Genomic DNA, 71,817 nt, shown 5'->3' with positions numbered 1-71,817 from the left:
ATCCCCCAAACAAGGCAGGGATATGTGCTCAGATGCAGTGCAAGCTGGCAAGGGCCTCTGCGAGGTTTTTGTTTGTTTGTTTTCCCCTGACACCTAAATGAGGACCAGGAATTCATGTCACTTCTTCCCTCCATCTGTCCTCTTTCCCCTCTGAGAACTCTTAATCATTTTTAAAGCCCAGTGAATAAAGAAAACAGGCCACACACACAGCCTAGAGATTACAGCACTGCTCTCTAAAAGTAGGCCTTGGTCATAAAGAGAACACTGCTGGATGGGGCAAAAGCCAACAGATTAGTGGGGATTTGCACCAGCCTAAGTAGACTTAACTCCTAAGTGGCAAAGTGGCTTGAACACAGATCTGTCCTAATTCTGTTAGTGACTTCCATACAGGATTCTTTCTCCTCCTCCTCCTCCTCCTCCTCTCCTGTATGACTGTCTCCCCACCCCCATCCCTCCCATAAGATGCTGTCCTTCTCTGCCTCTCCCACTGTCAAATGACTGAAAGAATAACATTTCCTGAGCTTCCTTCACTGAATTATTCATCTTTGCTGCCTGGGCATGACAAAACTTCTCATTAAAAGCCCTGGGTGGGGGTGAACCCCTCCCCCCCCCCGCCTCCCGCCCCCATCCCAGCCTGCACAGCTAACAGGAGAAAGAGCCAGGGGGAGGAAGAGACATGGTGAGTGGAGTGGGAGTTCCCCCCACAAAGGGCCTGTAGACAGAGTCCATGAGACCCGGGGACTCAGGAGGGTGATGGACACAGGCAGGCTCCTGACTCCAGGGTGACCAGTGTGCTAGTCTGGGCCATTATCCTTCTCGAAAGCTTTGGACAAACACAGAAGGCCTGAGCCCACCATGCCTCTCAGCCTAAGAATGTCCAAGTGTTGTAGGAAGGGGGACCCCCTTCTAGGGCCCGAAGTTGGGCTCTTGTCTAACACTCGGAAATGAATTGTCCGAGGAGACACGTGCTGACAAAGCAAGAGATTTTATTGGGAAGGGCACCCAGGTGGAGAGCAGGAGGGTAAGGGAACCCAGGAGAACTGCTCTGCTGCGTGGCTTGCAGTCTTGGGTTTTATGGTGATGGGATTAGTTTCCAGGTGGTCTTTGGCCAATCATTCTAATTCAGAGTCTTTCCTGGTGGCGCACGCATCACTCAGCCAAGATGGATGCTAGCAAGAGGGATTCTGGGAAGTGGACAGACAGGTAGTGTCTCCTCTCGACCTTTCCCGAACTCTTCCGACTGGTGATGGCTTATTAGTTCCGTATTCCTTATCAGGATCTCCTGCCATAAAACAACTCATGCAAATGGTTACTATGGTGCCTGGCCAGGGTGGGCGGTTTCAATCAGTGTGCTTCCCCTAACACAAGTGCTGAGCAGTCAAAGAAATATTCATGACACTGAGGAGAAATCACCCTTGTCTCTGCCATCAGGACTCAGTAAAGTAGGACAAGTTATCCATCCCGATTGTACCTAGAGGGACACAGCCATGCAGGGAAGAGGGTGGAGTGGGGACAGGAGACCTAATTTCTGGTTCCAGCTCTGCCATTAGCCAGCTGTGTGACCCTGGGCACACCCCTTGGCTTTTCTGTGTCTGACTTTTCACTTGTACAAGGGAGGCAGCACATCCAGTGTGGTGATTCAGGGCACGGGCTCTGGAGCCAGGCTGCCCTGGTTCACATCTCAGCTCTGTGTATGTGACAGTGACAAACCCATTTAGCCTGACAAAGCCTCAGTCCTCTTATCTGTAAAATGGGGAAAACAAATAGAGCCTGCCTCAAAAGATTGCTGCAAACTGTACAGCAGCCAGCACACAGCCTTGAGAGACACTCAGAGATGGTTGCTACATGCATCTCATCACAGATCCCTGTTCTCCAGAGTCTGGTCTGTTCAAGTCACTGGGACCTGGCTCTTCATTCCAGAGGGAACATATCATTCTGGTGGTGAGGAAACGTGGTTTGCAGGTGGCCTGGGCCAGCCCTTCAGAAAAAGATGGAGGCACATCAATGTGATGTTCTGCAAACCTTCGTGTGGCCCTCTTCATTTTGAGGCATCCCGGGGAACCCTGCAGTGGAGACCAGTGCTCCCAGGCTTCCAGGACATTTGCCCATGACTCTGCATAGGATAGAGTAAGGGCTGTGAAGGAGGAAAAATAATTTCCTCTCTATCCTTCTAATTCTTGACTGAAGCCCCCAGCCCTGTAATAAAAGACAGATTAACAGGAGAAAAACATACAGACTCTTAGTAACCTATGTACCTCCTGCATTCATGGGAGAGACCCAGGAAAATTGAGTGACTCCCCAAAATGGTCTAAGCCTCCAACTTATATACTATCACCAGCTAAAAACAAAAGAAGATGATGAGGGAGTGAGGGAGAGCCAGTGATGGGAGGTTTTCAGGAAAAGCTCAGGGAACAAGAGTAAGATTGTCATGCATATTTAACAATTGCTGTCTTCTCCACTGATAAGAGTTTCTTGAGATTAAGTCATCCTTCTCTTCCTGGTCCAGCAAGGGAGACTCCCTTACAAATGGAGATTTCTGTTATAAATGTAAATGTTTCTTACAATATAGTAACTTCTGCTAGGTTTCCAGAGCTTTTCTAGCTCTGCTGTTCCTTAAAAATAACCAGCCTAAGATAATCCTTATGCCAAAGAGATAAATTTTGAGGTAGTGAATTCTACCCATGCTCTGTGCCTACCCCCGGGGAGCCACAGCCGGGGAGGCCAGGGCCAAGGCAAGAGGTCAGCAAATCCAGGCCTCTCCTCCCCTGGCCTCTGGGTACTCAGCCAACCAACCAGAAATATGCGGCTTACCTTGGCCTCTTACCCCAGACCTGGCTGCCTTGGCTTTGGTTTGCTTTCCATGATTTGCTTTCTGATTCTGCCAAGATTTGGGAACCTACAGAGAAAGGGCCTGTGCTTTAAGCCATTAATGGTGTCATGAGCAATCTGGCCAATAGAGCAGCCAGGACTGGCCCCACAGAGGTTTGCCACTCAGCACTGTTGTCCAAGCTGGGGCTGCCACCAGTGCCTCCCCATTCATCCACCCATCCATCCATCCTTCCACCCATCCATCCATGCATCTAACCATCTTTCCATCCACCCAACCACCCATCCATGTACCCATTCATCCTTCCATCCACCCACCCCTCATCCACCCAGCCACCCATTCACCCATCTATCCATCTAGGTATCCATCCATCCTTCCATCTACCCATCCATCCATCCATCCTCCCATCCAGTCACCCATCATCCAACCACCCATCCATCCATCCATCCATCCTTCCATCCACCCACCTATCTACCCATCCACCCACCCATCCATCCATCCACCCATCCATCCATCCATCCTTCCCTCTACTCACCTATCTACCCATCTACCCACTCATCTAACCATTTGCCCATCTATTCATCCATCCATCCACCTATCCATCCATGTACCCATCCATCCTTCAATTCACCACTCACCCATCCACCCATTCATCCACCCATCTATCTACCCATCCACTTATCTATCCATCCAGGCATCCATCCACCCATCCACCCATCCATCCACTCACCCATCCACGCATCTATCCATCTATCCATGTATCCATCCATCCATGCATTCATCTCCAAATATTTAGCTGCCACTTATTCTGTGCCTGGCCCTGTACCAGATTCTGTGGGAACTCAGCAATGAGAACAACACAGGCCTGGACCTAAGGGAGGTCGCAGTCTATTCAGGGGAGGAGCTTTATGAGGAGCTGCACACATGGATGTGAGATTACAAATTGTGAGAAACAGAAAGAAATAGAGAGGTGTTATGAATGCCTGTAAGAGTAGGAAGCCAGGAAAGAAGTCCAAAGAGGTGATGTTTAGGCCTGACCCCAAGGGAGAGAAGGCACCAGGCTGAGGGGAGAGGATGCAGGAGGGCCAAGTTGTGTCCCTGCCCTGGGCCAGGATGTTTCCAAGCCCTTTGCCTTGGTGGGTCAGGCTCTGGGTCAGAAGGATGCCCAGTGACTTTCACTTGACAAACTCTCTGACTGCTACCACTAAGGCTTTTCAACACCGAGCCCTCAGACCATGGGCCTCAGAGTCCGAGAGAAAACTTGTATATAGGTACATGCCTGGGCTGCACAGCCCACAGAGACCTGAATTTAGCAGGTTATGGTGGGCTCAGGTATTTGCATTTTTAATAAGGTCTCCAGGTGGTTCTAAGTATATTGGACTTGGAGAATCTCTTTACATTCTAGAGCATGGGGGAGATGGTTTGGTGGCAAAAACAAAATTATTGAATTATTGTCCATATTTATGAGCCTGGGTTAAAAGCGACTCTCTCAAAAGCCTTCTATGGTCCCTGCCAGGCTCTAAAGGCTGCCTTTATCTTGGACTTTCTGAATGGGCTTTTTCTTAGGGCTCCCACATCTCCCAGTTTACTGGGACTCTCCTTGTTATATAATTGAAAGTTCCACGTCCCAGGAAATCCCTGTCAGCAAACCAGAGTAGTTGGTCACCTTATTTTCTTAGAGAAAAGCTCTCCTAGATTTACCTTGGAAAAGAAGGAGTCACTAGAATAAGAGATCCCCCCATATCTGGCCAAAGTGCTCCCTAACCTGTTAAACCTGCCTTCTTATCTCTCTGCAAAGAGCCACACAGCATACTTCTCCCTCCATTCCCCAGCGTACACTCTCACTCCTTTTTTCTTCTGGACAAGTATCATTTCCAAAAGAAGGAATGACAAGCCAGCAGGTCTCACAGCATATCCAAAGTTTTGGAGATGGAAATACCAAAGCTGCACCGAAGGCTAAGCCCTGGACTTAGAATCTAGAGCAGAAAGAAGCTATCAGCTGCCAGATTCACAGAGTAATAGAAAAGAAGACATATAGCATTACCATGGTAACTAGCCTCCAAAAGCCCCCAGCACCTGCTCCTTTCTATACAAGATTTCCCCAAACAGGAATATTTCTTACTTCCTTGTTTTTCTTCTCAATAAAGATGTTAATTTTATTTCCCCTCATTTGTGTTTAATGTTCCAGTAGCAAGTTAGCTTCTCCCTGGCTCTCCAGCACCTCCCTGTCTCTCCCAAACCTTTTCTTCTCCTCTCTCACCAGCTTCCCTTCCCCTCCTGTCTATATTTTCTGATTTATTCTGTCTGTCCTCACAACTTCCTGTGCCCCCACCTCCAAGGAATATTTCTAACCTAAGCCCTCATCCAGAATATTTTATCAGCTGCAGTTCTAACTCCCTAGCAAGCACTAGTCTTTGCTCTGGATGAGGGCTGGATGGTACTCCCTCCAAAGCCCACCTACTCTGTTCTGATACCCCCAGCTGAAGGGGCACAGTGCAGCAAAACCATTTCAGCCCACAGAAGAAATGAAGGAACAAAAGGGCTCCAGGGCCAAGAATAATAATAGCTTACCTAGTGCTACCTATGTGTCTGGCTCTTGGCTAGAGTCTATTATAACATTTAATCTTTATGACAACCCTGATGGCACAGGTTTTGTTTATTATCTCACTTATCAGATGAGGAAACAGAGGTTTAGACTGGTTAAGTCACTTGTAGAGGGTCACACAGCTAGTAAGTGATAGAGCTAGGACTTAAACCTAGTCAGTCAGGTGGTGCTACTGGTAAAGAACCCGGCTGCCAATGCAGGAGACATAAGAGACATGGGTTCCATCCCTGGGTCAGGAAGATCCCTAGAGGAGGGCATGGCAACCCACTCCAGTATTCTTGCCTGGAGAATCCCCATGGACAGAGGAGCCTGGCAGGCTACAGTCCATAGAGTCGCACAGAGTCGGACACAACTGAAGAGGCTTAGCATGCATGCAGTCTAATGCCAAATAGCTGCTCTTTTCACAATGACCTTTAGAAACTGTTTGGGGAAGAAGACTCTGTCCTGATTCACTGAATGGGGATAGGAATCCAGGTATGCCCTCTAATCAGCATTATTTGGAGGGAGTGGTCAATAAAAAGGTCTTGGGTAACAGTACCTGCTTCCTTGAATCTGCTTAGATCCAAGGGAGCAGTGTGGCAGAAAGTGAAATGGAGCAGGATCCTATGGTCCTTGACACCCATACCCCCACCATGACCTCTGCCTGCCTTTTGTCTGTGGAAAACTTCTGTCAAAGAATAAGTTTAATCACAGAGGTGAGAAGTGTGGAAACAAAGTAAAACAGTCAAAGGAAACTAAATAATAGTTATGTAATCATTAAGCATAGTCAAGGATATAGTTCTTTCTCAAGGGCTATAGATAATATTCTGAGCCACATCCTGTGAGCTGTTTTACAGATACTGAAACCCCACGTAGAGAAGTTAAATACATGATGACCAGACTGTACCCAGGACATGAGCTGCCACAATTCTGAGAACAGGTCTCAAAGAAATGGGAACAAATGGACCCTGGAACTGAAAATGAACTGTACCTAAAACAGTCAAGATGATGTTCATCAGACTACTGATGACCAATTTGAAGATGACTGTCAGAGCTGTGCTGTTTCTGCATGCAGCACCCTGAGGAGGGGGGATCAGCCTTTGGACAAATGTCTGCCACCCCCCCCCAACCCAGTTGCAGAGATGCCAGCATCTGAAATAAAGCAAACTTTCCTTTCCACCAGCCTGTCCTGTTTATTGGCCTTTGAGCGATGAGCAGCCAGACCCCACACACTTTTGGTAACAAAAGGACAACAAGGGAGTTGAGTAACACTTTTTTCATTCATCCAACACATTTAGCTAATATTTCCCATGAACCAGGCTCTACTCAGCCTATCCATAGGCCTCTGTATTGTTGTGGAAAGACTGTCTGGTGCTAGGAGCTCTGTGGATGAGGCCTGGCTCTCCACTTGTCATCTCTGAGCCTGTTTCTTGGAATAATAATACTTGTGAGTTAACAAAAATTATGGCTCTGTAAGTGTCTGACACAAGAGCAGTCAACCTTGTAGAGGCAAAATCACTTCTACATGGGAAAGTTCCACTGAAACAAAGGGAGATGGTACTGAATTCTACCACAGATGGGATGGGTCCAGGGATGTTGGATATGTGCTAAGTCACTTCAGTAGTGTTCAACTCTGTGTGACCCCATGGACTCTAACCCTCCAGGCTCCTCTGTCCATGGGATTCTCTAGGCAAGAATACTGGAGTGGGTTGCCATGCCCTCATCCAGGGGATCTTCCAATCCAGGGATCGAACCCACATCTCTTACATCTCCAGCATTTGCAGATAGGTTCTTTACCACCAGCACCACCTGGGAAGCCCAAAAGAAGATTCTGGGACCCCTACCAACTCTCTTATGAGTGGGCACTCTCAAAGCAAGGATCCCCAGGGTTGCCCATGGTATCACCTATTTGCATCTTGGAGTGCACAGCTTCCTCTTTCCAGATCCTGTGGTTGAAGAAGAGACCCAAGCCTTTGTAGAACACAGCGTTTTGATCTGACACCAATCTTCTACAGTTATGAGGTCTCTGTATAAAGATGCTGCTGAGGCAACATTATTTTTATCATTATCATTATTAGAGTGGGACCTTGTGTGCCCAGGCTTGCAAGGGAAGCTGACCCTATAGAACAGGGATTGAAGAAATGCTCTGGGTAAGGGGGGAGCAGGATGCCAAGAAATTCTAAGGAAACCCAATCATTTTGTTTCACTCTCCTCTTTTCTTCTCTCATTTCTTACCTCATTTCTGTATTTTTTGTTTGTTTGTTTGTTTGGAAGAGAATGAGTTACTGAGTAAACAGTGGAAGAAGCTCGGGTGTGCATAATTTAGCTGACTTGTGGCTTAATTAAAGGGACTCCCTTGGCCCTGCTGCTGAGCCTTTACAGCAGAGTAGCAACTCAGGAAGACATCTTGCCTTGGCCTGTGCTTGGTCAGGACAACTCGTGGCTATGGGGTACAGGGAAGAGGGTAGGTGTACACACGTGTGCCTTGTGGAGAGGGCCAGGGGAAAACATCAGAAAGCACAGAGCACAGAGCAGAGAAATGGTCTGGGTTTCCAGTAGAAGGCAAGAATGTGATGGTGAGCAACTCTCTGGAGCCAGAGTTTCTGAAATAGACTCCAAGCTCTAAACCAAATAGCTGGTTGGGCCAACCTTCCACACAAAGATGATAGAGGCAACTTTAGAGTCAACTAGGGGATTCCAAGGTGGCGCTAGTGGTAAAGAACCTGTCTGCCAATGCAGGAGACAAAAGAGGCATGAATTTAATCCCTGGGTCAGTAAGATCCCCTGGAGGAGGACATAGCAACCCATTCCAGTATTCTTGCCTGGAGAATGCCAAGGACAGAGGAGCCTGGTGGGCTACAGTCCATGGGGTCACAAAGAGTCTGACATAACTGAGCAACTGAATACACACACACACACACACACACACACATGTTAATTGCACCATGATTCATCTGGTGGATAAAAATCTCCCCTTACTAGGGTGGAGGCAACTTCACCACTAACCACAGCAAAGTTTGATTTGGATAGAAGTATTGATTGTGGACTGTACCTTAATGTTCTAAGGATCTAATTTGTTCTCACTTGACTAGAGCAGTCAGTTGGGGGAAAGCATGCCTGACTTTGACTCTTGGCTTCGTGGCCAACTTGTTTGACCTTTGAGGGGGAAAAAAGGCCTATTCCACAGCCAAGCTCACCAGAATTTAGGCTGGAGAAAGTGCAATTTCTTCCTTCAAAAGCCTCCAGAGTGGCCATTGATTCACAGAAAGGCAGGATGCTGTCCTTTCTCCACTCTGCACTCACCCCCTGAAAACGGGGATCTGCATGGCAGAACCAAGAACCATGATGAATCAATGATTCTTTACTTCCTATTCCCCCTTTCTTAAAATGAAGAGGCCTACCCTAATCCTCACTTGGGATCAGTGGACTTCAGTTGATCTCTGCAAGACACTCTGAACTCACAGGTAAGTAGAGATCTGAGTAAGTACAGAGCAGTGGATAGGCCAGAGTCTGAATATAGAATTGGACATGAGACAGACATCTAAACATTTCCTGGACACTAACTGCAAAAGGAAGCCTAGTTTCATCTCTGTTTTAGCCTATCTTATTGGTTGGCTTGAGTTTTATCAACTTGTAAAGCTTATATCTTTATGTTTGAAAACTGGAAGTGGGATGAGAGTAGAAGTACAGTGAAGACATGAACTGTGTTGTGGGTCTTTATTTTCCCATCTGTAGCATGGATCTAGGAAGAAGTAATCATAGCATATCAAATTGAAACAAAGAGTTAAAGACAGTGAAATGTCTCTAATAATAGTTATGAATCTCACCAACTTGTAACAAAAAAATCTTCTCTGCCTCTGACAAGTTGCAAGCACTTTGAATGCCAGAAATTTCTCTACAGAGTAACTAGAATCCCTTTACAGTCTCCACGGAGATCAGAGAGTCGTCTCAGAGTAAGGGGATGAGGAGGGCCCTTTGGCATCATTAGAGTCTATGGTGGACTCAGTTTTGCCACAGGCACTGGCCTTCTTAGCACTGATTAACAGCTTCTCCAGGATTTGTTCTATGATGTGAGGAGTATCTTGTTAGTTTCACTTTATCTGGTAATATTCTTACTGCTTGCTTGAGCTTGGATGGAATCTAAGCCACCAAGAGAGCCACTTCAAATTCTCTCCCTCTGGTAGCTCAGAATGAGCTGAGCTCCCCTGCCTGTGCTTCCAGTTTCCTCCTAGATGCTTCTCTGAAGAGTGAAAATATTTGTCCTTACTCAGTGGGCCTTCTAAACAGTCCTCATGTACTCTATTCTACCATTTCATAGACCTGGTTCTGTACATGGAAAATAAGTTGGTCTCCCAAATGTTTTTGCTTAAGGTAATGCAACTGAGCAGACTTCCCTGGCTCCGTGCCACTGCTTGCCTGAAAATGTCAAGACTTCAGCATCCTATTTGTCTCTCCTGAAACCAGACCATAATTGTGGCTGGTTGTACTGGGTTTGCAGTTGTGAAACAGCACCTGCCTTTGACTCAGCAGCGGGCACACCACTGTGGAAAGTGAGGGGATTATAGAACACGTGGGATGGTAGAAAGGTAATGTGAAGGTTACAGAAAGAAACTAACAATGGGCAGGAAAAAGAAGTCAGAGTTCTCAAAGCCATGCTCTCTCGGTGTTGGAAGATGATGTTGCTGACCATGCAGGAGAGGGTGACAGCAAAAGCTGGTATGTGTGACCTGCTGAGGTTTGTTCTATGATTAGCAGCTCAGGTGACTCTTTGCAAGCACCTGTCATTGATTAGGACCTGTCGCTTTGGGCCATATGCTGCATAACTTTCACAAAAATGAATTAACCCACTCCATAAACAGAGAATTGGTTCAATTTGGCACCTTACCAAGGGATTCCAATTTTTCTGTGTAAGTGACTGTGGTGAAAAGGGCTTCATTAGTGCCGTATATGAAGAAACCAGAGTCACAAATCAAAGAACAAGATACACTTGCACTCAGGAAGAAAAGGACTACTCACCACACCCCAACTTCATCACACTCCATGGTCACACTTTTGGATGATAATTGCTGGAAGCAAGGCATCATCTTCAGACTATGAAGAAGTGCTCTGTGTGTGCATACATAGACGTGTGTGTATTCAGATGATGAAGACTACAAGAGTGTGCAATTCAACTAGTATATCTTTTCTAATGTAAAATTATAGTTTTTGTCATATAAAATTGGCTAATCTAACTATAACTATGTGCTTAGTATCATTAATGCAAGTTCTGCATGTTTCTATGTACAGTCAGCAGTTAAATTCTTCCTTACTCCAGTGTCCAGTATCCTGTTGCAGCAGACATTGAATTTATTCATGGGAAAATCAAAAAACAAAAAATACTGGAGGACAGACAGAAAGACAAACTGAAAGAAAGAAAAAAACAAAGACAGATGAGAGAGAGAGAGGAAGAGAGCAGAGAGAGAGAGAGAGAATGAAGACTGAGTAATTGAAGACAACTTAGAGAGGCACAACAGCAACAGTGCTAAGAGTGCCGTTAATCCCCCTAAATATCCTAGTGAGGAAAGTGCTTATTAGCAGTCACAGACAAATATGTATGCACCACCAGAGTTATTCAAATTGACCCAGACATGTATATTCTGTTTAGGGTTGGATTATTGGGGGGAAAGCTTCTTAGGAGGGTGTCTAGCAGGTGATGATCTGTTGTGATGTGACTAGCAGACAGATTCTGGAATACATGGAAATGAAACTCATTCCCATCTGCTGAAAAGTCATCTCTCTTTTGTTCATTTTATTTATTTTTAATTGAAGGATAATTGCTTTACAATATTGTGTTGGTTTCTGCCACACATCAACATGAGTCAGTCAGTCTCTCTTCTTTATAAACTTGAAGTATAGCTGATTTATATCATGTTAGTTTCAGGTATACAGTACAGTGATTCATATGTATATATACATATGGAGGCTTCCCCGGTGACTCAGCAGTAAAGAATCCACCTGCAATGCAGAAAACACAGGAGACACAGGTTTGATCCCTGGGTCAGGAAGATCCCGTGGAGGAGGGCATGGCAACCCACTCCAGTATTCTTGCCTGGAGAATTCCATGGACAGAGAAGCCTGGCAGGCTACAGTCCATGGGATCACACAGTGTCAGACACGACTGAAGCGACTTGGCATGCATGCACACACATATATATGCAGATGTATAGATACATTCCTTCTTAGATTCTTTCCCCTTATAGATTACTACAAAATATTGGGTATAGTTCCCTATGCTATACAGTATGTCCTTGGTTTTCTATTTTCTTTGGTTATCTATTTTATACATAGTAGTGTATATATGTTAATCCCAAACTCCTAATTTACCTAATTTACTCCTCCCTCTACCCCATTTCCCTTGTAGTAATCATAAATTTGTTTTCTATGTCTGTTTTTATTTTGTAAATAAGTAAATAGACATCTCTTTTTTTTCTAGGTCATATAATAAATGCTCAGCTCAAATGCTTCAAGAGGTTCTCAAGCCCTAGGTAGGGCACTGCTGATAACCCATGCACAGAATCTTCTTCGGGAAGCAATTACATCATTACCCTACTGGAAGGTAAGCTACACAGGGGCATGGACCTCGTTGGCTTTGTTCACTGTTGTATCTACAACACCTAGTATCTGGCATTTGATGCACGCTCAATAAATATTGAAGTGCTTGCGTGATTGGTGGGAACACAATCCATACCACGCAGTAAGTGTTTATTCATCTTTCCGGGTTCTGTGGCTTTTATGTCATATAAGGGCTTCACCCTTTACACATCATGGATGATCACAATCCCCAAATGAGTGAAATAAGATTTTTATGAACATGATCACCAGCAAATAACCAATTTACTTTTGAAAAGAGGTGTGACATGGTCCTATTATCCTTGAAAAAGAACGTTCAAGAGCCAAGAGACAAAGAGAGTCAATGGCAAGCTCTGGGGAAACCTTAATGCAACTCTCCTGCACGCCTAGTGAATTGTTCTCAAGTGGCCAGTGGGATGAGTAATGATGCTGAGAGTCCAACAGGGGAAAATGGTGCCTGTCAGGATGCTAGTCAATACACTGTCCCTGCCTGGAGCCCCATTTCTCTGTTGTTCCTTAGATACTGAACAGAGAGCTACTGACAGAGGTAGGGCCATTGTTCACTATGCTATCCTGGGGCTGATTCCTCTTGTCTCTGAGGACTGAGAGGAGCTCAGTCATTCCCTCCACAGGTTTCCCCAAGTTCAGATACCCCAGGCTTTGTCTGCAAAGCCTGTGCCAGAAATATAAAATAAGGAAAGCTAATCTTGTAAATACTGGACTTAAACCAATCACTCTCCAAAGTCTTAGGAGAAGAGCACTGAACACATCTAATACATCTGTTCTTTTGTTCTTTCTTCTTCCTTCCTTCAGCTGAATTGAGGCCTGCGAAACTCCCATCACCATTACTCACACACACTATGCCTATCTCCTTGAGTCTGAAGGGTGTGAAGGTTTCTTGCCTCGGCTGGCAGCACTCCCTCAGCACCCAAAGTTGAGGCCCTACTTTTGAGTAAAGGCCACTTCAGTAAGTGGGATAGGTGGTGGGATGGGCAAGTTGGATCCAGCAAGGGGTGTCAAATGACTCTCCAACTCTGTTACATCCTTTGATGTAGAAAATGACCCTGAAAAGAAAAACTCATACACAGCAATAAGATGCAACCTTGCTTCTTGGAGAACCAACTGAAATGCCCCGGTCCTTGTCAGCAGATTTTTAAAAAGACATCTGACTTTTATTTCACATATGCCCCCAACTTCTTACCCTAATACTTCTTAAAATTAGCTAATGCTTTGAGAGTTTCCTCAGACTGGGGGCACGGTCTAACTTTTGAAGTACCCCACAGGCCACTTTCTACTTCAGTAAGTGGGATAGGTGGTGGTATGGGCAAGTTGGGTCCAGGAAGGGATGCCAAATGACTCTCCAACTCTGCCCCCAAAACTAAGCCCTAGAAGTCATTGAATTCATCAAATGATACCCATCCCCACACAGACATGCAGTTCCTCAGACTGAGATTTCAGAAGCATGCTTGTCAAGAGGGCACAATTGTAAATTTCCTTGCATCAGGCTTAAACATGACAGACTCTTTCCCAGAATGAAACATTTATTAAAAGCATGTGCTTAATTCATTTTTAGCAGCTCAGTAGTTTTTCAGGATGAAATAAGTATCTTTCATTCTGGAAAACATTTGTCTATTGTAGCTTCTACCCCATCTCCAGGCTGCAATCCAGCCAGTTTTCATGGCCAGTGGGGCTGCCAGATGCAAAACAGGAAAAGAGGGCAATACATTCTGGAACATGCAGATTCATGTACACCATAGTTTGATAATAACAAAAGAGGAAGTTTAGGGGGCAAAGCTGGACACAACTCTGTGCCCCTCCCACATTAGAAAATGCTGAGGCCATCTTCAGAAAGTGTGGCTTCCTATTAGTAGAGGGAACTCTTGGATGGGCAGGCTTTCCAGGGTGCACAGTGGTAAAGAATCCATGTGCCGATGCAAGAGACACAAGAGATGTGGGTTTGATCCCCGGGTTGGAAAGATCCCCTAGATTCTTGCCTGGAGAATCCCATGGACAGAAGAGCCTGGCGGGCTATAGACCATGAGGTTGCAAAGAGTCGGACACAACAGCACACATACACGCACTCTTGGATGGGCATCTCCCCTGCTTCTTGTCACCTCCTAGGAGTAGCTTATCCAGTTCTTTGCCTCCCTGGCCTCCCTTCTTCTCCCAGAGAGTCAGCTTTCAGCACCCTCGGAAAGCCGTATCCCTTCAACATGCCAGCTAGACCCTTGGTCATGGCTGTAAGCTCTCATGAGAAAGAATCTTTCCTCCCCAGAAGCTGACCTTGCTGTGTTCTTGGCACTCAGGGATCCCACGGGACACACGGGGGCCGAGACCCAAAACAATGGACCAGTGGACCAGTCCCCAGGGGCCTGTGCCTTCCATTAGCCAAGAATCCCAGATGACTGAGAGTGAGGCCACAGGACTAAGGGGCAAGAGAAGGAAAACTGCTTTATCATTTCCCTTTATTACTATTACCTCATGCCAGCCCTCTCTCTGTGTGTCAGGATTATCATTCTCATTTGACAGAGAAAGAGACAGAGGCATCAGCTTGGGGAAGTGTCTCTGGGTGCTTTGGGATGCCTCTTCACAAAGGTTCTCTAGTGGCTTGGGATGTCCCTTGCTCTGGACTGGGCCCTGGGGACTGGATGGATCACGTGGCTCTGCCCTCAGGAAGCTCATGGGGTGTATAGTGGGGAAAGAGTCAAATAAGCGGGTGGCTGCAACCGAGTGTGATGGATGCCGTGAATGGGAAGGCGAGGGTCCTGTGGGAACACATTGGAGGGTCTCCTAACCCAGACCCAGGGGGTGACAGGAGCAGTCCACGAAGTCTTCCTTGAGAGGGTGACAGCAAAACTTAGTCCAGAAGAATAAGAGTGGAGGGAAGAGGGCTCTGGCAGACGAACGATTTGTGAAACAACCTGAATGCTGGAGAGACAGGGGACTCTTGGTGCAGCATTGGCAGAGAAGCAGAGGGACCAAGTCATGCCACTCCCTGAACTTCAGCTTGGGAACAGTTGAGGCAGGGGAAATGACACGATCAGGCTTGTCAGAGGGAGTGAGTTAAACAAAGAATCAAGTGCCTCTGCTTCCCATTCCCCCTTAGCATCCTAGCATGGAGCTCGGCCCTGAGAGGTGCTGTAAGGCTTGGTTCCCAGCCAAGGACTGGGGGTTGTGATGCTTAGAGAAATCAAGGCGGGAGGGTAAGCAGGTGAAAGAGCCACTAAAGATGTTTTTAGGAAAATTAATACTTTGTATTTTGTATTTACTGGCCATATAGGCATGATTGGAGGCTTATAATGTTTCCAGTCCCAATTCCAAAAGCCCAGCTCCCCCATCAACATTTCAGTGTGTAATCTTTACAATCCTCTTCTTTCCTTTTCATTGGTGGTTTAAAAATTCCTCTTCTTTAATAATAACACAGCCACAAAGGAGATGCAGCACAAGTTCTACTCATTGTGCCCTTGTCTTTAATCCCTCTAAGTAGCTGATGGATCCCTTAGAAGAGCTCGCAGTCTCCACACATCCCTCTCTGGTGGGGCTCAGGTATTGACCCTAAGAAAGTGGCACCCACCTCACCCCCCACCCAGCACACCCTCAAGAACTCAGAAGAGCTGTTGTGAGAGTTTCCACTGAAGAAAACATGAAAACATTTGGCTTCTCATGGCCACAGCTTAAAAGGAGAGAGTGAGAAAATGGAGAAAACGGGAAGTTGAGATAGAAAACAAACGGGGATGGAGAGAAAGCGAGGGTGAAAGAAGGGGGGAGACAGACCTAGAAGGTGAGACACAGAAAAGAAACAGTGAGGTAGGGAGTATAGATGAAGGAAAGCTTCAGAAAAAGAGGGAGGAAGAAAGTAGAGAAAAGCGAGAGAGAAAGGGATAGTGAGTGAGGCACTCAGAGATGTCCTAGACCAGAGCGGTTCAGGTGGTGTTGAGCAAGTTTGGGGAAGGGTTGACAGGAAAAGAGTTGTTCAAGCAGCTGTACTCTGTAAGCAAATGAGAAGCAAGGAGGGGTGGGTGGTCCACCCTCCCCAGCTCTCCCCTCCATCCTAAGCTTTGGGGTGGTCAGGTCATTGCTCTTGGTTCCTTTGACTCTTCCAAAGCTTACAAAGCCTGCTCTATGCCAGGCTTGCCCTGCCCCAGCTTGTGCCCTATTCCTCCTCACAGCCTAGCCAGTCTGGGGAAAGGGGGGTTCCAGAAAGCTACAGAGAGCCCCCAAGCTCAGCAGAGATGACCTGAGGGAGGTAAGTAGGCAGGAAAGAGGATGTGCAACTATAAGGATGAAGGAGATGGAGCAAGTAGGCAAACAGACAGACTGACTGATAGGCAGGCAGACATAGGAAGAAGACTCCCAAATTCCTGTGCATCATTCATCCCCCTGTCTTATATCCAGACAGTTGAGGAAAAGCTGCCCCTGCCCTCCCTCTCCTCCTTCTTCCCTCCTCTCAGCCCTGAAACTGTCACCTGGAGAATACCCAGTGGCTCTGCCTAAACCCTCTCAGGTCATTTTTCCCCCTTACAAAAATCATTAAGACTTTAGAGTTTGTCCCCCACTTGGCTCCAGGCTAAAAGGGAAACTGCTGGGGAGGTGGGGGAAGCAAGGCAGCTTGCAGGCACTCCTCCAGCCAGAGAGTTAGAAGCTGGACAGAGCACCTCCGGCCCCTCTCCAGGCTGCAGCGGCAGCCCAAGCTCCTCCCCGGCACACAACATACACGGACTCGCTCCGAACCCGACTCCAGCTGCCGGCGCCTGTGCCTTTAAATTGCTGCTTTCTGGAGGGTGCATCTCAGGGGGAGGTGGGAGGGAGGGAAACATCTTCATACAGTCTCCCTCCCCCCTCTCCTCCAAGACTCTCCGGGGTTTAGAGAGTGATTGCTTCCCAAAAAGAATCTCCTTCAGCACCCCGGCAGGCAGGCAGGCTGAGGCCCTCCGGAGCCCCAGGCGAGCTCGAGCAGGAGCCAGTGGGGTTATCTGTGTCAGGATCACTTCCAGGGGGATAGTTCTGGCCCCCTGACTGAGAGGGACGGGGCAAAGAAGAGAGAAGAGGGGAGGGAGCACGCCACTCCTAGCCCGGACCCCTCAGGTTCCCTTGGAGAGCTGCCTGAGCAGGAAGAAGGATCTGTACTTTCGGCGTTCCTGCCCAGGGTATCCCCTCTCACCTTGGCAGCCAGGCTGAGAAAAGGACTCCAGGGTCCCCACAGGATGACAACTCTCAATCCAGCAACCCTCTCTTTCCTTCTCCTCTGGACCCTGCCAGGGCAGGTCCTCCTCAGGTGAGCTGAGTGGGGGTAAGAAGGAGATGCATGCAAACACGGGCTGGGGAGGGGGGGCAACTGGGGCTCTGGCAGAGTTTCCTTGAAGTTTGCCAAAAGCCCACGGATAGGATGGCTCCAGAAGGGGACTCACCCATCTCCACTGAGATCCCAGGAGCCTTTCGTGAAGGATGTCAAAGCCCCAGAGGTGATGGGAAGGCTTCTGCATGGGTAAGAGCTTCCTGGGTCAGGGTAGGGGCTAGGGAGTGAGCCCCTGAACAGAAGCCATCTGTCCTGCCCTCCAACCCTATCTCCCTCCCAACTTGACCACATGCTCCTCAGATCCTTAAAAATAACACCAACCTCTGCCAGCTGCTCACCCAGAAGGTTACAACGAGCCAGGATTTTCCCCAAACCACATTAGGATAAAGCCGGGCTGATCAAAGCTGGGCCCTCTGCACTCTCCCTACCCTGCCCAAGGGACACCTGGCTGCTCCCTGGAGTGGTACTATGTGGCCATCATTTCCTGGGCTTTGGGGGCTGGGGGGAAGTCTAGGTGAACAGGGGAAGCTAGGTGGACAGGGGATGCTGGAGGAAAGATGGCTGTGCCCTGGGCTGCACTGGTCAGAAGAGTGCCTCCCAAGGTGGAGGTGGGTGAGTGCCACTGCAATATCATCCTCCTCTTCATTCAGGGAGCACCCCAGGATTGTTTGCCCCTGAGGAGCCTCCTTCTCATGTGCTGCCAGACACATGAGTGGGCAGGCAGGCAGGGATGCAGTGGCATTGGCAGGGAGCAAATAAACTTCTTCAGAGTGAAAAGGAGCCCAAAGTAGTATAGCAATGGCAGCTGAACTGGAGCTGATATGAGGATGCAGGCAGAAGGGGACACCCAGCTAGCATTTGCTGGCCCTGGTGCAGGGGAAATTACACCAAGGCCCAGGCTTTGATGGCAGCAAAGCCCTCTTGGTGATTAGAGCAAAGTGACCCCTTAGGAAGCCTTGAGTCCAAGTCCTTCATTGAACTTATGGAAACTGAGGCCTAGAGAGGGCAGGTGACCTGACCAAGGTCACTCGGGCACCCAATAACAGAATTGGCGTTCTCCCCTCTACCCCATCCAAGGGCCTTCCGTGAGAAAGATTTCCAGCTCTGGAACCTCCTGAGTCCTACTGGTGTTTAGAACTTTCCAGGAGTGAATGGGAGAAAGGAGAGTCTACACACTGTGACTCTGCTGTCAGGTCCACAAATGAGGTAGCCTTGGAAAAGATGGGCTGCCACGGGGGTTGGGGCCCAAGACAGCTGAGTTCACAGCCAGTCCCAGGGTCCTGGGGCTGGGGCCAGTGGGAGAGATGACATGAGAGTGGAGCTGAGGACGGTGGCAAGGGTCTGGCTGCTCCACACTCAGGTCCATGTGGCCTCCCTGGGGGCCCACACTCAGGTCCACGTGGCCTCCTTGGGGGCGGGGAGCAGACAGCACATGGCCAGCAGCAGCACCTGGCCAGTGTGGACGTCCCATGGTGAAGCCACGGACGACTTCTGCTTGCACCAGCACCTCCTTGGATTTTCAGAGCATGCTTAAGACACCTGCTCTGGCAACCCCTGCTCAGGGCCAAGGTGGCCTCTGTTCCCAGGGTAAGAGCTTCCTCTTGCTCTTGGGATCCGAAAAGGCAGGACTCTAGGGGTCAGAGTGAGGCTGCCACTGACCTTCCCCAACTCTGGTTCCTCGGCAGCCTGCCTGGAGCTGCTCATATCTCAATACTGTAGTAGATAGACTTAGTTTTTTTTAATTAATTAATTTATTTTAACTGGAGGATAATTACTTTACAATATTGTGATAGTTTTTGCCATACATCAACATGAATCAACCATAGGTATACATGTGTCCCCTCCCTCCTAAACACCCTCTCACCTCCCTCCCCACTCCACACCTTCAGGTTGTCACAGAACACCAGCTTTGGGTTCTGTGTCATGTATCAAACTCCCACTGGTTATTTTACATATGGTAATATATATGTTTCAATACTATTCCCTCAAATCATCCCACCCTCTCCTTCTCCCACTGAGTCCAAAAGTCTGTTCTTTACCTCTGTGGATAGGCTTAGTTTTGAAGTCAAGAGCTCTGGGTGGGAATCTTGGCTTTACCATTTAGAAACTGTATGATCATGAACAAATTGCTCCTTCTTGCACTCCTCACCTATAAAAGGAGGATAATAATGGTACTTATTGAGAGGACTGATGTGAGAACTCTGATAAAGTGTTTAGCATGGTGCCTCAGCTACTTTTATTACTGTATCAATCACTGGCAGGTACATAGATTTACTGGGAAAGAGGAGCACACTGGCTCAAAGGAGACTCAGACCCAGGAGAGCAGTCACCTCACATCCCAGCACAGGGGAGTGGGCTCTAGTGATGACGGCAGGATGGAGCAGGAGGCACAGGGCCCAGCCAGGAGTCTAGCTTCAGCTCCACCCCTGCCCTCAAGCCCTTGCTGAATTCCTGGTCCCTGGTCTAGCTATTGGCTGGTAAGCAGACAAGCAGGCGTATGGGAGAAACTTTGCTCCCCTTAGAGGAAAACCTGTCAGGGGAGAAGAGGGCTGGCCTCTAGGCTAGGCCAAAGCACCCTGGCCCCTTCCTTGAAATGAAGCTCTTAGGGAGATAAGATGGGAGTTGACCTTCGCAGCATGGCTTCTTTACTGGGAGTCTTTCCCTTGCTCCTAGAGCCCTGCTTTTTCCTGCCTATGTTATTGCAAAGGCAAGTTCATCTGCCTGCAGCCGACTGAACCGAGGTCCAGCTCAGAATGTAGCTTCTTGCTGGAGCAGAAGCCAAACTGCCCTCTCCAGAAGCTGAGTCCTAGCCCCTGAGAGATCAGCATGAAGGCCAAACAACTGAAACCAACTCTTAGGGATGTCACTTGCCCTTGAGCCCTTTCCATCCTTGGCTAGGCCAGATGTACAAAGTGTTGCCGCAGCCACATTAATTCTGTCATTCATGTTTGAATGTGTTCAAGACACTGTCAGAAAGAGAACACTGGACAAGGCCTCAGCTGTGAGACTTTGGGCAAGTCATTCTCCTCTTGGTTAGTTAGTTGACTGATCTATCTATCTATCCACCTATCTATTATTTATGTATTAGATTCCATGTTTATATCTGAGATCATACAGCATTTGTCTCCATCTGGCTTATTTGACTTAGCATAATGCTTTCCAAGTCTGTCCATGTTGCTGCAAATGGCAGAATTTTCCTTCTTTTTTATGACTGAGTAATATTCCACTATGTGTGTGTATGTATATATCACATTTTCTTTATTCATTCATCTGTTGATGGACACTTGGGTGCTTTCCATGTCTTAGATATTGCAAAGAATGCTGCTATGAACATGGGAGAGGTGCAAATATCTCTTTAACACAGTAATTTTGTTTCCTTAGGGAAAAATACCCAAAGGTAGAATTGCTGGATCATATGATAGTTCTACTTTTAATATTTTGAGGAAACTCCATACTGTTTTTCACAGTGGCTGCACTGATTTACAGTCCCACAGATCCCTCCTTCTTTGGAAGTAGTTTTCTCACTTGTAAAATGGAAGTAACAGTTTTTGCCCCCATCACATGAGCATTGTGAGAGCAAAAAGATCCAATATATGTGAGAGCAATTGTCTAGGACTGACTAGTGAGCTGTTGTGTTGGCTTACGGCTGTTTCTGTTCTCATTTGCAAGTGGACATGCAGAAACCCATCTCCTAATCTCCTCACTGATATGGAGACCAGCCAAAGCGGGGTGGGAACAGGAAAGTGAAGGATCTGTAATAAAGGTAGAATATAACTGATCTCCAGCTTCTTAGGTGGTGCTGGTGGTAAATAACCTGCCTGCCAATGCAGGAGACATAAGAGATGTGGGTTCAATCCCTGGGTCAGGAAGATCCCCTGGAGGAGGGCAGGGCAACACACTCCAGTTTTCTTGCCTGGAAAATCCCATGGACAGAGGAGCCTGGCAGACTACAGTCTGTGTGTGCTCAGTCATGTCCAACTCTTTGCAACCCCATGGACCATAGCCCACCAGTCTCCTCTGTTAATGGGATTTTCCCGGCAAGAATACTAGAATGGATTGTCATGCCCTCCTCCAGGGGATCTTCCCGACCCAGGGATCAAACCCACATCTTCTGCATTGCAAGTGGATTCTTTTACTACTTAGCCACCAGAGAAGCCCCAGGCTAGAGTCCATGGGGTCACAAAGAGTTGGACACGATGGAAGCAGCTTAGCACGCATGCACACACAACTGATCTCAGTGATTAACTCTCTCTCCTGTCCAGGGTGGCCTTGGCAAAAGAGGAAGTCAAACCTGGGACCAAGGGGTCCCAGCCCATGTCCCCCTCTGATTTCCTGGACAAGCTTATGGGGCGAACATCCGGGTATGATGCCAGGATTCGGCCTAATTTTAAAGGTAAGAAGTATTCATCCTACAAACCCTCCCCCTCCCCACTCACTTTGGGGACACTGAGCCACCCCCATTGCCTACCTTAGAGCCAGGAGGCTGGGGAACAGGTCTAGCACTCACGGCTTGGAAGGAGCATCCCCACCCCATCACCCTGGGTCTATGTGCCAGGCACTGCCTTCTCCCAGCAGGGCCCTGGCCTCCAGCTCAGAGAGGCAGTCTTGGAATCTTCTCCCAGATTCCTGGAATGCTCTACCAATATGGCTGTGTTTTGCTACCCTTAGGCCCACCTGTGAATGTGACCTGCAATATCTTCATCAACAGTTTTGGCTCCATCACTGAGACTACCATGGTAAAGCATCTCCGTGCCCCCCACTTCCTCTCTAGTGTGAATGGGAAAAGCCCACCAGATAGCAAGCCAGTCTTTCCTCTGACGTCCTCTCTCTGTTTCAGGATCACGGCTAAAGCCATGGGATGTCCAAAGGTGGTCACTAGGAGTTTATCTTTCCCCAGCCCAGGGTTCTTGTGGCTAAAGGCAGACTAGCCTAAGCAGCAGATGGTCGAGTTTGGAAGATAGCTTGATGACTAGCACAGGCTTTTAATCAGAAAAGTCTGCATTCAATCTCAGACTCTACCATCTAATAGTTGTATGACTTTAGGCAGTTTTACTTAAACCTCTCTTTGTCTCAGTTTCCTCATCTGTAAAATGGGAATCATAACAGCACTCTCCTCTCAGGGTTGAGGTGAGATTTAAATAAGATGATGCATATGAAGAAAGCACTTAGCAAAGACTCAGGCACATAGTAAGAGCTTAATAAATGCCTTTTCCCTTCCCATCTTTGCCATATCAGCCCAAGGCAGGCTCCTTCTCCAGTGGAAAATGCCCACTGCCCCTGAGATGTGTTCCCAGCATTTTCCTCCTCATGGCCCTCCTGTCCAGGTAGGCTTGCTAGTCCCTACAATAACACTGCCTCTTATGGGCCCATCTCTGCCCTCTCCCAGGACTACCGGGTGAATGTCTTCTTGCGACAGCAGTGGAACGACCCACGCCTGGCCTACCGAGAATATCCTGATGACTCGCTGGACCTCGATCCCTCCATGCTGGACTTGATCTGGAAGCCAGACCTGTTCTTTGCCAATGAGAAAGGGGCCAATTTCCACGAGGTGACCACAGACAACAAGTTGCTGCGCATCTTCAAGAATGGAAACGTGCTCTACAGCATCAGGTGCAGCTGGTAGATGACCAGGAGAACTCGGGGCAAGGGGCAGAGGCTGAGGGCTGGGGGGAAGGTCCCTGTGCTGTGCTGAGCCCCACTCAGCCAGCCTGGCTTCTTTCTTCCTGTCCCTGCCAGGCTGACTCTCATTTTGTCCTGCCCGATGGACCTCAAGAACTTCCCCATGGACATCCAGACCTGCACGATGCAGCTGGAAAGCTGTAAGTGTCCCTAGAAAGTCACAGAGCGATGCCTGAGATACCAACTAGGCAACCCCATGCTGTGATAGGCAAACCCCATGCTGTGATATTCCAGACAGGAGAAGGGCAGCCCAGAGTGGTGACAGACTTCCCCAAGCATACATAGTCAGCTCTTGGCCCAGGTAAGACTAGAAGCCAGAGTTCCTGAACACCCAGTCTAATGTGCTTTTCCATTCCCTCGCTATTTGCAGGGAATAAGGTACCAACCTTATATACCAGTGTGCTTGGGCTGGATGTGGAGGGCCATTTGAGGAGTACCTCCTGTGTCCAGAGATATGTTCCCTCTCACAGTGCCTGCAGTAATTCTATCTTTACTTCCTTTGAGTTAACATATTCAAGATGCCTATGCAAATCCAGAGTTGGCAGGGATGGGCAGTCTTTGAACCCTGATTCTTTGTGAACATAGGCAATTTTTTTATTGAAGTATAGTTGATTTGGACTTCCCTGGTAGCTCAGCTGGTAAAGGGTCCACCTGCAATGCAGGAGACCCCAATTCAATTCCTGGGTTGGGAAGATCCCCTGGAAAAGGGATAGGCTAGCCCAGTATTCTTGGGCTTCCCTGGTGGCTCAGACAATAAAGAATCCACCTGCAGTGCAGGAGATCTGAGTTTGATCTCTGGGTTGGAAAGATCCCCTGGCAGAGGACATGGCAACCCACTCCAGTATACTTGCCTGGAGAATGGACAGAGGAGCCTGGTGGGCTACAGGCCATGGGGTTGCAGAGAGTCGGACACAACTGAGCGACTAAGCACAGCACGGCACATAGTTGATTTACAATGTTTTGTTAGTTTCAGGTGTACAGCAAAGTGATTCCGTTATATATGTATTATTTTCCAGATTCTTTTCCATGATAGATTATTAAAAGTTATTGAATATATTTACCTGTGTTATCCAGCAGGCCCTTGTTGTTTATCTATTTTACATATGGCAGTGTGTACAGATTACTTTTATAGAGAGGTGAGAGAGGACAGTTCTAAGCATAGGACAGTGCCAAGGGTACCAAGGTCAGCCAAAGGCTACCAAGGGCATGGGGTGACAGCCTGCAGGGGCTGTCCCAAGTACAGAGAAGCTAAAGGTTGACAAGGCTGGACATCGCCCATGTCCATTTCTTTGCCATTTCCTGGGCAAATGAGACTGCGAGATCAGGAGTTATGCATTTGATCCTCTGAAAAGTCTTGTCAATCTGTTTCTAACATATAACAATAGTGATGGATAGAATTTGTCCTATGTGGTCCGCTTTTTAGAGTTCATAAACCACCTTCACGTCCAAGTCCTCATTACCTCCTCTGAAATGTAAGTGGAATATTTTAGAGAAGGGGAAGTGACTTGCCTAAAGTCACAAAGCTACTCTGGGCCAAGGCCCTACACTGAGCATCTGTGAGCCTTGGTGTTTCTGCTCCCATTTCCACCCAACCTGTGAATATAGTCATCTATGTGGCAAGAGCCTTCACGAAATTCTAGCTCTCCATGAGCAACTTGGCACTTTTGATGTTAGCTCTCACTTTGCCCCAATTCAGGGCCCTGGCTAGGAGTCTGTGGTATGCACATTGGCCCATGCATGGCTGGCAGGGTATAAATAGCTCTCTCCTCTCTGGAGTGAGGTGGCAGAAGCCCCAGCTCCAAGGCTGGCTCAGCTCAAGGTATGTGGTCAGTACACATGCTTACTCCCCTGGGTTTGAGATGGGGCAGGAGGTTCCCAGCTGGGTTCCTTGACATCTTTCCAAGCCTTTTAATGTGCTTTCTGGGTCTGCCAGAATAATTTCTCTTTGGGACTTTCTAATGCTTGAGAAGAGGAATCTGAAATCTTTCTGATTTACCTACTTAGGCTGGGCACATGAAGTAATTGATCAAGCACCCTCTTCAGAACGGTTTTTCTTTCCCAGATGAGCATGATAAACCTACTAAAACCCAGGCCTTATTCCTTATCTGTTCTTTCCTGCCAGTTCTAACCCTCTCCCTACCCCCAACCAACACCCACACTCTGCAGCCCTCTGCCATCTCTTTCACTTTCAGTTGGCTACACCATGAATGACCTCATGTTTGAGTGGCTGGAAGATGCTCCTGCTGTCCAAGTGGCCGAGGGGTTGACTCTGCCTCAGTTTATCTTGCGGGATGAGAAGGATCTAGGCTATTGTACCAAGCACTACAACACAGGTAAAAAACCTAGGATCTTACTGGCTGTGGGCTGCATGAAGGGCCTCCAGATGGGAGGGAAAGGGGCAAAGCAGCTGGCCTCTATTGAAGGTCCAATCTGTGCCCAATGGCGTGTGAAGTTTCTCATATGTTTTATCTCATTATGGTAGCGGTGATCAGCCCCATTTCTCAGAAAGAAAAGACTGAGGTTCTAAGAAGTTGAATCAGTTATCCAAGTCCCACAGTTAGTAAATGACTGATTTCAAATTCAAAGCCCATGTTCCACCACCAAAGCCCATATTCTTGTCCCTATCACATGCTGCAGAACAAATGAGCCTGTGTCAGTGAGTGGCAGGAGTATTCCACCTGTCCTGGGGCCAACTTCATGTGGAAAGTGAGGAATTTCTACATCTGGGAGTATTAAATGACTACATTGAACCAGGAGAGAACAGAATTCAGGGCACCAGCTGGCTTACTGTCCACACCCACTGCCACTGTCTCCAGTGCCCAAGTCTCATGAATTGACTTGGTTTCCCAGGTGTGAAAGCTGGGTCGGGAAATGAAGAGTGGCTGCTTTTCCAGCTTGAGCACCTTCCTTTTGCAGCTTCCCTAATCGCTGCAGGTTCCTCATTTCCACTCACCATTTAGCTGTTGTGAAGAGCTATGACGCTGAGATAGGGGCCACAACCTGAAGAAGGGAGATCCTGGGTTCCTCCAATGGTGTGCTGATATGCTTTGGGTGAAAGCCTATGAATATGTGTTTGTGTATGTGGGGGTACAGGTAGTTGGGGAGAGGAATGAGTCATTGAACTTAGAAAATGCTGGTGGGAGTGGAAATTGGTGTAAACTTTTTCAGGAAAAAAAAAACTGGCAATTTGTATATAGACTGATAGTTTTCAAACTTTGGTGTGCATCATATTTCCCTGGGGAGCCTGTTAAAATATTGATTCCTGGGTTCTACCTCTAAGAGATTCTGATTACATGTGCTTTGAGTGATGCCCAGAAATCTGCATTTGAACACAAATCCTGAGGATTCTGATGCAGGTGGTCCAGGGTGCACACTGAGAAACTTTAGTCTGGAATCTAAATTTTTTCCCTACCTGTTGATCCAGGAATTCCACTCCTTGGAATTTATTTTAAGGAAATATTCCAAAAAATTATATTGACTTTAGACCCCAAGAGGGCTCCTGGGTCACTGTTTATACTAGCAAAAACTCAGAACTGCTCTTAATATCTACTGATAGGGCAGAAGTTAAATAAATTACATAGCATATCTGCTTGCTGGGATATTATCCAGAGGTTTAAAAGGATGCTTGCAAGGCACTTATATCAACATTGGAAAATACAAGTGGAAAAGGTTAAGATTCAAAGTTGTATACACAGAATGATTCTATTGTGGTGAAAGATACAAACCAAAAGTATTTGTTTAAAGATCCTGGAAGGGAAAAAAATCCTGGAAGGAAATAGCACCAAGTGTTTCTGAAGCAGTGTGATAAGAGCAAGAACTTTGGAATCAGATAGAGCTGAGTTTGAATTCTGGCCACACTATTTACTAGTTGGGAACACTCAAGAAACGTAACTTAATCTCTTTGAACTTCAGTATCCCTACCTGTAAAATGGGAAATAATAATTTTACCTGCCCCAAAGAGTTGCTATGGGGTTTAAATGAGATAAACTATATAAAGTCAGGGCACTTAGTAGGGACTTGATAAATGTCAGTTTATGAATATTATTATTCCCTCTCTACCTTTCACATTTTTTCTATGCTAGGCAAGTGTTAATTATGTCAATGAAAACAAAACCTCTATCATCGGAAAGAAAATATGAATACCAAAAACACTTCATGGCTAGAAGCCTGGAGTGGGATGAAGTGAGATGGACTCAGGCAACAGTGGGAGATCACAGCATCACACACATGACAAAGTCTTAGTCAGTCATTGATGAAATCACTAACCTTGAGGAATCAGACAGGCCTGCTAAGAGCAAGACTGGGCCACAATAAAAGAAAAATATACACATTCCCTGCTTTTTGCCTTGGTTATCCTAAGCATCTACTACCAGGGGAAGCTCTGAGCTAGTGTTTTCTTAGCCTTGGGGCATGGGAAGCAGGGTAAAGTGAAGGTGACTGGCAGAGGAGGAGAGTATTGGTACATGTGCCCAGGGCCAACAAGCTTTTTGTTGGTGGAATAGAACACTTCTGCCCAGTGCTGTCTGGGAACTCGCTGCCCACCATCCAGAGCTGGTCTCTGTTGGACTTTGTCTCCAGATATTTGCTATCCAGCTCTACTTACTTGCTTAAGACACAGGCAGTGTTTATCTCAGTGAATCATTGCTGGAGAGCTTCAGGGGTCCCAGCAAACACCAGCAAGGATGCTGAGATTGGAGTGGAGTCTAGGCTCATCGCTTTGTTAATCATAAGAACAGTACCAGCTGCCTAAGTGTTCAACACCTCAAATGCGTCATCTAACTTAATTCCTACAATTGCCCAGTGATGGAATGGATATTGCTGGTATTCTAGTTTATAGACAAGGAAACTGAAGCTTTAAAAGCTTCGGTGTTTCACCTGAGGTCACACAGTTAGTGGACAGAAGCTCAGGAGTCAAATCCATCCAGCCTGGTTTTGGAGCCCTCCCACTCTTAATCCTCTTTCAGTACTGTCATGGGAAGGCCTTCTGCTGGCAACTAAAGTGCTTGGAGCAAGAGGTAAGGTCCCTGTTGGCTACTCTGAGAGCTTCATCAAAACATACATCTGGTACTCCCTGGGACCATTTTGAAAGGCTCGATTATTGACCCAGCTTAGGTGCCCAGAGGCTGGCCCACAGAGATAGGGCTGCCCAACTCCTGCCTCTCAGTTTCAGCTGCTGGCTGGGGACCTGCGGCCTGACACCTCACCTCTTTCCTTGCAGGGAAATTCACCTGCATCGAGGTAAAGTTTCACCTGGAACGACAGATGGGCTACTATCTGATTCAGATGTATATCCCCAGCCTACTCATCGTCATCCTGTCCTGGGTCTCCTTCTGGATCAACATGGATGCTGCCCCTGCCCGAGTGGGCCTAGGCATCACCACTGTGCTCACCATGACAACTCAGAGCTCTGGCTCCCGGGCCTCTTTGCCTAAGGTGAAGAGACATGCCAGGGACCTTGCTTGCCACAGAGCTCCCCATTTACCATTCATTCCCCCATTCCTCCCACTGACTATTTTCCTTGGATTTAAAGTAGAGAAGAGCCATCAAGCAAGAGCAGGTGTCCTGCCTTCTCTTCCCCTGGAACACACTGCTAATAACATTAAAAACAGTGTGGAGACTGGGGTTGCAGATGCTGTCTGGCTAGGGAATGAGTAGACAGTGCTGACTTTGACTTTCATCAGGAAATACTAGCATGTCCAAGATCAAAAGACCCTCAGCAAGTAGAAAGCCCCATTGCCTCATGGCACAGATGAGGGTATTACAGCCCAGAGAGATAGAATGACTTTCTCAAGGTCATGCTTCACAAGGAACAATCAAAGAAATACAAGGATTTTAAACTGACATCTGTTTCTCGCTATGTCAGAAATCAGATACTACCACAAAGAGCTCTAGAGACTATGTCCCTTCTTTGGGGGTGAGAAAACTTTGAGGCAGCAAATAGCAATTAAAGTCAGTGGACTCAGATTTTCTAGGGCCAGGTGATATTTTGATTACACAGAGAGATTTATGCTGATGGGACTGGACCCAGGTTTTCCCTGCCTCATGTCTTAATGTACAGAATTTAGAGGTCATCACCTCAATGTCCTTAAAGTCAGCAAGGCTCTGAGATGATCAGGGAGCAAGCTAATTCATTCATTCAGTAAATATTTATTGAGCACATGCTGTGTACCAGGTACTGTACTATGCCATGGAGAAACAATGGAAAGCAAAAACAATACAGTTTTTATGGCTCTTTTAGTGAATATATTCCCTCTTGCTCTGTTTTGTTGGAAACCAGGCCCTGTGATCTCATATCTCCCAGTGTTTATTCCTAAGAAGACTTTTACTGGGGACTTAAACAGGGGGTGATCTGGATACTCAGACTGAATTTACAAATTTTCTATATACTGGGGTGGTGGGGCAATAGTTGTTAAGAGTAGGAGATTAGAAACAGGAATTTTTTTTTTGAGACAGGTAGATTTTTATTGAAGTCCCAGCCTCATCATTTACTAATGGTGATCTCAGGTAAATTCCTGCTCAGTCTCCTCACCTGTAACATGGGAATATTACCTCTTCCATAGGGTTATTGCAAGAAATATATAAGATAATGTATTAACACAGAGAATGGTGTTTGGCACATAATAACCACTCAATAATTGTTAGTTATTGTTATAATTATCAGGGGTCTAGGTGGAAAGGACTGGGTAGTGGACCTAGGCCTAAAGCAGCTGGTAGTACTCTCAATTATTTTTGAATCACCAGGAAACCTTTGAGATGATCCTAAGTTCCTCTAGGGACAGACAGTGACAAAGCTGAGATTAGGATCGTGTCACATGGAAAGTTGTCAGAGATAATTTCCTATACAAGCTTACCTCATTTTATTGCACTTCATTTTATTGTGCTTTGCAGATCTGCTTTTTTTCCCACAAATTGAAGGTTTGTGGTAACCCTGAGTTGTCAGATAATGGCTAGCATCTTTTTAGCAATAAAGTATTTTTAAATTAAGATATACATATAGTTTTTTTAGACATAATGCTATTGCACACTTACTAGACTACAGTGTATTGTAAATGTAACTTTTACATGCACTGGGAAACCAAAAGATTTGTGCGATTTGCTTTATTGTAGTGATCCGGAATCAAACCCACAACATCTCTGAGGTAGGCCTGTAAATGTGTTTTCTAAATGACAAGCATAATGAAGAGGCTCTGAGAGGCAAACTGGGCTTAGGTGAAGGCTACAGGGCCAGGTGAGGCTGTAGTAGTGGTCTTGCATGAAGACCAGAGGAAGAAAAGTAGTTCAGACCTAAGAACCCTTGCCCTAGTTTATTGCTGCTGCCATACAAGGAAATTCTCCTCTAACTCAGGGAGTTGCTTCAGTTTATGCCTTATTCTTGCTGAGAGAACTCCTTTCTCCAGTCCCCTCCTGTGAGCAAACACCATCCATCTGCTCCCGGGAATCATTCTGTTTTCTCACATAGAAAGAATGGACTTTACTGGAGAATTGTTTGGTTTTGTTTGGTTTGGGGGAGGGGTGTGGTATTTGGTAACTTCTCATCAGATTTTGATGACCTTTTCTTTATATATAGATAGATAGATAGATTTACAATGTTGTGCCAATCTCCACTGTACAGCAAAGTGAATAGGTTATACATATATAGACATTCTTTCTTCTATTCTTTTCCATTATGGTTTATCACAGGATATTAAATATAGTTCCCTGTGCTATACAGTAGGATCTTGTTGTTTATCCATGCTATATATACCCGTTTGTATCCACTAATCCCAAACTCCCAGTCCTTCCCTACCCCACCACCTCCCTTTTGGCAACGATAAGTCTGTTCTCTATGTTGATGACCTTTTCTTGGCCTCATTGGCCAATAGCAAAATACGCAAGCATAGACCCTGAACTAAAAAGTTTCATTGGCCGGCCCCATAGAGCAAGGGACTAAGTCAGAGAGCTTCTGCTCACTCTTGAGTTTGTGCAACTTTAGATTTCATGGGAGCCCCAAGGAAAAATGTGGGGCCAGATCAGGGGCTTTTGAAAACCGACAGCAATCTCACCCCCAATACTATTCTAGTGTCCAGGATGAGAGCAGCCGAGGCTCACTTTGTAAGGGAACTCAACTGGGATGGCCACTTCCCATGCTACTGGAAGTTGCTCTTTCTTTGCCTTTATGAGGGCTAGGGCTCCTAAAGGCACCCATCATTGTTTCTTTGCCAGGTTCTTGATCTATACAACTTCCAGTTGGTTCAGTGTATAATGGAGGGTTAAATGGAAGTTCTTACTAGAGACTGACAGATTAGACCTAAAGTTGCAGCAGGGAGGAGGGACCCAATTCTTTCAAAATCCTGTCATCTAAATGGCCCACAGCTCCTGGGGCAGGTAGTAACAAAGAAGGCTAAGAGGGCAAACAGAACCAGCAGAGACAAATACACCACCCACTTATTCATTAATTCAAAAGATACTATGTGCCAGGCTCTTAGCTAGGCACTGGAGCAAACATGATAGAAATAGTCCTTGCCACTGAAGAGCTTACAATCTAGTGAAGGAAAGAGCCAGGTATATTTGATGGATGCTCAGGTGTAGGTAACCTGGGCACATCCAGTAGGGGCAATCAACCCAGACTGGGATGATTAGGGAAGACTTCTTAGAGGATATGGTATCTAAAGTAGACATTTAAGTAAAGATCATCAAGGTGAAGGAGAGATACACACAAAGAGATGATCCCCTTGGGAGACAACTGAAATTGATCAGCATGGCAGGGTCATAGATTGCAAGGGACAAGGTATAGCTGAAAGAAGTAGGCAGGGGCTAGGTGTCATGCCGAGGGGAGCACTGACTGTATCAGAAAGATAGTGGAGAACCACTGAAGGGTTGTAAGCAGAGGAATGATATGATCAAACTTCCATTTTGAAAACAAAATTATGGCTGTTGTTTGAAGAACAGATTGGAAATGGCCAGCAGAGATGCAGGGAGATTGTTTAGGAAGCTGTTGCAATCCTTCAGATGAGCCAGGATAGTGAGTGGATGATTTCCAGAGATATTTAAGGTGCATTGTTGACACTTATTGTTAACAAGACTTTCTTCCTGCTTCTTAAGGTGTCCTTTTTCTTTTGATGGTCCAAAGCCCTTCGTGGACCTCCCCTGTCATTATCTCATTGTGGTTTTTCCTAGCACTTTCTTAACATCCCTGGGGGCACAGTGGAACTGGGAGATGGTAAATGAAATAGGAGGCCCTCTTTGTAGGTGGCAAAGTGGAAACACCAAGGGATGCTTAATCAGGGTTGCCTAGCAACCCACCACTATCATCTCAATAGAATTACCCTAAAAGAAATAGAGCAGAGTTTCTCCATCTTAGCACTATAATCATTTTGGGTGAGATCATTTTTCTTTGTTGTGTGGGTTGGCAGGGGGAGGGGTGGTGTCCTGTGCACTGTAGGATATTAGCAGCATCCCTGGCCTCTAGAAGACAGTTGCCAGCACCATCCTAAAATTGTGTGACCAAAAATGTCTCCAGACATTTTGAAATGCCCCTGGTGGGGGGAGGGACGGGGAAATGGGTGTGGGGGTCAGCCCTGATTAAGAGCTGTGGAGGTGGAAGTTTTCTCTTGTGAGACCTGCTCCTTACCAGGAGTGTGCAGCATCCTCAGTGTCCAACATAGCAGAGGCTGGTGAAAGAAGTTGCCTATTATAAATCCTACTCCTGCTGGGGAACCCCATAAGGTGAGCTTAGCCACTCAAAACTTTGTAAGAAGGTGATCTGATTGAGGAAGTGGAAGGACTTCATAAACCTGAATTCTGCCCTCTGGTCCCCTCTGGTCCCCTCTGCCCTCTGGTCCCCTCTGGTCCCACCCAGCCACAATCCTGTTTCAAGAGAAGTGAGCATTTAATCTTCACAAAGGAAATGGGAGAGAAAAGTACAGTTATCTCTCAAGTGCCCCTGGGAGATTGCTTCCAGGATTCCTTGCAGATACCCAAAGCAGCAGATGCTCAAGTCCCTTATGTTTCCTCTGTATCCTCAAATGCAGAACCCATGGATACAGAGGGCTGATGGTACCTGAAAGCTACCAAGGCAGGTAGTAGAGGAGACCACTAGAGACTGGATAGGCAGAAGCCAGCATTCTTGAAATGACAGAAACATCCATAGCAGGGGGTGGATGGTGCACCCCATTGGGATCCCTACCCTGTCCTGCTCTTCATTGTGAGAGATAAGACCCCTGCTCTCCACTCATTTCAAATCCTCACCAGGGTCTCTTGTAAAGAATGGCAGGGAAAAATCATAGGGTCAAAGGAAGAATAGACATGGAGGAAGGAAAGGAGGGAACTCATAGTCTGGTATTGAGACTGCAACCTAGGTAATTCGCAGCATCGCTGAATTGATGCCCAGAATCCCTAAGCTCTAGTGCCATCTTCTCACTGGGTAATCTTGGCTGACTTTTCCCTTCTAGGCCTCGAATGTCCTCATATGTCTCACTTGGGAATAACACACCCTGCCCAATTACCACCACAGCTGTGTTACCCTAGGAGAGAACAGAAGGCAAAGAAATCCAGCATTCATATTCATTGCTTTTTATTCAAAGAAAAGAATCAGAAGAGGATAAGAATGAAAAGGATAATACGAAGCAGAAGCAGACGTTCAAAAAGGAGAAAGAAAGGAAGGAAAAGAAGTATAGGGAGGAAAAGTAGATGGAAGTGGAGGGTGAAGAGGGCAGAGGGGTGAAGCAGATGGGTCAAGTCTGATCTTTTTGACATAGTCCTTCAGATAATGGGACATATCAAGGAAAGCTTCTTTAAACATGAGAAGAAATTCAGGATAAAGCTGCAGAATAGCAGGCAGTTGATGCAGGCTGGTAATCCACGGCAGAGGCCATGAAAGAACTTGAGGAAGGTTGACTCTTCCATTGATGGATGTTGCAGGTGTCCTATGTGAAGGCAATCGACATCTGGATGGCCGTGTGCCTGCTCTTTGTGTTCGCTGCCCTGCTGGAGTATGCTGCTGTCAATTTTGTCTCTCGTCAGCATAAGGAATTCATTCGACTTCGAAGAAGGCAGAGGCGCCACCGCATGGTGAGCATAACTAGGGAGGAGCCCACTTCCTTTCTCCTTTGGACTCCTTCCTTTCTTCTACTCCTCCCACAAATCAAGACTCAATCTAGACTGCAAGGACTAGACAGGCAGTCAGGAACCCTGGATTCTAGTCCCAGGCTGGTTACAAATAAGCTAAGTACTTTAACCTTTTTGATTCCATTTCTTTATCTGTCCAATGGGACATTCATTCCTGTAGGGCAGTCTACCAGAGTAAATTAACAGCATGGGAAGATTCCCCTGCATAGTAAGCACTGCAAATATATTAGCCAATATTAGAACCTTATCGACTGACTTACCACGAGATTGCTTTGAGAATTAGTAGTGGTTGCTCCTGACTCTCCTCCCACCCAGAAGGAAGGTACCCCAGGTTGTCATATACTGATTGGTGGTTAAGAATTCAAGTCAGGCATTGGTGCCTTTCTAGAGGAGAATTATAAAAGGATCCCCATAACTAAGCTGGAATTGAAACACTACCACTTGCATCTTCTGGCTCTTTCATTTCTTCGCCTTGGTCTCCATTGGGTGCATCAGATTTTTTAGGCATGAGTTGTTATTTTCTCTCATTCTTGTTTGTGATCACCTGGGGAAGCAAAGTAGGGATCTTGTCCTCATGACAACAGAGGCAGTGCATCCTCCCCCCCCCCCCGCCGCCCCCCGCCACCCCATCGCCCAGACGATAGGTGCTAGGTACACTGTCATAACAACAGAAGTGCCTGGGCCACTGTCACAGAAGGAAGTGCCCAATTATGAGCAAAACTAAAAGCCTTTGCTGAGCTACATAAGGGGCACTTAATCATCAGACACACAAAATTCTGGCCTATCCTGAGCTCCAACTCCCTGTTTACTGCCTAATCTGGAGGCACTAAAGCACATATGATCTCTGGGTGGGGAAAGAAAACAATGATCTATCTAAGCAAACTGGCTCTAGCTTGTTGGGGCCTCTCTAACACTAAGGTTCTTCTCTCTTCCTAACAGCCCCACCTCCCATTTCAGCTGCTTCTGGAGTACCCTTACAATATGTCTGCACTAAAAATATCTCAAAAGCTACCTCCGGGATTTCATGTTCCTTGCTAAGGTCCCTTTCTGCTGAGGGCAGGGTTCCTGTCTCATCTAGTGGTTGGTCGGAATTCATCCATTTTTTCCGGGCTTCAGTCCTTGAGTTGTGGTCTGGGAAACACGCCCTCTAGTGGAGTGATCCACAACTGTACCTCCTTGAGTAGGACCTATCAAAAGTCCTAAAAACCTTTCCTATCCTAGGCAGAGGCTCAGGGGAAGAACATATGGACTTGGCAGAAGGGCAAGAAAAGTAGGTGCACCCTTTTGTAAGTTAACTGCTCCCACCTCTTTAGCTGTGTCAAACCTGCCCACAGGTACCCAAATCTTATCTTTATAAGGGTTTTAATCTTGGTGCCTTCTCCATGCTTACCTTAGAAAAGAACAGTCTGCCAACCCATTCCAGACTTCTTTTCCCAGCTAAATTGCCTCTACAGGTGTCCTGGTAACAGAAGACTGCTGTGGTTGCTGTAGAGATACTCCGGGGTGACACTTGTCCCACCTCCTTCCCTGCACCTCTCCAACCTCCAACTCCCCACAGCCTATCCCCTCCTGGTCATATACCAGGTGATCCTGACCTCATAATGAATCCTGTCACAATCAGTGCTCAATTATTACATAGTTACAACAGCAGCCTGGGCCCTGCTTAGGCACCTGGATCCTGCCTCAAAGTGGCCCAGGCTTTTGATTAATGTAGATAAAACCTGAAAACCATTAACTGTATCATTAGTTCTGTCCCTTTTTGAGTTTCCTACAGTCAATGCTATCCCAGAAGTAATGTAGCTGAATCCTGGAGGTCACTGAGCAGGCTGAAAAAGTTGATACAGGGTTGATCCATTTTTAGAACCTCTCTCTGGACCCTGCTATTCCAGCTAGAGAAGCGATTTTCAGTCTGAGAGGAGCCCTCTTAAGGGAGAGAGAGACTCCATATGATTTTCAAGGATCCCTTAGCCAAGAGCAAGTGAGGAGTATTCTAGAAGTCAGCCAGCTGTTCACCAAGCTCCAGACTTCATCCTGTTCTTCTCAAATCCCAAATCTCAACCATCCATTTGCACTTTGTAGTGGTCTCCTTCCATGTCACAGTCTAAGATAGCTTATTTTTTTTCCTAGACATTTCTGCATTGTCTTCCTAGCTAGTCTAGAAGCCTCACACAGAAGGGTCTGTTTCTCATTTTTTATAACCTCATCAGGCCCTGGCACTAGGTTCTGGACACAGCAGCCACAGAAACCAATCTGCCAATCTTTGCAGACTTATTGGCAAGGGCTCTCTTTCAAGATAGACAGAGGAAAAAGCCTTACCATTATCAACAGAATAGCTTGAGAAATGGAAGAAATTTAAAATACTGCCCAATCCTCTCAGGAACTTGGTCCAAAAACCCTGCTTGCCTCTTTCCATCTCCCAGGACCCTTCCCCATTCTCCAATCTCCTCTCTTCACTTCAATATACATCACTCAATATCAATCCATCCTTCCCATCTTCACACCTCATCTCCCACACTGTGCATTCCCATCCCCACTTGATTTTGGAATATCTTTCCTCTCTAGTTCCCCAGCCCTCATCCCCTATAGATATCTGCCACAAAAATGCTCCATTTCAACAGCCATGGAAGCCACAAGAATGCTTAGTGTGCTTAGTCATGTCCAACTCTTTGCAACTCTGTAGACTGTAACCTGCCAGGCTCTTCTGTCCGTGGGATTTCCCAGGCAAGAATACTGGAGTGGGTTGCCGTTTCCTTCTCCAGGGGGATCTTTCTGACCCAGGAACCCAACCATGTCTCTTGTGTCTCCTGCCCTGGGAGGCAGATTCTTTACCACTAGAACCACCTGGGAAGCATGAAAGCCACAAAGTGGAGTTTAGCTCCCCATTATCCCTCCCCAACACACACACACACACACACACACACACCCCTCTGAATTTGGCCTAAATAAGCAGTACCCAAATTCAGGACCCTCACCCTTTAATTTTAGTCCACTCATCTTTGCTACCTCAACTACAAGTAGTACAATATGTTTAAAAAAAATTTTTTTTAAGAGCCCAGGGTGACATACTATTGGCCGTGTTTTTTCTCTCCTGTGGGAAACAGCTTTTTCCAGCTTGAAAAATAGTTCCAAATAATTCTGTTTAGGTTTACTGTGATTGAAGAAAAGGGAAAATAATTAGATATATAGAAACAGAAATAGCAAAAGTTGGATTTAACTTTCTCTTTCAGAGCTTTTTGCAAACAAATATATTCCATGCTTGTATCCTCTAGCTGTATACCTACAGAGATTAGGATGAGCAATGGGGAACAGGGAGTCTGATGGACTCTGAACTAGAAAGCAAAAGAAAACTTCATTTTATTTACTCCCTCATTTTTCACTTTAGTTCAGTTGTTCAGTCATGTCTGACTCTTTGCGATCCCATGGACTGCAGCACACTAGGCTTCCCTGTCCATCACCAACTCCTGGAGCTTACTCAAACTCATGTCCATCGAGTCAGTGATGCCATCCAACCTTCTCATCCTCTGTTGTCTTCCTCTCCTCATGCCTTCAATCTTTCCCAGCATCAGGGTCTTTTCCAAGGAGTCAGTTCGTTGCATCAGGTGGCCAAAGTATTGGAATATCAGCTTCAGCATCAGTCCTTCCAATGAATATTCTGGACTGATTTCCTTTAGGATTGACTGGTTTGATCTCCTTGCAGTTCAAGGGACATTTTTCACTTACTTGGGAGTTATTTTGTTTACCTCTGGTTCTCAATCTGTAAAATGGATCCAGCACAACCTGTCATGAAGAAACAGTGTGAAAATGAACTACAGAATACAGGTGAGGTGAGCCAAGGCCTATGGTGACAGGTTGTATAAAGAACTTAGACAACAGAGCTGAGGTCTCCCTATCACAACTCAGGGTCAAAGCACCACCACAAGGGTGAATTGCCTCTGGCCTACACAGGTACAGGGCTTCTCTGATGGCTCAGGGGTAAAGAATCCACCGGCTATGCAGTAGTCACAGGAAATGCGGGTTCAAGCCCTGGGAGGAGAAGATCCCCTGGAGAAGGGAATGGCTACCCACTCCAGTATTCTTACCTAGAGAATCCCAGGGACAGAGGAGCCTGGTGGGCTACAGTCCATAGGGTTGCAAAGAGTCAGGAATGACGGAACTGACTTAACATGCATGCACACATGTACAACTCTCTTCACAGAGGCTGGCAAAATCAAGGATTGGGTAGTAAGGCTCTCTGGTGGGCAGACTTAGAGAGACCTTTCCCTATGCCAACGATGCCATTCTTTCTAAGGGGCCTCAGGCCATTGTGCAGGGGTGGGGCAAGAAACAGTCATTTTTTCTGCCAGGCACTCTGTAGCTAAGATTCTCTTCTGAGTAGACTCTTCAGTTTGAGATCCTGAGAGGATGCTGGCTTCATGAGAACAAAGCCATTCCCTGTCCTGTATTCCACATGTGGCTCATCAGTCCATTCATTCATTCAGCTAATGTCTACTGGGTGCCTATCAGATGCCAGCTCTGTGCTAGGCACTGGGGACATAGCGGTGAGCCAGACTGACGTCCTTTCCCACGTATGAGCCTACAGCAGGTAGAGAAAGAGATAGGATCTATTGACAAATCTCTGACCTGAGCTTGTCCACCTCTGATGCCCAGTGACAGGCTAGGCCTTCTAGTGCTGTCATAATCAAGGATTAATGGGACCAACCACACCAACATCTCACTGACAAAGCCACTTTTAAATGGGTTACTATAATTATAGAGGTCCCATGATAAAGATCCTATGATGTCCTTCTAACTGCATAAAATGTGTAAAATCTACTTTATCTACATTTTATGTATATCTGTCACATCCATTCAATATACACATGTGCCTTATTCTGTTTAGTACTGAAAGTCCTAAGTATCAGGAAGACCTCAGTTCTGGGCAAACTGAGAAGATAGTTGGTACCATCCCACAAGAGGTTATTTCTTACATAGCTGAAGCTTTTACTGCTATAAACATTTATACTTTAAAAAATCATAATCATCTTTGAATGAAGTATTCCTAGGTTGTGGTATATACTTACCTGTCCTATGTCTAATTTCCAGGTTGTGAACCACCACTTGTGATGGCAGAGTGTGTCCTTTAGAAGGAGACAAAATGGGGCAGGTTGGGGTTGTATAGAAACCAACAATAAATAGGCTCTGAGTTAGGCCCTGAAAGACTCTTATATGAGTAAAGTTCTATTGATCACTTGGGGGCTTTGGTTCTCTCTCTTTTTCCTCTCTTTCTCCCTCTCCATCTCTCTCTAGGTCTCTATCCACGTATCTTTCTGGCCTTACCTCCTGACTCCCAGCTGTGTTGTAGCTACTTAAGGTTGTCAGTTGTCATTTTTATTGGACAAATGAACTTTGTATAGTCTGATACATTACTTAATGCTTAGATAAAATTTACCTCTTCAGTGTTAATGTGTTCATCAGAATTCATGTACTGCACATGAATGGAATGTGTATTGGGTAATAAATGTTACCCTAGAAGCACACACATGTGCAAGAGTGTAATCAGCTTTATCCTAATTCGGATAACCCACTAGGTTATTTAAAACTTTTGGAATTTTCAGAGATAAACATTTTTTAAAGATACTTTGTACAAGGAGAAATAATTCTGCAGCTTTTGGAAGTCATTAAAGTCAAGTTTCCAAGTCTAACTATCTCAGCTGTGCTTTCTAAAGGTTTCAAACTGAGAAGTTTGTTTTATTCTGTTTATTACCAGTCAGAGATAACTTGACATTGAGATGTGCCTCTCACAGTAAGTTAGCACTTTCCTGGGTTTTAGATGTCTCTAAATGATGCTATGCATTTTACAAAGGCAGCTCAAGGCTTATCTGCAAATGGAATCATAAACATAGACCATACATACCACGTATAGCTGCTTAGCATACATCTATCTTGTGAATAGTTTTGTGACCATAAAAAAGCATGCAATGAGCCTGTGTACCCACCTACCCTGTCTGCATAGCATCGCCTGAGATATTTGTGTGGTGTGGTCTCTATTCTTCTACTTTAGAACTGTGACCTCAAATTCTGCCTTTTCTTCCATGTAATTCCAGGAGGAAGATATCATCCATGAAAGTCGCTTTTATTTCCGTGGCTATGGCCTGGGCCACTGCCTGCAGGCAAGGGATGGAGGTGCAATAGAAGGTTCTGGCATTTATAGCCCCCAACCTCCAGCCCCACTTCTAAGGGAAGGAGAAACCATGCGAAAACTCTACGTGGACCAGGCCAAGAGGATTGACACCATTTCCCGAGCTGTCTTCCCTTTCACTTTCCTCATCTTCAACATCTTCTACTGGGTTGTCTATAAAGTGCTACGGTCAGAAGATATCCACCAGGCACTATGAATAGGAGCTTAAGAGTCCAGTTGTTGGCTTCCTGCTTTCTCCTTGTGGGCTTTCCCTCTCCAGTAGATTCCATCAAGGGCTTGGACAGCTCCTTCCTGATCTCGCACTCAGAACTTCAACAGCCAATCCCAAAGCTATGTGGAGCTACAATGCATGGTGCCAATGGTGGCTGTACTTAGAAAGATGGCTCACCTATCTTCATCCAGATTTTCTCCATACTATTCCATTTCTCATGAAAGTAAGGTTTGGCTATGGTCTTGTGGCCAGGATAACCCTGACTGGAGCTTCTCTGTTTTTCAGTTCTCTGGTAGAGGATATTCAGAACACTGCTACTAGATTCTGGCATTTATCATCTTAATCTGCACCAATCTTTCCCCTGCCACCTCCTACCCAGAGTCTGACCTTTACCATGCCCTCTGTCCCTCCAACCATGGGTCAAACAGGAATCTTTCCCATCCACAAGTGCTGCCCTGTGTGACTTAGTCAGATTTCCTTGACCCTGGGAGGAAGGCAAGGGGACAGATTCCCCACTACTCAGTGAGATTGAACAGTCATCGGCTACACTGGGGTAAGGCGTTGCTATACAACCCAACAGAGAGGTCTTCAAGTTTCCTTGGAACCTCAACACTGTTAAAATGGGGTCAGGAATCTTAGACTCTCAGAAAGATCACCTTTCCAGATCAACCCAAATTTCCTGATCTCAGAAATATTTGTTGTATTCCCTAACTAGCTAGCATCATGGCAGGGTGTGTTTGACTGCTGTGGAGTGTAAAAAGAGAAAGATGCTTAGTCTTTAAGAAAGTTACTTGATGCTATAAAGCTTTCAAGAAAAGTGAGCCTAAGGTGGTAGGGCCGAGGAGGATTAGAATATAGAAACTATCCTCAGAGAGTCTTCTGCTGCCTGCACTTTTGTTTCTTCTTTTCTCTAAAATCTCTTTATTTCCCAGGACCTCTCATTTCCAACTTGCTCCTTCACCTCCTTTTAGTGAGCAAATAATAATGCCATGCAACCTTACCCAGGATAAAGCAGCCTACGAGGCTCCTGGGAAGGAGCTAGGTATATAGAGGATCCCTATACTGGACAAACATTGACTTGGCCAAGCTCAGGATGGAGTTGTCGAAGTTAGAAAACCATAATTTGGACGTACTTCTTAATCCTTCTCATTTCCCTTCTCTTTTCACAGTGAGGAGGTGGAGCAGTCAGTTGAAGCTACCAAAAAATATCAGAATAGAGAGAGTGTGTCAGGCCTGACACTGGGACATGGGGAAGCATGGGCCTGGTACTCTGAGTCCTTTGAAATGATCCAACTGGGAAGAACTGTAAAAGGGAAGATTAAAGTGCAGGGCTAAACAGCTGGAAGACAGAAGTGATCAAACAGTCTCTTAAACATCTTGTCTTTTTTTTCTGGATCTAGAATAATTAACTATGTAAGTTCAGTCTCTCTCTCTCTGTCTCTCCCCTGCCTCATATCTTCCTCCCTCCCCTTCGCGCCCTCCTTTTCGCCCTTCCTCAGAAACAGGTGTTCAAAATTGAAAGTCAATAAATCCAATGACCAAAGCAGATCCTACAGACAAACCAAGAGCTCAGCTTTCTTTCCCCCTTTTCCCTATTGAGCTTGTCTGCCCTTTGCTCCTTGTGGAGATATTCCTCTTGTCTCTTGGCTTTATGGTGAGCATTCTGGGCTGACCAGGGTAGCTGGACCAGAAATTAATCTTATTGAAAATATTAATTATGGTGGCCAAGGCGATTCCAAACTAAAGGACTGGCTTAAGAAAGGAGATTAAATTGAGGGGGCAGAGAATTCCTGTTTTCCCATTTCTGCCCAGGTAGTGCCAATCAATGAGCGGCCACAAGCAATACCCCTTTGAAAGGAGCAGAGAGTATCTCTTTGATACTCTCCATGGTCAGGCTGGGGTGTCAGGCTACTGCAGCCCGAAGGCGGGGGTAGTGGGGGGTGGACTATGGAGATGAGCCTATTGCACAGAGCTCTACTTGTTATAGATCTTGTCCAGATGGGCCAACTGCACAAATCCGCCCTGTTGGAAGTCTCAAGAACAATGCCCTGGAGACAGCTACAGCACTGAGCAATAGAGCCTGCCCAACTGGGACTCAGCTCAGGGCATCAGCTGGTGCTGGGAGCCAAAGAAGCCAAAGTACCAACCAACATAATAGCCCAAAGGAGTTCACAAAGCTGCTCAGAGGCAATGCCAGGTGGAAGGTACTGTCCCTCCCCATCGGAGCTGGCAAGTGGAGAAAGGAGACACAGGATGTCAGAATCAGGTGCAAATGGCTTTCATTTTCCTCACCCTTCCCACACAAATATGGGGGCGAGGGGGGGGTGCTGGGTCTCACTGGGTCTGACACCTAGTAATCCATTCAGTCGTAGAATTCTTGAACTTTGACCCTTCATACAGTGAATTGGCAGGAGACAATAATGAGACTCATTTGGAGGTCACTTCTATCTACCCTCATTCTTACAATACTCACTGCTAGAGATCCACACAAGTTTCTGCCTGGATCATGTATGAAATAATTTTTAGTTTTAAAACAGCATATTTTCTAAAGGGGAACAAACTTCCTACATAAATAAAGTGGTTTGTGTTTTCATTAATTCATTGTTAATATTTAATGTCAGTTAAATATTTTATACATATATTTTTCCAGAAAAAGGCTTTATTTTTCCTGTTGTTATTAAGGCTGTCAGCACCTTCCTCTTTTCTTCAGTTTGGTCTGCTCTTTGAAAAGCCAGTGGTCTGTTTTCCTCTTTCCCCTCGATCCATTAGCAAGTAGGATCTCTTGCTATTCCAAATTTCACAGTCATATATATTTTTAAAATTTTCTATGTGGAAGAAAGGTTGCTGTTGTTGTTTCAGTTGCTAAGTAGTGTCCAACTTTTTGCGACCCCATAGACTGTGGCTCGCCACACTCCTCTGTCCATGGGATTTCCCAGAAAAGAATATTGAAGTGGGTTGCCATTTCCTTCTCCAGGGGGATCTTCCTGTCCCAGGGATTGAATTCGCATCTCCTGCTTGGCAGGCAGATTTTTTTTTTTTTTTACCACTGAGCCACCTGGGAAGCTCAGGAAGAAAAGAAGTGAGTAAAATGCATTCCTTTCAGTTTTTATCATAAGCCTTTACCCCACCTGTCACCAAAGAATTGACACACTTCTAGATGAAATGTTGACTCTTAACATTATTTTCCCTTTTCACTGAGCCATGCAACTATCTCAACTTTAACCAGAACATATTGCCTCCTGGGAATCTTTATATGTGTCCCCACTTGCCTCTCCATTCTCAGTTGACTATTATTAATGTTGTAATTATTACTAATATCTTGTCATTTTGGGCTGTCAAAATCTTAAATTCAAATTCACTGTGTTGGGATTAAAGATCTTCGTAGGTTGCTTTGCTGATGAATAATCAGGCAAACATAGAAACCACCAAGGGATTTGGAACCCAGATAGTATTATCCCTTGCTCAATGGAAGAGATGTAGAATAAGCTCTGTGAGGACATGTTATACAACTATTTAACCCACACAGACTCTGGTACATAGGAAGACTCAGTATGTATATGTTGAATGAAAGCATGACTTCTCATGTGGTCTATTATATGCCACATTTCTATCAATTTGCTTTCCATTAACCTATTGATTACAGAAAAATACACTTGGAAGGGAACTTATAAAATCAGATAAAGTTTACACACACACACGTGCATGCACACACACATACTCAAACTGGTCCTTTGGTATAACAGAACCTAAGTACAGAAGACATCAAAACCTGGTAAATGGCATTACTGAAGAAAGAATGATAATGATCTGATTAAACATTACTAACATGCCAAATAAGAAGACTAGTATTAAGCTATGTTTCAAAAACCAAGCATGAAATGAAAACTCTGTCAGTGATTAGCAAGTATAGGAGCAGGGATTCTGGCAGTACAACCATCTGCCTCTCCCTATTCAATATGCTGTTTCTACTGGAGAGCCAGTCATCCTTGAAGGGATAGCAATTAGCCTCTTCTTCCCAGCCTCATACTCATTTCATTATACATCTAGGATAGATGTACATCTAGGATAGAGTTTGCAATCTACAAACTTGGACTGGTGGCATTAGAACAGCTTGTTATCAAATCTTAGGCCAGGAGAAGGAAGGCCATCTGAACCAGAGGCTTTCTTGCTCACAGAACATTCTCTTCACGGAAGAACAAAGTACAGCTCCTATCATAAAGTCACCTGAAAACTCACTTGAGAGTCACTTGAAAGTCACTTGAGAACTCAGCTATTGCTGCCCCACCTGAGTTGCTCTGCCTTTCTCAGTCTCTTCTTTCACCATGAGGCTTTCTGCAAATGCCCTGGCTGCATCATACTGTGTGGTGCATTACCAAGGAAGTACATGCTCTCGCTATCAGCTCCCCGGAATAAGGGCAATTTTTACTATTAAGTTCAGGGAACATGTTGCCTTACAGAGATGGATCTAGAAAAATGTACACATAGTCTCTATTTTCATAGCTTCCATTCATGACAGTGTAGTGATTAAGAGCATGGTTTTGGTACCAGACAGAGCCGGGGCTTGAATTACAACTCACTAAATATGAGTTCTTGGGACAAATGACTTCATCTCCCTTGGCATCCCTCGTAACTCTGTAGAGCATCTGCCTGCAATGCAGGAGACCCGGGTTCAGTCCCTGGGTTGTGAAGATCCCCTGGAGAAGGAAATGGCAACCCATTCCAGCATACTTGCCTGGAGAATCCCAAGGACAGAGGAGCCTGGCAGGCTACAGTCCATGGGGTCGCAAGAGTCAGACATGACCTAGCGACTAAACCACCACCCTAGGAATCAGTTTCCTCCTCTAAGGAGTCATTTGAAGGCTCTAAAATATCCAGCACACAACAACTATGTGGCCTTGAGAAAATCATTGAATCTTTCTCTGATTCAAATATTCACATCTGTTCAATGAACATGATAACAATACCTACCTCATAGGGTTGTTGTGGCAATTAAATGTGTTAATGTAGGTAAAGTGCACTTACTCAGTACTTCACACATAGTAACTGCTCAATGAAGATTAGCTATTATATGACTTGACCAGTCATAGTCTGGTCATATCATAGTTTATCAAATTTTCAGTACAGGGACCTAGTTGGAACTTCAGATTGCCATTTTTGCATATCTCATCTTGTTGAGTCCACACTCACAAAAAAGGTGAACTGAAAATCACATCTCTTATATTTTCAGCATCTCCACTGTCACTGGGTTCTTCCTGCTGGCATATACAATGCTTATAAAACATGTAACCATGGCAAATGACTGGATCTCTCTGAATCTTAGGTTTTTCAGAGAGAGAGAGAGAAGGAGAAGGGGAGGAGGAGTAAGATGGAAGGGAGAGAGGGAGAGGGCAGAGAGGGAATGTCTCTCTCTTTCAAAATTAAAAATAAAAGTAAAAGCTACCCTCCATTTGACCCTGAAGTTGTCTCTAGCTATTAATTTATTGCCCTCCTTCCATTCATCATCAAGTTTACTAAAGGGATGTCATTATTAGATGTTTGCACACATCACAACTACCATTACTCCTCAACACACTGCAATCTAGTCTCTGCCTTCTCCCCCCTCACTCTACCTCAGGTTCCTCACACCACCTCCCTATTTGCCATCTCAAGTCAACACTTCTCTATCCTAATCTTTCATAACTTCCTGTAACATCTAACAGAGCTGTCACACCTTCTTTGAAATTCTCTTCTCCCTTGGCTTTCATTTTCCTGTTTCATCTGTTGGCCCTCCAGTAATTACTTCTTGCTGTTCTCATTCTCTAATATTTCATCTTTGGCTTTCAACCCCTCCTCATTGCACACCTACTGCTTGGCTGTTCTCAACTATTTCCAGGTTGTGATAACTTAAATGCTGATGATTCTCAAATTTCTACCTTCTGTTCTCCGAATCTCCACAGCTTTAGTCCTATTTTCCAATTTTCTGTTGAACATTCTGAGCTGGGTGCCCATAAGGACCTCAAACTCAGTAAGTCAAGAGCCAAGCAATTCACAATCTCCTTCAAATTTCCTCCTCCATTCTTCCCAATCTTTGTGAGTGGCACTTGCCTACCCAGTCACCTAAGCCAGAAACTTGGGAGTGAGCCTTGACAACTTATTCCACAACCCTCAGATCAAATCAATCAAGTACTGCTGAGTCCACCTTTCAAATATTTCTGAAATCTGTCCCTCTTTCTCCAACCTCCCTGGTCTCATTGGCTCAGTTTTTGATTCTATTATGATTTCCTATACTTTTCACACTACTGTCCATTTGACCTTTCTAAACCAGAAATCTTTGAGAAACACTTTCTTGCTCTTCATTCTTCAATAGCTCCCTATTATCTTCACAAAAGAGACCACATTCCTTAAATTGACTTCCAAGAGATTTTCTGCTGCAGTCCCTGCCAGTGCCTCCAGCCTCTTTCCACATTATTCTGCTTGCTCCCCTAAATGCATGCTGCATTTGAACAAGCTGATTCACCCACAGATCCCTGAACCCAATAACTCATCCTGTCTAATGTTCTGTGCCTTTGTATATGCTGTTCCCTAGCCTTTAAATGCCCTACTCTGACCTCTTCCATCCGAGGTAGCCCTACTCATCTGCCAACACTCTAACCAGATATCATATTTTCTGTGAAACCTTCTCAAACCCATGTTACCCCAACACCCAGATTTGGGTTCTCCAATAATGCATTGTATATAGCTCTATGTGTACTTGGAAGATTACATAGTGGATTTTTTTTTGGTCTGTTTCCCTCATGATTATATGAGTTTGAAGTCAAGGGTTACAATGTATTTTTCAATGCCTTATACCAAGCTCACAGAAGGTGTTTGCTAGATAATTTTTAAAGTAGTGAGCACTTAAATTTAAAAAAATTTTTTAAATGTTTAAAATTTTCAATCACTCAAGTGCAACATTAGTTTCCACCAACTATACTTACTTTGCAGGGGTTGTGTCACGAGGGACTATACGATCAAGGTAAAAAGCATCCTTGCAATCTTTTCCTTTGCGAAACACTTAAGTGGCATGTCATCCTTAAAGCAAAGCTTTTAGGTAAAATAACTATGCAGTCATGCAAGAGATGAGGCAATGAAGCTCAGAGAGGCCAAGTGACTTGCCCAAGTCTGTTAATGAGTTAGTAACAGGGCCAAAACCAAAACCTTATTTTTCAGTTTAATGTCTTATTTACTGGGCAAGGAATTTTTAAAGTCAGCTTCAAGGAGTCATAGAACAGGCAGTCACCTTCCCCAATCCCCTCACATACACACAATATGCACATTTCAGTCAGAGTAACTTTACTTTCAGCTGAAACATTTATTACACCATAATACTCATTTGGGATAGGAGTGGTTGGGGGGGCAGGGAGAGTTGCTTTTAAATTTTTGAAAAAACCTGCATTTTCTACAAATTTCAGAGGTAATGTATTTAACAGGTCAATGGGTGTTACAACTGTGTTATTTGGACACTAGTATAGAAAGACCTTATGTTTTAAAAAATAAGCCAAAATGAAGGGCAGTCATGACAAAGGAAACTGACAATTGAGCATCTTTCTGACTTTAAGCTCCTCTTCAAATTATCAACCTACAGAAGTCATGAGTTCTTATCTGCCTCCCTCCCCTTACACTTTCTAACACTGCCTTGTTGACTGATCTGTTTTATCAGTCGTCAATTTAACACTAATCCTTAACTACTTCAGGCAGTGAGAAACATTGTTATAAAGACAGCCTGGACTATCAAGAGGGCAAGAATGCTTGGGACCTTTGGTCACAGCAACACATTTGCTATATTGACTGCATTTACTGCTATCCCCACACAAAGAAAGAAAAAATTGGCTCTTCTAGAGAACTAATCTCTCATGGGATTTCCCATAAGGCAACTGGGTCAACGGATCACAATGTCTTATAATTCTAGATCCTGGCATAAGAGAGCTAGCAGGGCCTTCCTGGGCCATTTTGTCTTCATCTGCTCACCAGACAACATCAGATTACACTGAAGGTCTAATAGGGCAAAGTCCAGGCTGTAAGTGTAACTCCTCCCCTGCTTTCTTTTGAAATTAGTTTGAAGCTATTAAGGAAAAGAATGGAATAGAAAGGGAGGGTCCAAAATGTGTCATAATTTATTAGCTTCAGAGACTCACTTCTGAAACTGCTGACAAGTTGACTACAGGAAATTCAAGACCAAAGAGAATCTGTAGCTGAGGAAACTCCCTGTGAGACCATTCAGTCCCCAACCTCTGCCATGTTAATCTGTTTAGATGTCCAAAGTCCCAACAGAAAGAGAATAGCACAAATCTTGCCAACAGTTAGGATAGTACAGGTGTAAATGGTGCTGCCATGATCTAAATTCTACAAACTCAGGGTGTCCTTCTCTTTGTGAACTTATCTGTGAAGCCCTTAGTCTTATACTTCTCCTACCCTTTCCCTAATGGAAACATTACCTGTTATCACCATTTGATTAGCCTAAGCTTCAGGTTGGTCCTTTATGGAAGAACATAATGTGATTTCTCACTAATATATCATTATCCTTCTTTGAAATATACTCCATTAATTTTGGAGTTAACCTTTCTTGCCCCATCTCTTAGAATTTCAAATTCCAGGTGTATGAACCCTCTTCACACAAGGCCACCTAACAGAGTAGAGCTATGAGCTATGGAAATTCATCTCATTCATGTCTATCTGCTACTTAAGTATTTCTCTCTTTCTAATATCCCAGTGATAGATTCATTTTCAGAGTAAAGGATTCAAGGGAGAGAGAAAGGGTAAAAACTAATGACTATATCTTCCAGGCTTCACTGGTACCATGTTTGATGTTATCCTTCAACCAAGAGAAAACTAGTTAGGACTGTAGCTACAAAACAGTAGCTTTGCTTCCCTTTACTCTCCCTTGGAGTGGGGCCAGGGGCAGGGGTGCACTGTCTCTCTGACATCCCCATCTGCTATCTTCCTAACCACCTGAGAACCAAATCTAAGATAAAAGACATCATCCCCTGGCATTAACATCTACTCCTGGATGAAGGTAGGGGCTTTATGATGGTCTTTGGAAGGTTTCTTGGAGCCACATGTTTGTTTCAACTCCCTTCAGGGGGCAGGCCAGCTTAATTTTTATTGGGAAAACTAATTGCCTTTCCTGTGATTCCACTCTGTTTCACCCAAGAGGTGTGCCTTGGAGGCCTGTTTGCCTTATGAGGCTCAGCCTCATAAAGTTCAAGAATGGCTACTGCCCGAATGCCCTTCCAGACATTCTTCACTCCGCTACTCAACCTCCTCCTTTAAGAATGAAAATCTAGTGTGGATTGACATGCATTCTTTGTGTCTCACTGAGTCCCCAGTTTTACAGAGGACCACCCCCTGAGATTCAGGTCCTCTGTAGGCTCTTAGTGCCCTAAAAAAACTCCCAAATTGACCTCAAGTAAGGCAAAGTTCTTCACTAGATATTTGAAGCTATCAACTAAGTGATCAGTATGAAGGATTCACTCAACTGGAACCTCATTAAGGTAGGAGAAATATGATCTTCATCTGTAGCTAAGAACACAGTGTTTGCAACAATGGAGATGGGCAATAAATGCCAGCCCAATCAACAAGTGCACATATGAAAGTAAGTACATTTGGCCCTACTGCCAAATCTCTCTGTTGGAAGGACCAGTAAGTTTTCTTGTATTTTGGAGGAGAGAGTGGTGCGGGGGAGCAGGTAAGGAGGGAATATGAGTCCACAAGATAATTAGGAGTCTGGAGTTCAGGGTAAGCTGGGGTTGGAGTTCTCTGTATTGTTTGTTTGAACTGTTTTTTTTTTTTTTTCAAAAGTCAGTGTTGGACTTCCCTGGTGGTCCAGTGGTTTAGACTCTGAGCTCCCAACGTAGAGGGCACAGATTCGACTCCTGGTCAGATCCTGCATGCCACAGGGTGTGGCCTTAGAAAAATTCAGTGTTATCTAATGATTTCTTCATCCTATAATCAAAATCATTCCATAGATATGAAATAATCTCTTCAGTTGGCTTTTACCTACTAATATTGCCTCACTCCCCTTGGATTCATTCATCAACTTTTGTGGAACACCCACTACAATACGCCAGGTGCTATACTAACTACAAGGGCAACACAGTGAAGAAGAAACATGGCCCCTGCCCTCAGAGGGCTTATACTCTGGTGGAGGAGACAAACTTGTACTAAGTTAGTGGAAAAGAATAAAATGGAGAAAGTGTGGAAGTATTATGGAAATACATAAGAGGGAGAACTGACCTGATTGTGGTAGAAGCTGGGGCAAGGGGTGTCATGGAATGCTTCCCTGAGATGGAGACACTTAAGATATGGCCTGGGAGGAAAGTGAGAGGGAGGGAAGCAAGAAGGACATAAAGGGAGGCCAGAGAGAACAAAGGGAGTTTTTAAAAGGGAAGCAATGTAACAGATTGGCACTTTGCAAAGAACACTCTGAGTGCAGTGTGGGGAACAAATTGCAGGGAGGAGAAGTAGGACACTACCTGAAGATGGTGGTGACTTATAAAGGGGGAAGTAGTAGGTCCTAGGAGAGCATAAAAAATCTCACTTCACCTGGTCCTAGAGTTTAAGCGACATTTCAAGTGAGACTTGAAGGCTGGGTTAGGCTGGAGGGGTTGAGGAGTTGAAGAGAGTCACTGGCACTGTAAGCTTCTGCTTTAGCCAAAGCAGGTCTCGTGATTGCTAATGCTTTGGTCTCAACCTGGAATGCCGAGTGCCAGTTCCTTCTAGTCAAATCCTGTATATCTTTCCAGGCCCTCTCAAATCCCACCTTCTCTGCTCACACCCAGATATGGCTTCTCTTGCTTCTAAATCCCTATGCCATGTTTGTCACTTGACATTTAAAGATCCACTATTTAGTATTGTTACTTAACCTTACTCATATCTACAGAGTCCTTGTAAGCTCCTGAAACTTAGGAATAGTCTTCCATGACTTTGGCATCACCCAGCGTACCTAGCACAGTGATGAGCACATAAGGTACTCAATGAATGAATGAATGAATGAATGAATGAATGAACGAATGAGGCACTAGCGCCCCTACAGAGCTCCTTTAGTAATTCCCTAATATCTGTGAAGCTGATAAGGAAAAGGTCTTCTTTCCCTACAAGATTTCTGCTACTTGCCTCCAAAGACCTAAGATTCGAGATCGACAGCTCCTTCCCACTGGTCACTGCTTCTCACACCCCTTCCAATCCTGCCCCCTCTCCCACTACCACCACCTTCTATTGTTTCTTCTGTCTTCTGGTTGTCAGCCAGGATGAGAAAATGGCCTAGCTGTCCTCAGAGACTTACGCCAGCCTGGACTGCTCTGTGGTGCCATGAAGGGCCAGGACTTTTGTTTACAGCTGGGACCATGGCGAGGTGGTGAGCACAGCTGACAGCCCCACTCTGGAGCAAACATCAATCTTCCTCTGTCCTCTTAGCCAAGTTTCACAGACCAGCTCTATTGAAAACTGGCTGCACCCGCCTGGGTCTCACTGACATCCCACACACCACTCTGGCCTGGAAGCAGCTGGGTGAATCTCGGCTTTGTACCTTTTAGGCACTGCCCTTGCTCTCTTCTCTGACCCCAGCCTCTAATCATATTACCTCAACTTCAGGGCCTTGAAAGAACATGTACTCCCAGGCCCCCACACTCCAAACAATGTCCCACCTCTCCAACCAAATACTCTGACTCCCACCAGTGTACCAACACCCTCATTGGCTCAGTCGAAGTTGAAACACAACAACAGCAAAAAGAACCAAACCACCCAGTTTTCAGTGTGTACTTCTATGGAGTCTGCCAAGTTTCCAAGTTGAGCAGACAAGGTTCCAGGCCCTTGGACATTCACATGCATGTGTGATCTTTGCCTGCAGACAGCTTTCCCGCTTGTTTTAAAACCTGTAAATCAGATAGGGCCTAGAGCCTTTACAGAATATCCTTTGAAAGCCTAAGTAAGGTCCTCTTTGCACCAAAGTCTGTTTCTTGGCCTCCTCCTTTCCTAGCATCTTTGCCCTCTCCAGCACTCACCTGGGGTAAGAATGAAGCCCTATCTCTTGATCCCAGGTTCCCTTTGCCTGTGTTTCTCTGCCTACTGGCTAACAGTTTTGACCAATTAGCTGAGGCCCATTTCCTGGTTTTCACCCTCTCCGCATTTCCAAAGGTCCATGGGAGATGATTCACTCCTCTCATTTGCAGTGGCTCTTTATAGCAACATGTTTTCAGGGATCTGGCAAAGAGGGACTTCAGGCCAGAGGAGACTCCCCTTCTAAAAGACCTTCTCAGGACTTCCAGCAGAGAGGTATTTTCAATCTAAAATAACCCCCTCCCCATTTTTTACATGGTGTCTTCCTACTAAAGGTTGTAATCCAATTATTACCTCAGTCATGTCTGACTCTTTGCAAACCTGTGAAAGGTAGCCCACCAGGCTCCTCTGTCCATGGGATTTCCCAGGCAAGAATACTGAAGTGGGTTGCCATTCCCTTCTCCAGTGGATCTTCCTGACCCAGGGATTGAATCAACATCTCCTGCATTGCAGGCAGATTCTTTACCACTGCACCATTGGAGAAGCCTATTATCCAAGCCCTTGGTTAACAGAAAAGAATCCCACATGTATTCTCCTTCCCAGGGCTGACAGAGCACTTTTTAATGTTTTCTTTTTCTTTTAAACTGTTTTATTGTAGAAACTGTCCCAAAAAATACCCAAAAGTAGTCTTTAAAATAACAGCTGAACTTTTCAAAAGGTATAGCTTTTATCATTCCCACTAAAATGAGGACTGTGGGTGCAGGTTATAAGCATGAACATAGTTATATTTGAAAAAGGACTCAAAGCATCCTCTCGAGTCAATGCTTGGATCATAGGACTCAGCATACATTGGTGGAAATCAGTCCTCATCTCTGTTGGTTGATGTGTACCACAGATAGGTTGACACGATCATTCCAACTGAAGTGTGTGGTTCACAAAAGCACACATTTTGGTGAATCACATGCTAAACTGTTGACTCAGGAAGGGGAAACCAAGAGATTATGGTGCAAGTCTGGCATCCGAAGGTCACTCAAGGACTACATTGATTAGATGCAAGTTCTCAGTCATTTACAGTAACCTCTTTCCGCCACATTGATGTGTTAGTTGAAGCAGAGGGGGTGTTGATTATAGGAGAGGAGAGGTATTAGAAGAGAATAGATAACCCCAAAAAGGATAAAACTTTCCTATGACTAGCTCCATCATTGGCCCTGTCTGTCATGGGCTAGCAAACTAGACTGATCCAGACTAATTTGCCGAACTGGTTTTATGAAATCCCTGTGGAACAAGGTAGGTATAAATAGATAGAAAAAACATTGTTATTAAAGAAACACCATTTTGCTTAGCCTTGAAATATTAGGGGTTTTTTTAACCTTTAAATTAACCAATCATTCTTAAAACAACAACAACAACAACACCCAGTAAGCCCCATGTGCTTAGCCACTCAATTGTGTCCAACCTCTTCCAACCCCATGGACTGTAGCCCGCCAGGCTCCTCTGTCCATGGGAATCCTCCAGGGAAGAATACTGGAGTTGGTTGCCATGCCCTCCTCCAAGGGATCTTCCCAACCCAGGGCTTGAAGCCAGGTCTTCCACATTGCAGGTGAATTCTTTACCATCTGAGCCACCAGAACCCACTAAGCTAGTGAGAACCAAATGAAAAAATACCAAATTAACCTTAGAATGGAGCAATTTCATCTACTACCCAGAAGCCATGGGAAGATACTGGTGTCCCTCTTTATATTCCAGAAGAGACTGACCACTACCTTCCAGACCTAGGAAGAGACCTAGGTTCTTCCAGACCTAGGCTAAGAGATTAGCCAAGGGGTAAGACAAGGAAGGCCAACAGATTCCTTTGGGCAGGGCAGGTCCCACCCTGCACAAGGGTACCCAACTGAGAGGGAGAAAATGGAGGCTGAAATTCATTCTTCAACTGCCCTAGTGGCCTCCAACATCCCTGAGAAGGAAAAACATTTTTCTAATTGTTCCTCTAGTGTGGCTACTTCTCTGCAATTTGTCTGCCCCCAGGCGGTGCATGTTTCTAATTAGCACAAAGGCATCATATGAGCAAATAGTAGCCTTAAAAATTAACTTAGAGATCTTAGAGCCATCAGGTGTTGTGAAGGCTGCAACCATAAATAACCTTTGTCTGGCCTTGGGCCTTGAAACCAAACATTGACTGAAGCTATCTTTCCCTTCCTGTTAACGCAGATTGTGAAGACAGTAATTCAGCTGTAAAATGAAAAGGAAGAAGAGTAACTCACACTTGCTGAAAATCTGAAAATCTATTAAGTCAGGAATCTGCTGAAGCTTCATCCCACTAGTAAGTGGAAGGGGCAGGAGACAATTAACCTTTGAGTGGGTACCATGACTTAACAGGAAAAAACACGGGTTTTGGAGTCACAAGAAACAACTCTGAATCTTTGCCCTGCTGTTTACTAGTTGGCAACTTGAAGTGAATATTTAACTTCTCTGGGCTTCAGTGAGGAGTCACAAAGATAATAGATGTAAAGAGCTGAGCATAGTGCTGCCTGGCACATATAAGGCATTCAGCTCCTATGTCTTTTTCTGCTACCACCTTGACTCCAAAGTTAATTCACATTATTCACATCATTGGCCTTTAGGACCTCATTCAATAGAGCATAAGGATGAGTCTGTGCTGTGCTGCTGTGCTCAGTCATGTCTGACTCTTTGTGACCCCAGGGGCTGTAGTCCACTAGGCTCTTCCATCCATGGGATTTCCCAGGCAAGAATACATGGAGTGGGTTGCCATTTCCTCTGCTTCCAGACTCAGGTATCTTCCAGACTCAGGGATCAAACCAACATCTCCTGCAATGTCAGGCAGATTCTTTACCACTGAGCCACCTGGGAAGCCCCCAAGAATGGGTCTACCAGACAGAATATTGAAATGAGAGTCAGGAGACATTGGTCCCAATGCCAGACACATCCCTTGATGTGCATTGGGTAAGTTACTCCCCTCTCCTGATCCCATCAATAAAACAAGAGAATACATCTAGCTCTGCTGCTGAAAGGCAAGAGCAGAGGAAATTACTTTTCTTGAGCACCTGCCATGATATACACGCCAAGTTAGGCCCTTTTGCATACCTTATATACATATGCTAAATCAGCACTGTCCCATAAAACTTTCTGATGTTGGGAATGTTCTGTATCTGACAATATCTAATTTGGTACTAACATTAGCCATAAGTATCTACTGAGCCCTTGAAATGTGGATAGTGCAACTGAGGAACTAAATTTTTTATTTTATTTAAATTTAACTAATTCAAATTTAAATACCCATGTATTTAGACAGTGGTTACTGTATTAGATACTGCAGCCCTAAGATAATGAAGCAGGAATATTTGTTCCCATTTACTATATGTTGAAACTGGGGCTTAGAAAAATTTAAGAATTTGCTGAAAGTAACATAAATAGTAAATAAACCAGATTCAAAACCAAGCAGTAGAAAGTTTAGCAGCTTAGTACTGTCAGATACACTAGAAATTACCTAGGCTCCACTACTCACAAGTTATATAACCAAAGAGAAATAATTATAGTCTCTAGAACTCACTTTCATCATTTATAAAATATGGATAATCATCACCTAATTTATAGGCTTATTGTTGAGATTAATAGGTTAGAGCTACATAGAGTGTGGCTTTCAGCAACTGTGTTTCTTCACCACCCTTTTACCTCAGCTCCACACAGAAGAGGTTTAGACATAAACTAAAAAAAGATAACTGTAAGGTAGAGGGGCATTTGGGAAACATAAAAGCAAGAAAGGAAACACTTATGAGCTTTCATATGTTATCTTTTATAGAATGGAGTTGAGGGAAGGTATGAAATCATCAAACTACTTCCACCTATTTGGTTTGCTTCCCTGCCCTATTCTTGATATTCCAGTCAATGTTAGCCAAGGCAGGGAACAAAGTATATATAATGTATTTTGAGGCCCAGAAAGACAAGATAATGCAGCTGAACAACACAGTACTGTCAAGGGCATGGGCTCAAAGGGCAGGTAAAGTTCAATCCTGGTTACCAAACTTTTGTATGCATAAAATAATAGACACCACTTCACAACAGTCTTTCATCTGTGAAACGGGACAGATAACATGCAGGGTGTCTCAATAAAAGATATACGTTTATTATTTTGCTTTACATTCCGTAGCACCCTCTAGTGGAATGTACAAAAATAAGCATTATATTTCTGCCCTCCAAAGCACACTTCTAAGTGTGCATTGGAATCACCAGAACAGTTTGTTATAACACAGACAGCCAAACCCTACCAACTACTAGAATTTCTGATTAGTTTGGAGGTGAGAATCTAAATTTCTGACAATTCCCCAACAGGTGATGCTATTGGTGTGTCTGGAAAACACTTTGAGAACCTCTGCTCTAAATCCCGCCCCTCCCCAATGCATGCACATGTGTGCCCAAAAACACACATATGCACACACGCACAAACGTACAGAATCTATAACTGAAATAAGTATAACTTGTGCTGTTTGATTTTATTAATATGCCTCTAACAAGGATTTTGTGAAGAATTAAAGGATATCATGTGATATATGACACATCTAAAATATAGAAAGCATGCAAAAAAACTGAGGATCACAGAACATAAATCCCAGGTTCTCAGAACTAGTAACTGGTGGAATCGGGTTTAAAATTAGGCCTCTAATTAGGCCTCTAAACTCCAAAAACATAATAAAGTTTAACAGTACTACTACAGAAGACAGGGTGAAAACACACAGATCTAATCATAATTTCAAAAGTAAAAGAAGATCAGTTTTCAATTCCAGGATCCAAGTACAGTAAAGACAAATGTCTGTACTGACTAGACAACCACCTGTGTTTTCCTTGCAGCAGGGCAGGGGTCGGGGTGAGGTGGTAAATCGGGGCAGGTGGCGGCATTTGAAAAGATTCTAACCCCACAGGAAGGGTTAGAATTTTCGTATCTTCATCGGCAACAGTGCCTGGGGTCATTCATCAATTCTAACTGTCTCACCCCAAAAACAGGCAAGAAGAAAGAGATGGGAGGGGGGAATTTTTTTTGAGGAGGAAAGAAGTAAAGAAAGGAGGTAAAACATTTGAATAGAGCCCTACCTGGTAGGGCTATTAAGAAGTTAATTTGATTTTTCTAGAGAAATGAAATATATATATGATCTTTATAGATTGGAAAGTTCAGCGAATCAGAAGAAAAAAAAAAAAAAAAGGATTGGGGAAATCCCATAATTCCAGGGACCAAACAACCAATCCTTTGCTGGAATTTGGCGGCATCTAGTGGCAAACTCAAAAGGTATAAACCTCACACGGAGAACTTTCTGGAAAATTAAAGTGAGTGCATACTTGTGTTAAGAGCACTCTGCCTGGAAATCAGAACAAGCAGGTAAGAGAGCCTCAGCCCCCACAGAAATTCGGAGTCCCTAGTGGAGGGGAAGTCTGTCGTATACAGATATTCTCAGCAAAAAATTGTGCCAGAATTGGACGCAACTTGGGGGTGGGGGAGGGACGGGGGAAGGAGCCAGGGTTGGGGGAAGAAAGCTATAAGGGAACAGCAAAGCTGCTTTTTGGAACTGCTAATAAGCGAATGGGGGATTTGGTTGTTAACTGCTGCTGGGCGTCGGCTTAGAACGGGATTTTTGATTCAGAGATAGACGTGGGAAGAAAGTGTATTTTTAGGGTTTAAAATTAAATCGATAGGAGAGACTGAAGTATTTCTAGCGAAAACCTTTTATCTCAGTGATGGTCGCCATGACTTAATTGCTTAATTTTCCTTTTCATAAGAATAATTTTCAAACATAAAGTAGAAAAAGGATCCGCAGAGAACGCGCACGCGCGCACACACACACGCGCACGCACCCGCCCCAGAACACACACCAGCCCCGACGCTAGGGGCGCACGCCTGCGCACACCAGCCACCTCCAGCGCCACGAGGCCTGGCGTTCGCGCACACACCAACGCCAAGGCCACGCGGGCTCGCTTGCGCACAGGAGCCCTGACACCGCGCGCCCTCAGTACTCTTCATCCCCAACTCGCACACCCATCAAAACCCCCAGTCAGCTTTTATTCTTTTATATTTTTTTTTCTCCAGGAGTTGCGCAAGAGGTTCGGGGGCGTGGCCGCAGATTTGAGCTAGCGCTTCCCCACTCGCGGGGACCTTAGCTCATTTCCGCCCATCCTGTTTCCGCAGGCCACGTAGGCACTTCCTTTCCCAGTGAGTGGGGGGGGGGGGGGGGAACCCACAATGCCTCCCTGCAGGAAAAAAAAAAAAAAAAGAAAGAAACCTCTGGGCAGGGGAACTCTGGGTCGTGAAAGTGGGCCACGTGAACACTCTGCCCTATAGACTTATGACCCAACCGCTGTCGCGCTTTTGGAGGGCGGGCTAAAAACTTAAGAGGGCGAACGTCATTGGCCAGAGCCCTCACTAAAGGAGGAAGGTGATTGGTTTCCTTCAAGCCTTAACGGTGAAGAAGCAGGTTGCTAGCACCCGCCTTTACTGCGGCGGAGTGTCATTACTGACGTGGTGAGCTTCATCCAATCATTTGGTTATAGAACATTCTAAAACTTAGATGAGACGATTGTGATTGGCTGGAGGGCATAAGCCCGCCTCCAGGGTGACGTGTCTGCCTATGGATATCAGTTGCCAGAGAAACCTGGCTTTACTATGGCGGTTGGAGAGACGGCAGTGATCACACGTCGTCTGTTGGAAAGAACTGGATCCTCGTTTCAGGTTTCGGGGTGGGGGTGGGGAGAAAGGGTTGACGATTTCCTCTTATCGTCGTGTATACAGACAAGATTAATTAATGGCTTTACGATCGGGCAGAACTAGATTCGAATTCCTACTCGCCAACGCCCAGCTTGGGCTGGCTGTTCTTTCTGTGTCTCGGTTTCCATGTTTGTAAAATGGTGATAATAATAGTATCTGCCTCAGAGACTTGTGCCTCAGAGGCGTGTGCTGTATATTAGAGCGTATAATATACGACTGCTAGGTAATGTAATACGTATAATAACTTAATACGCAGCGTGGTTCCAGAAGATGTTAGCTATTACTGTGGAGAGAAAAACCCGCGTAATAAACTGAGAAGAAACGTAAAATTATGTAAAGTCGTTCCTCACAGTGCTTTTCCTATCACCTCCTTCCGTAAAAGAAATCGAGATACAAAAAAGACGTATCAGTCTTTACCAATGAAATAATTTATTTGGCAATTACCTCAAGATAGCGGGGATTGGAATTTTCCGTATTGAAAAGTTAAAAAAAAAAAAAAAAGCGCGGGGGTGGGGAGAAACGGAGAACGAGGAATGAGAGCTAGCTGGAGATGAACCACATGCGATGAGTAGGCCTTATTTGAATCCTGATTCGGGGACACCAACTATAAAAAAAAATAAAGATGCATCAGGAAATTTTAAAGACGGATTCGATATTTGATTTTTCTTAAGGAATTAATGACGATGTTTTAGACGCTGTAATGATATTGTGGTTATGTTTTCAAATTGCTTGTAGCTTATAGAAATAACATATGAAAATACGAATTAAAGAGTAAAAGCTTTCAGGCTGGCTTCAAAATACCTTGATGTCTAGGATTTGCTTCAGAATTAGCTCAGCGGTAAGGGGAAGTGGCGAGGGGCATAAATAAAACAAAATTGGCACTAAATTAATCATTTAAGCTGAGTGATGAGTGTATGGGATTCCTTGTGTTGTTCTGTCTTCCTTGGTATATGTTTGAATTTTTCCATAATAAAATACAGAAAGTCAGCTATTCAGTGCTCTAGAGAAAAACAAGAGTGGGGGGGGGGCGAGCAGTGGGTGGGGTTACAGATAAAACAAGATGGCCTTCAGTTGGTAATTGTTGAAGCTGGATGATAGATTCGCAAAGGTTTATATTATTTCCCTACATTTTTATCCATTTGAAATTATCCTTAATAAAACTTAGAAAAAAGCAAAAACAGATTATCAGAAATCATGGTAAATGTACAATAAGGTATATTTGAAAATGTAGCCACAAGAAAGGGGAAAAAACTTACATGTTTTTTATCAGCTTTGGTGTCCTTTGTGTATGTTAAAATGCATTGATGGAAAACAAAACGTTCATCTCATATCTTTATTTTATGTCCTTTGCTGTCCCCTTGTTTGACCTCCTAGACTACCATCAGAAAAACTAAGTTTGCTGTGTAGTGAGGATCAGCTCTGATCCTGATTGCAGAACATCCCTCATTACAGAATCTTGGGTAAGTGCCTCCCTTCTCCTGGTCTCAGTTCTCAAACAAGATAATTCCACATAACCTTCCTAACTGTCTAGGAATATTTTGAGGATTAATAAGGGCCTGTCGAGGAAAGCACTCTACATTCTAAGAATGGAAGGATGGAGCTAAGTCCGTCTGTGCTTTCAGTATAGAAAGTGCCTAAACATCAGTGGGCCCTGTAATCTTATATTCCTTGGTAAAGGATACTTTCTAATTGATCCCCTACAGTTAGAGCCATGCATCTATATATTTTTTTAAGTTGGTGGCATTTCATATGCAGCATAATTTAGTGGTCAAGAGCAAATACTGCCTGAATTTAAATCCTGGTTCTGCCACTTACTGTAGGATCCTGGGCAGAATACTTACTCACTTTGTCTGTAAAGTTCCTCATCTGTAAAATAAAGATAATAATGGTTCCTACTTCATTGTATTATTGAGGAAATTACATGTAAATTGTTTGGCACATATAAGTAGTTGATTTAATTAATCATTGTGACTATTAGTCCCTCTGGTACATCCTATTTTACACACTTGTCCATGTGCACACATGCACACACGTGCTAATAAAAGCAATAGATACCTTTTTGGAGTTGTTAATAATAATAATAATACTGTTGGTTTCTCTCCTGATTTTCCAGAAGCAGCGGTTACTACTAGAACTGAATTCTGAAATTATAACTTCTGACTTATCCTAACACTCTAGAAAGGTATTGAGTATGTTGATCACACTTACTTATAAGGGAATTTCTAAGAACTGTAATTTTAACTAGCAAATCAAAACCATATTCAGTCTTCTAACAGGTTTTATATTATTCCTCTTTTGTCTCAGACTCAAAAAATAATGTTTTTTGAAATGTTCCAAGATCCAGAATTGATATAAATGTAACTGACGTGGTGTATATGCATTTAAAGATTTATTCCAACAAACCATTGGATTTGTTCACATTCATTTCTGACACAGTCATACACAAAAATGTCAGTAAATGGAGTCTGTATTCCTTAATAGCCCATCATTTGCATGAGGAGATGAAAGAAGGTTTTTCAGTCTCTTGACAGCTTTATTTTCCCATGGAGTCACTATATTTTCCTTTCTACTTTTTTTTTTCCCTTCTGAAAGCTAAGTTGCAGAGGAGGGCACACTGCCCTGGTGGGAAAGATGCAATAGATTGGAAGGGGGAGGGCACAGAACCCCTTATGGGAGGCTATTTGGAGAATGATTAAAGGTTAAAGAGAGAGAGGTGGACTGTTAGGCCAGTAGCAGCCCAGAGAATGCAAGGGTCAAGGTAACCTGAAGGAGCCTCAAGGAGGAAAAGGACCTTGACCTGGGCCTCTGAGGATGGACAGAATCTATAAGGGGAGAAGGAAAGCAGTCCCAATGGTATGCATACAAAGTATATGATATACAATGCTTAAGTCCAACTGTATGTTAGAACCATGAATAAGAATAGATCAGAAAGTCAGGATTTTAAATATGCATATTTTAGTGTAAATCTTCAGTCACTTAATTGATATGTGAATCAGTCTCATAATGTAAAAAGCTAAAATATTACAGAGTAGGCCCAGGTTTCCTTTCTCACGCCCCCATTTCTCTTACTCTCCCTAGAGTTAACCACTATATTATCAGTTCTATTTCCTTCTAGATCTCTAAATTATATACCTGTTTAAAAATGTATATGGATATATATATATATATATAAAATATTGTTTGGTGTTTTCTTTTACATAAATATGATATCATATTATAGATATTGTTTTACAACTTGCCTGGGATGTCTTCATGTCCATTATAGAGTTGTTTGATTCCATTCACAGTGGCATTCCTTTAACTAGTATGATAGTCCATATAAAGGGTAAACCATGTTTTGTTTTGCCAAATCACTATTGATAGTCCTCCAGGTTGACTCCAGTGGTTTTCTGTTTCATTTATACTGCACCAAACATCCTTGGAACCCCTGTACAAGTGTTAATTCCAGGGCAATATTTATGTCTTTAAATTATGATGATTAAACCAGTGTTGATACTGGGAGAAGAGACATCATTATGACAGACTAGATGACCTAGAAACAGTGCTACCTTTAAAAATGGAATAATCAAAAATCATTGGAAACTACCTTTAAAGACCTGTATAATTTAGAATGTTATAAATCAATTCAAATCAGTGGGGAAAGGATAGGCTCTATTAATTAGAAAAAATTAGGCATAATATTTGGAAGAAACTATAAAATACTGAGAGATAATACAGGAAGTCATTTAGAATATTGATTTGGGAGTATTTTCCCCAGGCATGACATGCCAGAGTTCACAAAGGGAAAAGTTGACACATTTGTGTTTTTATATACACACAGTGACCCACTTAGAAGAAGAATGACAGTTTGGAAAAAATATTACTAACATACAAAAAAACCTAGTGTTTAATTATTAGAAGTCAATAAAAGGCAAAACAACATATTAGAAATGGGGACAAAATATATGAGACAGATATGTACAAATATCTGAACATATGCTCAATATCACACAAATTCAAATAAAAATATCTTCCTACATATTAGATTCCTCCCCCTCTTTTTTTTTCCAAGAAGATGTTTATCCAGTGTTGCTGAAGTTGTGGGTGAATAAACTTAACATTTTTGCTGGGAGTACAAATTAAAACAGTTCTTCACAAGTTATATTTACCTCTTAAGTCATCAAAGTTGTAAATAAGCAAATCCTTTGAGCAATTGAGAATGCCCTTCTGAATACTTAGTTAATATGCTAATATATCTGTACACTGATATCTATTAACATTTCTGTAATGATGAAGTGTTGGAAACAGCCTAAATGTTACATTTATATGGGACTGGCTAAATTATACTATGTGGAGATTGTAGAATAATGTGGATGTTAAAAAGAATGAGCTAAGTATGTGGCCATAGATGCCTGTGATTAAGTGAGAAAACGTGAGGGGCAATATGTGTCTCACCTTTGTCAAGACAAAGTGAATCCATGATACATGATCCCAGTATGTATGTAACAGACACATTTAGTTTCAAAAGTAGGTTTCTGTGTAAATGTGTACATAAAAAGATTTGAAGACATATTCTGAGATTGGGGAAGGGGGATGGTAAGAGGATGCCCATATCTTTATATATTTTGGTGTTTATAATTATGTAATAGTTTTACTCAAATGCTACCACAAAATTAATTACTTGGGAATATGGATTTTCAGCTCACAACTTAAATAGTTTTTGGGTGGGTTGAGGAATTAATATATTAAAAAATCCATTAAAATGTCATCGATTTTTAAGCTTAATGGAAAAACCACATATTTTATCATATACATCTTTAAAATCTCATAGACACTATAAACTGGGGGAAATATTTGCCCAGATGTGACAAATGATAAGCAACTGTAAAAAACTCTTTTAAGAACCAACTCAAAATGAATAGATGACATGTAAAATATAACTGGCCAGGAAACACATTTTTTAAAATACCAAGACAGCTAATAAAAGAAATACAAGCACCTATTTTCCTTATCAGGTTACAGTGCAGACCAGAGTTGTGAGATTGAAAATTGGTACAATTTGTGAGGGAAGTAGTTTGGCAGCCTATTACCTTTTAACCTACTAAATCCACATCTGGGGGCAAAAAATCCTTTAATTACAGGATAAATTGAGGAGGAGGATCACTTTCCAGAAAGAGGGTGGTTAAATAAAGTATGCCCATTTGGTTTAATCTCATACAGCTCTGAAGATGTATGCGTATTCCAGCCTTACTTACATGGGGAAATGATCCGTCAAAATAGCAAGGTTTTAAATATCTAAGATTTGATACCAAGAAGAGGTTACCTTAAAGTATTTACACAGAAATGGAAGATGGAAAACTAAGGCAAACATACAAACATGTTTTCTCTGGCATACCCTAGAACTGACATGTAGGGAACAAGTGGGAAAATATTTGATGACCGTCATTCTTAATTTGTGCTTCCATTTTCCCCATGTGTTGAATCACCTCCTCACTGATTCACTAATGTATACCCAGAAGGGACCTAAGTGCTGCTGCAGAAAGTGAGAGATACATATTACACAAAGCTTATGGCAAGTGGAGATAAGTAGTGTAGTTCCATAAGCAGAACAGGTGAAACATTTAAGTAAATATTAAGTCGTGGAGTACTGACAGCTCATATGGTATCAGAGATGGGGCTAGAGTAGTTAGGAAATTTAATGGGACTTTTCCTGGTAGTTAGATGAGGTAGATGAAGGGAGGAAGCATGATGCAAGTAACAAGTCGGTACACCAAGCCAATAAACAAAATTAAACTCAGAAACTGGCAGATTCAGTTTAAAACAGCTCAAAGCAATGTGTAGTGCTAACATTTTTTTTTCCTTTATTTTTTTTTTCAGTGGGTTTTGTCATACATTGATATGAATCAGCCATAGATTTATACGTATTCCCCATCCCAATCCCCCCTCCCACCTCCCTCTCCACCCAATTCCTCTGGGTCTTCCTGAGGAATGTCCACAGCACGTATGTCACCAAGCGATGGAGTGATGTAAACTTCTAGCAAGGGAGGTACAAAGTGCAGTGACCCTAATAATAAGTTTGTATTACAAGTAGGAGACAGACATCAAAAGGATGGTTTTTCCTCCCTTTGATATCTGGCTTCTGACTCCAGGTAGTAATAGTTACTTGATCTGTGGGATACTCAGATGAAAATAAAGGTGCTGAGGCCATTCTAAGAAAGCCTGCTTCCTTGGCTTTATTCAGTCTGAGCACAAACCTGGGTATTTTCCTGTCCGATGTCAGACATTTCATTCAACTTTGGACTTGATATGAATAATAGAATTTGTAGAGAATGATGAAACTCACCCACTTAATGAAAACCACATATAAATCCTTATGGTTTTCTTTGCATAAATAAATGTAATCAATGCCAAGAATATATAGGAGGTTCAGCAGTCATTCTTAGGTTCCTCAGTAAGGAATTGCTGATGACCAGTGTGACGTCCAAAAGACTTCTCTGCAGCCTTGCTCCACTTCTGTGTGTTTTACAGTCTGCTCGGCACTGGGCCATCTCACTTTTTATAGTTGGTATTTTAACTGTCCCCTTGTTTGTGGAAGCTCTGCCCATTATTTCTCAGGTTTTCTGGGTATCACCTCTGTTACTTAACTAAACTCATATATCCTCACATACTGTGTCCCCTTTGTCCCCGTTACAGTAAAATTTTTGTAAGAAACATTTTGTAAGCTTAGTTGCTTACAATGTAATATCATGAAACACTAACCACATCTCACCTTTCACAGGATGTGTCTATATATCCCTCTCAGCCAGAAGGTTCTGATTCCTACAGGGTCAGTGTCTGTATTCACAGATTTTGATGCTGAGGAGCACCTTTGCTCAGATTTCTGCTGAGAGCTTTGTGTTCTGTCAGAGGAAATCATATGCTTAGTGATAGCACCCAGGCCTCTTGCCAATAACTGACTTCCCTGATGCAGGGCTCTAGTTTTCTAGTGTTACTTACCTCATTTCCCCTTCAGGGATTCCCTGACACCTGCTCACATAATCTCAGGGGGTCTAGCAATTGGCAAAAGGGCTTTTTCTATGGGTTAAAATTGTGGTTACCAGAGAAACCTGGTTTCAGGCTTGTCCACTATCATATCTCGTTCTTTCCCAGAGGGTAGGTACTTTGGTTTTAATAGTCTGGTATTTATTCATCTAGATACTTTCTGATGTACTTTTATACACATCAGTTTAAAACACGGAAGTTGGACCTCACTGTTCATAAGAACTGTCTAAAACATGCTTATTTCTCCACTTGGGCTATTTCTGGGATCCTGTTGTACACATTATACATTATGCAACTTGCCTGTTTACCTAATAGTGTATAATTGAACATCATCCCACGTCAGTACATGAATCTGCTTAATTCATTTGAATGTTCTTCCGTGGTGTGCATACATCATACTTTGTATTGTCATTTCCCTATTGAAGAATATTTAGGTGTTTCCAGTTCTTCAGTATTCCAAATACCACTGCAGTGAACATCCTTGTATCCTTATAAACATATGCAGATACTCCTGCAAGGTACTGTGTTGGCTGTTCAGCCACATCGTATTTATGAAATTTTTACCTAGGGGTAATTCGCCACACTCCATAGATGAAAGAGGCCAAGAAAGCTTAACATATCTTGCCCAGAGCCTTACAACTCATAAATGACAGCCTAACTGAAGTAGAAGTATGTCTAACAGCAGAACCCATGTGTTTTCTCTGCTATCAGAATTATAAACCACATGTTTTTAAGTTAGATTATTTTTTCTTTTTCCTGGATTTCACAAAAGGTCATTGTTGATGCCTACTTTCCCTTTCTAGGTTGTGTCTCTCACCTCATCTCCACGACCATCCCAGAAGATCTATAAGATTCCATCTGGGAAAACACTAGGAGTTCTTGGCAGGGAAAGAAGAGGATTGCGTAAGTCAAGGACTTTGTTTAATCTGTCATTCAGTAAGAATCCCAGAACACTGTTGTTTTCATCTTTATCTCACTAACCCTCTCTGCTGCATTTTATAGTGTAAACCATCTTTTTCCATCTTGAAATTCTCAACTGTTTTGGATTCCAAAATAACATTGTCCTAATTCTCCTATGGCTGCTCTGACCATTTTTGCTTGTTTTTTTTTTTTTTTTTTATTCCTCTCTGCTCATCCCTTAAGTATCATCCTTTCTTAGGTTTGTCCAGAATTCTAGACTTGTTCAGTTCTTCCTCTATCCTCCATGAACGATTTCTATTCCTATCTATATGATGATTACACTCAGGTCTCCATTTCTGCTTCTGATCTCTCACCTAAGCATTAAAGTCACATGTTTAACTGCATACCTCACACTTACTAGGTCTATACCAAACTTCTTTCCTCTCCAGTCTGTTTCCTCCTCTTCTAGATGCAGTCTTATTCGGTGATAATACTATGACCTAATCACCCATTCTCAAAACCCTGGCAGTCATCACTGACTTTATCCCTCACCAATTATCACCTCCAACAAGCTATCACTGAAAGTAGCATTAGGTATCATTTCTTGCTTGCTCCAAAAATATCCTGTGTCTATAACTAACACTATACTAACCTTGTTGTTTCATAATCATCACTTTAGATATTTGAATCCCTAGTACCTAGCATAATACCTGTTCCAAAGTACATAAGCAGTAATATATGAAGACTAACTTGAATGAATGAATTGACTTGTTTCCTATTTTATTACTAATTCCAAACTAACCATTAAAAATTAGTGCTTTTACTAATTCATTAATTACCCAGACCTAAAATTGTAGGGCCACCTTTGACTCATCTCTCTCCTTCATTTACCAAGTTCTATATTCACTTTCTCTTGACTCTGTCATCAGCCTAGTTCAGGCCTACCTGGACTTAGACAAAAACCTTTGCTGGTATGCATTTTGCTTCCAGGCAGCTAAATTAATCTTTCTTGTTTCTTTTGTCTTGTCATTTTTCCTGTTCAGAAATAACTGAATTTCACCTCCACTGCCTTTTGTAGTTTAATTCATTCTTTCTCTGAAATTATATTCCTATCTTTTGAGTGACATCAAAAACCTAATTTATGGGCAGGTCTGATGAGTGATTGGGTAAGCTGAGTAGTGGGTGGGGGGTAGTGAGAATCAAAAAGCGAGCGAAGAGGTAGTAAGTCACTAACAATTAATTGGTTGGCCCTGAAATAGGATTTGAAATCCAGATTCCAAGAGAGTAGTGTGTGTTGTGCTCTAATAGGCCTTTAGGAAGCACACTGTGTTCAAGGTCTCCATAGAAAACAACCAAATAAAATGCTTTATGTATTACAGTGGTTGGAATAAAAACAGGGTTGAATGAGTTCCAGAAAGCAGGGTTCTCAAACTCGTGGACACCAATCTGCCGAAGAAGACAATTTCAAAAAACCAACTAGAAGCAACATGCAAAGAAGTAAAATGAGAGGGACATCTGGAAAGAAGACAGCTGGTCCCCAGCAGAAGAATCTGGAAGCAGCACTCCCAGGCAGATGGGGGGGTCGCTCTGCTGAGAACCCTCCATCAGGATCGGTGAGGAAGACCAGAAAGAACAAACAGAAGACCCCTGGGAACGGAGATGGTGGCAGCACCAGCGAAGCACCCCAGCCACCTCGGAAGAAAAGGGCCCGGGCAGACCCCACAGTTGAAAGTGAGGATGCTTTTAAGAATAGAATGGAAGTTAAGGTGAAGATTCCAGAAGAATTAAAACCATGGCTTGTTGAGGACTGGGACTTAGTCACCAGGCAGAAGCAACTTTTCCAACTCCCAGCCAAGAAAAACGTGGATACTATTTTGGAAGAATACGCCAACTGCAAAAGATCACAAGGCAATGTTGACAACAAGGAGTATGCAGTTAATGAGGTGGTGGGAGGGATAAAAGAGTATTTCAACGTGATGTTGGGCACCCAGCTGCTCTACAAATTTGAGAGGCCCCAGTATGCTGAAATTCTCTTGGCTCACCCTGATGCGCCAATGTCCCAGGTTTATGGGGCACCACACCTCCTGAGATTATTTGTAAGAATTGGGGCAATGTTGGCATACACACCCCTTGATGAGAAGAGCCTTGCATTATTGTTGGGCTATTTGCATGATTTCCTGAAATACCTGGCAAAAAATGCTGCGTCTCTGTTCACTGCCAGTGATTATAAAGTGGCTTCTGCTGAGTACCACCGCAAAGCCCTGTGAGGGTCTGCTGACCACTCACTGTTACGTCTGGTATCTGTAAACGCTCTTTTTGTTCTTAGTCTTTTTCTTGTATAATTGATACTCTTTAAAATCGTTAATGTATAACAGGGCTTATGTTTCAGTTTGTTTTCTGTTTTCTCCTAAACAGAAAATAAAAGGAGTGTAAGCTCCTTTTCTCATTTCAAAGTTGCTACCAGTGTATGCAGTAATTAGACAAAGAAGAAACATTCAGTAGAACATTTTATTGCCTAGTTGACAACATTGCTTGAATGCTGGTGGTTCTATCCCTTTGACACTACACGATTTTCTAATATGTGTTAATGCTACGTGAAAAATGCCCTGATTCCTAGTGCCAAAGGTTCAACTTAATGTATATACCCGAAAAACCCATGCATTTGTGCTTTTTTTTATGGTGCTTGAAGTAAAACAGCCCATCCTCTGCAAGTCCATCTATGTTGTTCCTTAGGCATTCATTCTATCTTTGCTCAAGTTGTTGAAGGATGGTGGTTTGTTTCATGGTTTTTGTATTTGAGTCTAATGCACGTTCTAACATGATAGAGGCAATGCATTATTGTGTAGCCATGGTTTTCCGGAGAGGTTGATATTTTAGGAATCGTATTTCAGATCTTAAATAAAATTTGTTTCTAAATTTCAAAGCAAGCAATTTGCAGTGTGTCTTTAATGTTACTGAGCCTGAGAAGTCAGCAGGCTCAGGAAAGATATAGGTGGTACTGAAGGAGAGAGTTTTGACTCCTAGTGAAAGAATTCCTTTTATTGTTGGGTGTAGCAGCTGGGAGTGCACCCTGCCAGGTCAGCTCCCCTTCTCTCCCCTCTGTGTGACTGCTCAGGGTGGAATTGCTTTCTACTGATGCTTATAAGAGCAACTTTAGTTCCTGAGGCCCCTTGTCGCTATGAGTTGGGCTGGTATAATAGGATATTTAACGGGTACTGCAACACTCCTTTAAAGTTAGGCAGAGCTTTGCTGTTTCCCACCAGAGGAAGCATGGGCAGCCATCTCCAGTATTAGACATACTTGTAGATTTGGGACCAAGGATGGCAGCTTTCCCAGCTCCAGCATTGATGCCATGTTCCCAAAGCTTTAATAATCCCTTGAACATAAGATTAGGAATCCTAGAGTTAGGGAGTCTATGGAGAAGAGGGACAGTGTTGGACACCTGTGATGATAAATCCATCTTTTGTGAAAATCCCCTAGTCAAACCAAGTTTTGCTTCACAACACTGTTACTTCTTTAGTGAAAAAAGTATTCTATGGTTACCACAGAAACGTTGGAAAATACACTAAGAACAAACAGAATAAGAATCACACAATCCTGGGTCTGTCAGGGTCTGAAGAGGAAATAAATGGGACCCAAAATGGATGATTTGAGGAGTTTAATAGAGAATTTTCCCCAAGTTGTCAGTCGAGGAGTCACCCACAGACTGGGTAACTTAAAAATTCTAAGCTCTGCTTAAAAGGAGGCCAGTCATATTAGACTAGGGCTCACCCTAATGATCTCATTTTAACTTAGTTACCTCTATAAAGACTCTTGTCTCCAAACAGCCACATTGTGAGATACTGTGAGGGGGTTGGGTCCGAAGTGGTGGTGGGTAGGAATTTAACGTGAGTTTGGAGGTAACTCAATTCAGTCTGTAACATGGTGTTACTACCTCTAACCATGAGGAGAGGAGAGAACAGGGTGAGGAGAGGGAGGAGGGAGTGGGGAAGGCTGGAATAGGAGCTGGGGAGAAGTAGGAGTTGGGGTGAGAGGAAGGAGCCAGGGGGAGGGGAAGGAGGAATTACTGGAATGGAATGGAATATGCAAGATGCAGTTAGCTCACAGAAACCTTGAGGAAGACAGAATCCAGGAAGGACGGGTTAAGTACCTGACCGCATTCTTCCCTCCGTTTTATCTACTGCTGGGTATTTCCCTTTGGCCACATTGGAAATCAAAGGGCAAAGATGACATTTGATATATCTATATTGGTAAGCTTGGGGGATACAGCAGAGAAGAAAAGTAGATTGGTGGGGGAAGGCAGATGAGATTTCTAGCACACACATACCTGAAACTAACCATCATTCATACTTTGCCATATATTCTTAGAATTACGATGTTCTCTTTGGGACCTAGGGCCTTAGCCAACTAGAGGAGTTCCTTAACAAGGACTTACATCCATTGAACAGGAAGCCTAGTATACAAGTAAACACATCATCTCTGTAGTATAAGAATAGTTGCTTAGTTTAGTTTATTATTTATAATACTGTTTAGTTGCTCAGTCGTGTCCTACTCTGACCCCATGGACTATAGCCCACCAGGCTCCTCTGTCCATGTGATTTAACAGGCAAGGATACTGGAGTGGGTAGC

At 44.1% G+C, this 71,817-nt stretch overlaps 2 protein-coding genes across 5 annotated transcripts; both read left to right on the top strand.

Annotated features, from left to right (window-relative positions):
• The first annotated feature begins 17,224 nt into the window (after positions 1 to 17,224).
• Positions 17,225 to 40,475, top strand: LOC133052109 (glycine receptor subunit alpha-4). The gene is made up of 9 exons (XM_061136885.1): positions 17,225 to 17,295; positions 21,579 to 21,709; positions 21,985 to 22,052; positions 22,703 to 22,926; positions 23,053 to 23,135; positions 25,188 to 25,328; positions 28,214 to 28,428; positions 33,895 to 34,044; positions 40,185 to 40,475. The coding sequence occupies exons 1-9, from the start codon at positions 17,225 to 17,227 to the stop codon at positions 40,473 to 40,475; spliced, it is 1,374 nt and encodes a 457-aa protein (XP_060992868.1).
• A 17,297-nt stretch (positions 40,476 to 57,772) lies between these two features.
• MORF4L2 (mortality factor 4 like 2) lies at positions 57,773 to 70,111 on the top strand. Of its 4 annotated transcripts, none has more exons than XM_061137445.1 (5): positions 57,773 to 57,888; positions 60,643 to 60,728; positions 61,382 to 61,450; positions 67,092 to 67,191; positions 68,568 to 70,111. In XM_061137445.1, the coding sequence occupies exon 5, from the start codon at positions 68,592 to 68,594 to the stop codon at positions 69,453 to 69,455; it is 864 nt and encodes a 287-aa protein (XP_060993428.1). In that variant the 5' UTR covers positions 57,773 to 57,888; positions 60,643 to 60,728; positions 61,382 to 61,450; positions 67,092 to 67,191; positions 68,568 to 68,591; the 3' UTR covers positions 69,456 to 70,111. The 4 variants fall into 4 exon arrangements, with proteins under 4 accessions (XP_060993428.1, XP_060993430.1, XP_060993427.1 ...); XM_061137444.1 differs by lacking the exon at positions 57,773 to 57,888 and adding an exon at positions 59,096 to 59,232; XM_061137447.1 differs by lacking the exon at positions 61,382 to 61,450.
• The last annotated feature ends 1,706 nt before the right edge of the window (positions 70,112 to 71,817 follow it).

The sequence above is a fragment of the Dama dama genome, chromosome X (genome assembly GCF_033118175.1).
Source record: "Dama dama isolate Ldn47 chromosome X, ASM3311817v1, whole genome shotgun sequence".
Taxonomy (NCBI): domain Eukaryota; kingdom Metazoa; phylum Chordata; class Mammalia; order Artiodactyla; family Cervidae; genus Dama; species Dama dama.
Note: the sequence above shows the minus strand (reverse complement) of the source record. Positions and strands in the feature narration are given on the sequence as shown.

What these genes read in the sequence shown, in the direction of transcription:
- LOC133052109 (XM_061136885.1), top strand. Translation starts at nt 17,225, where the DNA reads ATGACAACTCTCAATCCAGCAACCCTCTCTTTCCTTCTCCTCTGGACC. An exon ending in TACCAAGCACTACAACACAG is followed by an intron (nt 25,329 to 28,213) that starts GTAAAAAACCTA and finishes CTTTCCTTGCAG; the next exon opens with GGAAATTCACCTGCATCGAG. An exon ending in GGCAGAGGCGCCACCGCATG is followed by an intron (nt 34,045 to 40,184) that starts GTGAGCATAACT and finishes ATGTAATTCCAG; the next exon opens with GAGGAAGATATCATCCATGA.
- MORF4L2 (XM_061137447.1), top strand. Translation starts at nt 68,592, where the DNA reads ATGAGTTCCAGAAAGCAGGGTTCTCAAACTCGTGGACACCAATCTGCC.